At 38.5% G+C, this 53395-nt stretch overlaps 4 protein-coding genes across 17 annotated transcripts; 1 reads left to right on the top strand and 3 right to left on the bottom strand.

Moving 5' to 3' along the window:
- The first annotated feature begins 7122 nt into the window (after positions 1 to 7122).
- LOC103702593 (Ankyrin repeat family protein) lies at positions 7123 to 9338 on the top strand. Its single transcript, XM_039129597.3, has 3 exons — positions 7123 to 7681; positions 7770 to 8287; positions 8397 to 9338. The coding sequence occupies exons 1-3, from the start codon at positions 7231 to 7233 to the stop codon at positions 9336 to 9338; spliced, it is 1911 nt and encodes a 636-aa protein (XP_038985525.3). The 5' UTR covers positions 7123 to 7230.
- A 3097-nt stretch (positions 9339 to 12435) lies between these two features.
- LOC103702536 (putative aquaporin TIP2-2) lies at positions 12436 to 13936 on the bottom strand. The gene is made up of 3 exons (XM_008785006.5): positions 13622 to 13936; positions 13260 to 13507; positions 12436 to 13035 (listed from the first exon to the last, which is right to left on the bottom strand). Exons 1-3 carry the CDS (start codon positions 13746 to 13748, stop codon positions 12664 to 12666), a joined length of 747 nt encoding a protein of 248 aa, XP_008783228.1. The 5' UTR covers positions 13749 to 13936; the 3' UTR covers positions 12436 to 12663.
- Positions 13937 to 15920: 1984 nt separating this feature from the next.
- On the bottom strand, positions 15921 to 29218 carry LOC103702537 (protein phosphatase 2C and cyclic nucleotide-binding/kinase domain-containing protein). Of its 2 annotated transcripts, none has more exons than XR_603329.6 (16): positions 27194 to 29218; positions 25444 to 25575; positions 25089 to 25313; positions 24834 to 24959; positions 24640 to 24702; positions 22593 to 22675; positions 21163 to 21394; positions 20528 to 20841; positions 20300 to 20384; positions 20126 to 20192; positions 19658 to 19935; positions 19499 to 19564; positions 19276 to 19397; positions 17545 to 17701; positions 16818 to 17434; positions 15921 to 16386 (listed from the first exon to the last, which is right to left on the bottom strand). XR_603329.6 is itself a non-coding variant. In XM_008785010.6 (16 exons), exons 2-16 carry the CDS (start codon positions 28214 to 28216, stop codon positions 17189 to 17191), a joined length of 3219 nt encoding a protein of 1072 aa, XP_008783232.4. In that variant the 5' UTR covers positions 28217 to 28474; positions 29067 to 29215; the 3' UTR covers positions 16729 to 17188. The 2 variants fall into 2 exon arrangements, 1 of the variants encoding a protein (XP_008783232.4); XM_008785010.6 differs by lacking the exon at positions 15921 to 16386 and having other exon boundaries at positions 16729 to 17434; positions 27194 to 28474; positions 29067 to 29215.
- Positions 29219 to 30153: 935 nt separating this feature from the next.
- On the bottom strand, positions 30154 to 48956 carry LOC103699499 (uncharacterized). 13 transcript variants are annotated; one of them, XM_088722293.2, is made up of 15 exons: positions 48820 to 48955; positions 48526 to 48607; positions 46038 to 46170; positions 44495 to 44649; positions 42165 to 42202; positions 41953 to 42032; positions 38479 to 38546; positions 35132 to 35423; positions 34199 to 34311; positions 34057 to 34122; positions 32692 to 32782; positions 32501 to 32568; positions 31661 to 31698; positions 31361 to 31572; positions 30154 to 30872 (listed from the first exon to the last, which is right to left on the bottom strand). In XM_088722293.2, the coding sequence occupies exons 1-14, from the start codon at positions 48843 to 48845 to the stop codon at positions 31389 to 31391; spliced, it is 1434 nt and encodes a 477-aa protein (XP_088578419.2). In that variant the 5' UTR covers positions 48846 to 48955; the 3' UTR covers positions 30154 to 30872; positions 31361 to 31388. The 13 variants fall into 13 exon arrangements, with proteins under 13 accessions (XP_088578419.2, XP_088578418.2, XP_088578422.2 ...); XM_088722292.2 differs by having other exon boundaries at positions 30154 to 30995; XM_088722290.2 differs by having other exon boundaries at positions 30576 to 30995; positions 42159 to 42202; positions 48820 to 48951.
- Between the last annotated feature and the right edge of the window lie 4439 nt (positions 48957 to 53395).

Raw genomic sequence — 53395 nt, forward strand, 5'->3', positions numbered from 1 at the left:
CTAAACCTGCATTGATTAGCATAATGTCCAGGTTTTCCACAAACAAAACAAGTTCCTTTTCTTTTAAAACCTGGACCTTGGAACTTAGGTTTCTTATCATTTTTGAGATAAGGCTTCTTGGACTTTGAACGAGACCCACCTGGTTTGCTGACTATAACATTGGCTTTTGAAGTCATTTCCTTGGCCAATTGTTCTCGGTCTCTGACTCGATTTTGTTCTTCTATTCTAATATGAACAATAACATCTTCAAGACTCATATGTTTCCTTTTGTGCTTCATGCTATTTTTATAATGTTTCCAAGACTCAGGTAATTTTTCAATCAAACAGCCGGCTAGGAAAACTTCTTGAAGCATTATATCTTCATTTTTAAGATCAGTGACTAATCTATGAAAATAATGTATTTGGGATGACACATCCCTATCCTCGGACATTTGAAAGTGCAGAAAATTTCCTATAGCATATTTCTGTACTCCAGCATCTTCTAACACATATTTTTTATTCAGATTTTCCCAAATTTCTGCAGCTTCTTTGTATGAACAGTAGACATCAAAAAGTTCATTGGACAGTGTACTCAGAATTGTGTGTCTACAGATTTTATTTCCATGTTCCCACTCTTTGAATTTAGTGTCAAAATCTTCAGACCCTTCTATCGGTTTTGACTGATTTAAATACTGAGCAAAATTAAGCATATCCAATGCAGAATAAACACGTTCTTGCCATCTCTTAAAATACATACCATTGAAACTCTCAATTTTAGAAGTATCAGGAATTGATCTAGCAGTAATCATAGCAGAATCCATGCCGAACTATTCTTAAGATTGTAAGATTGTAAGAAAAATAATAGATGAAAGAAGGAAGAACTTATCAGTTGAGGCGTGATTTCACTGTCCTTAAGAATAGATCGCGCCCCTCGGAGATTGAATCTCGGTGTAGCAGGTAATGGCGGCCTATCCTCCAGGATACAACAACTGGATCACTCCAAGCGTACACTCGCAGATGAAGTGACGGTCGAACAGCCCAGAACCGCGCTCTTGGAATGACAACAGAGAAGAAAACAGGGAGACTCTTCTCGGGAACAAGAAACAGAGAGGCTTTCGGAAACAGAGAGAGGATAGGTTAGATTAGATTACTCTATCGGATCTGATAGGGTTTAAAAAGAAATGAAGAGGCGTATTTAAAAGACACGTCGTTTTATGAAAGAGGTGTTTTTAAAGACGCGACGTTTTATCAAGAGATAACCAAAGAGCTGTTTTAAAGACGCGACCGGTTAAACGTTTCCGGATCGGATTCGCCAATTTTGGCTTGGACCTCCATTGGGCTCATGCGCGCGTGGGCTACTTTCTTTCTTTGCTTCACCAAGTTAAAATGTTGAATACTATATAAAGATCTTTTGAGTTTTGTTCCTTTCCAATGTGGGACTAAAGAAAGTACACTAGACAAAAAGACAAAAGAGAGAGAAGGGCAGACTCGGAATTTTGAAATATTCCAACATCTATTTGCACAATATTTTATCAAATTGATGAAGTTTATCTTTACATTGTGAATTTAGACCTCATCTCCATCTTCAAAGGAGTTGATGATGCGGATACTGCAACAGTTCTTTACATTTAGCCAACAAGTAGATTCTGCATCCCTAAAACAAGGCATAACTCCAATTTTTGATCTTCCATTATTGCCATATTGCATAAGACTGCAGATTTGATGAATAGTTCCTCGTTATGATAATTCAAATGATCATCTTTCATTTGAAAAGAATGAGGATTAGAGGTTACTTACGGTTTACAAGAGCTCTATTAATGCCAAACCTCGGTGGATGACTCTATGATGATATTGTAGCTGAAAACATGATTAGTCAAAAATCATTACACGATCATCTTCTTTCTCAAACAAACAAAACACAATCATCTCGCCAACCCTCCTTATAAATTCATGTGAAATTAAGTACCAAACCATTCCTTTCAAAAAGGTAAGTACGGAATCATCTTATTTTATATTTCATTACAGTTATCTATTTAATTATTGGATTATATGTCAAGGTTATACTAACTTAATGTTCGCCAAAATTTTGTTTTGAATGCATTAAAAAAAAAAAACGTACAATCAAACCTATTTCTCAATTCAATAAAAGCTTAACAAAGTGAATATGGTATCCAAATAACGATAGATATGTTAAAAACAGATCTACTTACGGCATATTTCTAATTCTATATAGAATGTAACGACGCAAAAATCCATATGTAAATATAATATCTACTTACATATGCTCGAATGACACCTAATTTTCTCTTTGCAAGATCCAAAAGTAGAGGACGCATTGCGCCCTTTAGGCAACTAGAATCAAATGTAAAGCGGTGCTTTCTTTGTAGAGTTTGAGGCAGCAAGAATCTTTAGAGCTTGTTGGAGCTGCTGAGCATAACTAATCGAATGAGAATTTTCTTCTCAAATAGAGCCGGCAAATTAGTTTGAAAAAGACCTCTGGGTAATACGATTGTCCTAATATATATTCCAAGTCTTCAACTGAATTAGCGATCATGGCTGGTGACAACAACTAAAGTTATCCTCAGGCAAGAAGTCAGTTGCACTACTTTATTACACCAAACTCCCTCCCTTCTCAAACAAAAGTTTCACCAAGACCTCTTCCCCGTTAGCAGCCCAATTTGCTGGTTTATTGCCCTCTAAAAAGTTCACCAGAAGATCTCACAGTCTTATACATGGACCCTATGATGTAATCTTAAATTGAGCAAGCTGACATTCATCTCCAACGCCATCTACATACTTCAGTTTTATTAATTTAATAGATCATCCATGGTATTCGGACCTTGCTACGATAACATGCTGTGTTCCCTTTTTATAGTTACGTTCCTTCGTATTCTTCCCTGTGATACAAGGTGATGGTACTTGTCCTTTGTTTATGCCGCCACCTGCAACCTTTATACTTCACGATTAGAATTGCAAAATACTCCTTTATTTTATCTATATATTCTCTATCATCACCATTTTAAATGGCTGCTGGGTGGAACGCAAATCCTCAAAAAGCCTACTTGCGTGACGTCCAAATATTGAAGGACGTGATAAAGATTTAAATCTTTATCGGCCATGCAAATCTAGGCTGCCTTTGCCAGAAAAATTTTTTTTAAAAAAAAAAATCTCTGGCCTGCATCCAGGCCATTTGCGAGGAGTTGCTTTACTTTTTTTTTTTTTTTGAAAAGTAGAGTTTGCTTTATGATGCATAAAAAATATCATCAAACTTCTATCATCCAAGATATCTCTAGAGTCTAGAGGCTAGGTCTGTAATTGGTCGGATCGGATTGGAGCATTCGGATTTTGATTTTAAACACAGACTAATGCACTAGTTGATCAAGTCATGTCAGGTCCATTAGACCTAACGGGTTATTCAATCATGCCAAGGTAATATATGGATTGGACTGAATCCAAAATATTCAGGTCGAAGTCAAGGCCTAGTTGGTTCCGCAGTTTAGGTTAAGTATTTAGCATTCTTTTATAGCTAAAAAATATAATAATTTATAATCAAATATAAAATTATTGAAACTTTTAAATAAAATTTAAAAATAATTTAAATATGTTTTTTTATTAAAAACTTTTAGTTTCATCCAAGTAATTGATTATTGTAACATACAAATTTCTAACTATATTTTTTGAAATATATATTAATATACTTGAAAATAGTATGAATAAAAATTTATTAAAAACAACGAATATGCAATATATTAAGTAAAAAAAGATTGGAGGAGATGGGGTCGTTGAAATGAACAGAAAGGAATTAGTTTAAATGAGCGGGGTTTATTGGATGTATTGGGAAAAATATTGCGAAGGGAAAATGCTTCTATATAATCAGATTTTTGGATAAGCGAATTTTCGAATACGAAGCCGAGTCCCCAGCAAGACTGCCCCAAAAATATTTAATGATGCTTGGAAGCTGGACGCGAAGTACGTACTGATGAGTGTAATCTCCAAGCAAACGTAGTGGAAATGATCCGGGAAGTTGGCCTGCGAGAATATTTCAGAGAATGAAAGGAAGAGTTGGGAGGAGTCAATGATGAAAGGACAGACAGTCAGACATGAAGCCATAAGAGTTCCTTCCCTCCTATTGAAAAAGTACAGCACATTCTATAGAAGTTTCTTCCTTTTACGTGGTCAGGTGGTCAGCCATTTAAATTGATGGAAACTTGACTACGCAAAGCTCTTCTGAATGCCGTATTACGTATTGCTTATCAATAAAACCATAGTGGTCTAGACCTCCCTTTACATAAAAAAAAAAAATCAGATTTTTCGATAAGACTGGAACATGTCCAAGTCAGATCGAACACAAATCCAAACTGGTTTTTAAATTGGTTTCGGTTGTTGATTTTAACCAGATCTATGGGTCTCCAAATATATGAGTCGGACAAGGTCTAATCCTGGAGTAACTCGATCCAATTGCAGCCTTTGTTAAGGATCCATTTACTGGTAGAGTGATAGGTTTTACCTCGGCAGTATTACTGGTGGAATCAGGTCGTTTCTATTATTCCAAATCAATAACCTTTTAGCCTAGCTCGTGTACTCAAACTCCCCAAGGTAAAGCAGTAACTTGGACTAGGAATTTTATATACTTTTCCACAATTACTTATAAATCTCTCACGTGAATCCTAGGTGCCCAAGACTTATCTATTAAATCATCATTTGTTAATTGACCTGTATAAATTGGTGGTGACTGGTGAGTCAACAGCGAAAGTTCCAAGCTTAAAAAAGGCCAATTCAGGAAAGTTCCTGTGCCCTGCCACGTAAAGTTTACTCTGTGCCATGCTTCATTACTTGTAGAAGAAGAAATCCGCTTGTGTCAGGAAATTCTTGATGCCAAAAGGTCAACACATAATTTTAGCTGGATTTGGAAGATTGATGTTCATTTAGGAATTGCATTGTTTTTTTTTTGTAGAAGATTGCAGAGAATAGGCTCTCTTGCCATGGCTTCTTACTCCGGTGTGGGTTACATATTTCGAATCATTACGACATTTGTCTAAGTATTAAAGAACCTGCCTCTCATATTATTCTGATTTGTAGAATGGTGACTGTTGGGGGAAAAATAGAACACTTGGAGCACATAGTTAAATCACCGAAGCCTGGTGACGAATGTGACAATGGCGAACATGCTCTCAGCAGTCATGACCTCAGAGCGCCCGACCTCAGCGCACTCGATCTCGGCACCGACGACCCCAGAGCTCACGACCTCGATCTCGGCATGACCTCGGCAGACATGGTCTCTACTGAGTTAAGTCTGATCAACCTCAAGGCCAAGAAAGACCCAGTCAAAGGGAGAAACCGACCCCCACTCCACCAAAAATCAAGTCCTCCATATCCGGGATCAAATCCTGCAATTTCCTCCTCAATGGCTGTCAACGTTTGAATTCACACAATCTCAACGGATCGCCAGCTAGCCCGAAATCTCAGGCCGTTTAAGGTAACTCATTTATTCGCACAATCACACCCGATTGTAGGGAACCACCACACCCCCTCCAATAAAAAGAGAAGGGAAGCTCTAAGGAGGGATCTTCTTCTCCCCTGGCGAAAAAAGCATCTCTACACTATTGTTCTCTATTTAAAGTTCCTCTCCGACTTAAGCATCGGAGGGCCTGCGCCGGAACTTCCGGCCACAGGCTTTTTGCAAGTCCGCCGAAGACAGCCGTCCGTCGCCGCACCACAGCCGGAGCCCCTCTTTCTCGGTCCGCGGTCAACTCCGAGTCCAATTTCCAGCAACAGTGACAGATTTGGCGACATGCTTCTCTTATTGATGCAGCTAATATACTATTATTTTTTAAGACGAGTTTGTTCAGAGAATTAAAGAAAAATCTTTTAGTAGAATCCGAAGATATGAGGTGATTTTGATGTCTTATATTGCTGATTGAATTTGGTTGGCAAGGAATGATCGTATATTCTAGAAAGTTCTTTGTAGTCTCAAATTAATTTTGATGAAAGCTGCTTCGCTAACTCAGGAATTTGTTTGTACAACCACCTTAAAGGGTTTTTTTGATAGAAGGTGAAATCTATGATTCCTACTCTGCAAATTTTGCTTCTTCTTGACTGATTTATTTCTCTTGGGAGCCACTATTCTCTTGCTTCCTCAAGGTTAGCTCCAATAGGAGTGTTTAGAATAAAGATGAGTATGGAAAGACCAATTTTATTATTAGATGTCTAAGTGGCACATTAGTGGCATTTGATGGAGTTAAACTTTTTGAAACAACAATTTCTTTGGTCGAGTTATCGGCTGCATGGAAAGGATTAATGTATGCAGCAAAGCACGTAAAGGCTTTCCACATTATTATTGAGAAAAAATTGTTGACAGTAATTAGGTGGTTATCAACTGCACCATTTTAAGGCTTTTCATCTATTAATACATGATCGTCGGAGAATGGCTTCTCCTCTACTTCCTTGCAAGAATTTCTAATAGTGCTGCAATACATAGAGTTAATCATACTGAAACTACTTTGTGGATTGTATTATCAAATATTTCTTTTGTTTTTTTTATATTTTACTTTCTGATTCACACCGATGTATTTTCTCTAGATTGGTATAAATAAAATCCGGCTTTACACAAAAGAAAGAAAAACCCTTCATGTTTTTGGTAACTTTCGATAAAACCTTAATGAAGTGGTAAAACCAAACTAGAAAAGTTTCCGTTACGAAACCACATTATGTTCGTTATACTCCGTTATTTCACACAGCAAAATAGCCAACTTTATGCGCCAAACTCTAATTAAAAGGCGCAGAAATTGTCAAGGTCCAGTTATTGTCTCTACTTTGCTGCACTTCGCGGTTGGTCCAATATTTCTAGTTTCTGGACTAGAAGGTGGCCCCATGATGGATATATACCACTAAAATGAAGCACATGAATAACCAAGAAACCATTTAGTTCACACGGAGGCTATTGATATTTTAATAATAAAAAAAGGGGCCCATGGATGAACTTGGAATCTGGACGGGGAAGCTTCAACGAGGCTGCAATTGCATGGACTTGCCGCAAAGGAAGCTTCATGCATGGAGGTTAACTTATGGCCAAAAGTCGGAGCGCACGTCAACCCGCGGCCCCTTCTCTCCACCCACCCCCACCCCATTTCCCCCTTCTTTGCTTCGAAGAAGGTAGTCTATATACATAAGTATAACATCCTTGGCCTCAAACCAACCCCATTTCACCGGTAGCAGTGTCACCTACCCTCAGAAACCTACCCCTCTTAACCTATGGATCCCAAGCTTTACAAAGCATCACTAACCGGAGACGTCCCGGCCCTCCTCGAGCTCGCTCGAGAGGACGAACACGTTCTCGAGCAAAGGATCATTCCATCCCTCAACACCCCTTTGCAAGTTGCCTCAAGGTTGGGCCACATAGGGTTGGTCTCGGAGCTCATAAGGCTACGGCCCGAGCTGGTCACGTCGGAAAATGCCGAGTCAGAGACGCCGTTGCATGATGCCAGCCGCGAGGGCCACCTCGAGGTGTGCAAGGCTTTGTTGGACGCCGACCCAATGGTTGCTTATAGGCTTGACTGCGACCACCGGAGCGCGCTCTTTGTTGCCTGCAGCCGAGGCCACTTGCCCGTGGCCACGTTTCTCTTGGACATGCCATGGCTGCTGGCCTCCGACGAGGATGGCTCGTCCACTTCTTTACACGTTGCAGCAACGGACGGCCACATAGGTAAATATTAATTAATGTCATATATATATATTGTTTTTAATTAATCATGGATTGATTGCAACTTGATTACACTGGAATTGTGTGACAGAGATTGTTCGAGAAATTTTAAGAGTTAGGCCGGATTTTGTTTGGAAGAGAGATGGGCGAGGGTGCTATCCAATTCACCTGGCCTCAAGCAAGGGTCGCTTGGAGGTCATCCGAGAATTCCTACGGGTCGATCCAAGCCTCTGCAGTGCAGCCGACAAGCACGGCATGACTCCTCTCCACATAGCCTCTAGCAAAGGCTATCTGGAGGCCACCCGGGAGTTCTTAAGGATCGACTCGGACCTCTGCAATGCCGTGGATGAGGACGGCAGGACTCCCCTCCACCTAGCTACCATCAAAGGCTCCGTCGCGATCCTCCACGAGATCCTCTCCACCTGCCGTGAATCCGCTCGGTTGCTGACCAAACAAGGCGAGTCGGTCCTCCACCTTGGGGTGAAGAACAACCGGTATGATGCTCTGCGGTGCCTGATGGAGAACTTCGACATCGCCGAGCTCATCAACCTCCCCGACCGCAACGGCAACACCGTCCTTCACCTCGCCACCTTGGCCAAATTGACCATGGTAAGGACATCTCGACTCATCTGTTCCTATAACAAATTAATGGAGACCTTCGCTAGCTTTGGTGCTATGATGAGGGCGTTTAAAAGCTATCTCCCTTGGCCGAGTCCAGATGGTGAAGTACCTGGCCGCCAGGTCTGAGGTAAACGCCAACGCCGTCAACCGCAGCGGCCTCACCGCCCTCGACATCATCACCACCAACAGTACCAACAGCTCCGGAGCGCTGCAGCTCGTCGCCATACTACAAAGCGTGGGGGCCAAGCGGGCTGTGGAGCTCCCACCGGGCTCATCGCCGGAGACGCAAAAGAAAGTTGTAAGCAGACATCCGGCTAGGTCGCCGTGGAACTTGGCACGGAAGAAGAAGCACCCCGACTCTCCAGCCCGTCGGCGCCAGCGCAGGAAGGAAAGGCGGCTGGATCTCCACAACGAGGGCCTGCGCAACGCCCGCAACACAATAACCATCGTTGCGGTCCTCATCGCCACTGTTGCCTTCTCGGCCGGCATATCCCCGCCGGGTGGGGTCTACGGCCCGGACGGACCATGGGTCGGGAAGGCCACGGCCGCGAGGTCGCCGGCATTTAAAGTGTTCAAGGTCAGCAACGACGTCGCGCTCTTCGTGTCGCTGGGGATCGTGACCGTGCTCGTGAGCATCATCCCCTTCCGGCGGAGGTCGATGATGAGGCTGCTGGTGGTGACCCACAAGGCCATGTGGGTGGCGGTGACGTTCATGGCTGCAGCGTATGTGGCGGCGACGTGGGTGGTGGTGCCAAAGGGAAGGGGGATGACATGGCTGCTGGTGACGGTGGTTACTGTGGGTGGAGGCGGGGTGGGGTCGATGTTGGTGGGCTTAGGGGTGATGCTGGCGATGCATTGGCTGAGGAAGTGGGAGTGGAAGAGGAAGATCGAGGAGAAAGGGAGAAGCAGCAGAGTAACTCCAGAGAGTAGCACCAGCCGGGTGGAGGAGCTACGCGGGATCAAGACTGAGGGGAGCTCGGGGTCTAGTTACAACTCTGATTTAGAGAGCTCGGAGAGGTCCGGCTACCACACGTACTAGATAGCGGAGGTGGAGGATGGACGGATCGGAAGTATTGGATGAGGCCGTGCTGTTGGACGCGTAGGGATGGAGAAATATATTATTAGGAGGAGACTTCTGCGTTCAAAGTCTAGACGATATGCCAAGCTGCCTTCGTCCTTGACTGGGCGTTTTATTCCTCATCCTTTCCATCCGTGTATATACATATAAAAAAATTAATTTCCCACCCTCCCAAAGATCCGAGTAAAACAAAAAGTCTCCATTGACCCGTCCTAAATTTTTAGTACAATAACTTTACTAAGTTTAATTTCCAATCCTTAAGCCTCTTTTGTTTTATCAATAATAGACCGCTCATTAGTTCCCTTAAAAAAAAATGATATAATTATAAATAAGATATATAATCGGTTAAGATAGACTACAATTTATGTTTTACCACATCCAGTAGATTCGGAGATTTAGAAATGCCGCCTCTAGTAAATATTTCATAGTAGCCGCATTAGACTATTTGTCTCTCTTACCATTCTGGAGCTATAAATATAATTTATATATTGTTAGCTCCATATAAAAATATTCCTCTTAGAATAGATGTTGATTCAAATAACAAAAACTGTATTATAGCCATATTTAATTCTGCACATTCAATGAATTCCACGGATAGAGAAATACATAAAGTTGAATATAGTAAAATAATAAATTAAAAAAATTTGTTGAAATTATTTATTTGAAATATTTTAAAAGCTAATTATATATATTTTTTCTCTATTGGGACAATAAAGCTCTTATGCTGATCGCTAAACTTGTTCAAGAGATAAAATAGAACCAATATCCATATTTTTTATCAGAGGTTGAATTGATCGAAAGAAGAAGAATTAGGCCAAAAAGGTACATTTTCAGAAATTGAAATTTTTATGGAAGAGAAGTAAATGAAATGTTTTCATAAAAAAATTCATAAAATTGAGAATAAATTTTTATTCTGCACACATCGGATTATGAATTAGTAACTGCATCTAATCTCTGAAAAAGTTCCAAGCATGTTGAACTTTCAAAAATGCCATATCTCATAAATTTGTCGTGCATTCTATAATACATGACGACGCTGTTATCCTAAAGTCTACTGCATACGGAATTGGATAAAAAATGGGAACTTAATTTTCACTTTGTGACGGATCTAAATTACATCCAATTTAGATATGGTTAAACTTAAGCATAAGGCAGATTTTGATAGGCCAATGGAGAATATGGATGGGATTTTCTCTTTAATCTAAAACAATGTTCCTATTAAACGAATGAAGGTCATACTTATCACAATAAATAGAGTTTGCTATATGCCTTAATTTTAAGAATCATCAACATCAAGGGTTAGCAAAGTTCACATTCAACTTCTTGCTTGTCCTGGTAATGTCTGTCTTCATAAATTACAAGCTTTCGTCATTTCTTTTTGGCCAATTTTTTTATGGACATTTGTTGGCTGTCGGAGCCAATACACACCAAATGGCAGAAACTTAAGAAGAGAAACAACATTTAACACCACCTTCCTGGTTGTACATAATTCATTTTTATACCGATTGAAGCTCTAAGCTTGGATCATACAACTTCATTGATGTTCTAATCCTCCAAGTTCTTCGTTTCCACATTCAACCAACCTAAATGAATCATTACCCCCCTGCACCTCAGGGTATCAATGGACTGGGTTGGGCCTCATACAGGGTTAATACATCTCAAGCTCGAGCATGCACCAACTTTAGGGCTGGAAGTGGGCTAGGCCGGGCCAGGGCATCCCTCTACTCGAACCTGGCTCGATTTTTTTTTGAACTTTAAGCTGGCTTAAGCTCAAAAAATTTTAAATAATCTAGGCCCAAGCCCGACCCAAGCTCAGGCTCGGGCCCGGCCCGAACTCGATTGAGCTAGCCTGAATTATTCATTTGGGCCAAAAATAGATCCGACCACAACCCATTGAATTTTAATATTTTATAATATTGCTTCACAAGTAAACAAGCTAGTTGAAAATTGGACTCTCTCTTATAACACAAGTAAATGATATATGATACATCATTCTCAGCTAAACAACAATATAAAAAAATTCGGGCCTGAATTCGGGTTCCATTTTGGTCCTTGTTGGACCCAGGATCGAGTCGGGCCAATGAAATACTCGAGGCTAGCCCAAAAATAAATGAGCTTTACATGTAAACCTAAACTCGGTCTGGACTTTTTCGGGCCTAACCAGAAGGCCGACCTGAAGTCAGCTTGGCCTGAGCCCATTTCCAGCCCTAACCAATTCATACGTGCTCTGAGGTTATCTACCGTGGGCTTGACCCGCACTAGGTTTTCCTCTAGGTCAGAACTGCCCAAGCCAACCCTCCTGTTGATAACCTTACTCGGAGCTGCATGCATGAAGTTGATGACACATGCATTTACATGATTAAATAATGCCGCATTAACATCTTGCAAGTCTTCACCATAGCAGCTAGTTTTCTTATCTTATTGCAGTATCTGTTGCTGCAAAATTCTAAGGTGAGACCGAGACACTACTCAACTTGCTTTGAGGTCGGTAAGAACCAAGTTGAGTGAGGTAGGAGGAGACCGAGGTGGGGAAGAACTGGTCGCCTTGAAGGCTAACATGCAAGAAGTCTACTTGTCAAAAAGTTTTTGGTGGAGGACCCTCTGATGCTTAAGTCAGAATACTCAAGCAATAGTGCGAAAGGGAGAAAATCTATAGAGTAGAATCTCCAAAATAAACTTACTTGAGAATCCCTGAGCCACACTTTTATATAGGGTAGAAAACATATCCGTTATCTGATTTGGCGTAACATACCTTGGTTACAGTTGACACCACGTTTACAACATGATAACCGTTCTATGCAAGCAACATGCAGTGGTAATTATGCTGATCATGCATTAAGTGCAATGTCTCAATAATTGCTGGTTTTTATTAGCACGAGTAGAGTGTCATCTAGTTTTTACTAAAGTTATTCACCTCGGATATTTCAAAGTCAAGAAGGTGGGTTGAAACCGAGGTCAAAATATCAATATTTATAAATATTAAACAAGGTTGCATTGACATCTTGCAAGTCTTGGCCATAGCAGCGTATTTTGCTATCACAATAGCCACACGGAGCAATCGAGAAAAGGAGGATCGAGTTATAAAAAAAAAAAAGATGAGGTTGAACAGTTCAACAGAAAAGCTGACACCAATAAATAAAGCAGCGGCTCCACATCCATCACGCTACAAACCGTGAAACAACATCAAAAGTCTCCCAGCTTTACAGCTAATCACAAAACAAAACGAACCAAAGTGACTCGACGACCCAACGGATGTACTCCCAAAGGCCTCATCATGGAGGTGGCCTCAGTACTCGCTGCTGGCGACTGGCGCATGGTCCGAGCACATGAACGCATAGGTGTAGAGCAGGCCGGCCAGCCCACCGCCAACAAGGGGGCCGACCCAGTAGATCCAGTTGTCGGTGAAGTCGCCGCTAGCAACCGCGGGCCCAAAGGACCGGGCTGGGTTCATGGATCCACCCGAGAATGGGCCTGCTGCGAGGATGTTAGCACCCACGATGAAACCAATGGCGATGGGAGCAATGGTGCCAAGCGAGCCCTTCTTCGGGTCAGCGGCGGTCGCGTAGACGGTGTACACGAGCGCGAAGGTGGTGACTATCTCCATCACCACTCCCTCAACGGCTCCCACTCCTGCTGCCAGGCCATGGGTAGGAGTAGCCTAGCAACATCAAATAGCCGAAGAAGTTAGCTCCAATAGATTTAGATTATTTGGGCCATAAATGGGCTTCACGTAGGCCTACCATGATAACTTGGCCTGCTTGTTCCAACTTCATAGTAATAATAATTAATGAAGCTTAAACCCTTTTAATTTTCTTAGATGAAAAGATGGTAGATCTATCAGAAATTCATTGAGATCGTGAAGGTAACAAAGCTTAAACTAACCATTCCGGTGACCAGTTTAATGAGAAAAGCTCCCACGATAGCACCAAGCAATTGTGCGATCCAATACAAGATGCCGGTGAGAATAGTGATTTGTCCCCCGAGAGCCAATCCAAAGGTGACCGCCGGGTTGACATGTCCACCGGAGATGTTAGCGGCGATCGACACGGCCACGAAGAGTGCAAAACCGTGGCAGATAGCCACCGCGACGAGTCCGGTGGGATCAAGAGCTGAACCTGATGTCAACTTGTCTGCAGCAAAACCAATAAATTGTGAGCTTATTGGTGACTCAAAAGTAGTAGACTGCAGTAGATGAATCAGAGAGAGAGAGAGAGAGAGAGAGAAAGAGAGAGAGGATAGTTAGCTGTAAGCTATGGCTGATCCAACCCCGGCAAAGACGAAGAGAAGGGTCGATATGAACTCGGCGAGGTAGGCCTTCAGGGAATTAACGCTGAAGGAGTCATCCCAGCGGCCAAAGGCAATCCCAGCCATTAGACCTCGGAGCCAATTGCTTCAATGAGACTTGAGGGAGGGAGGAGAGGTTATTGGTGAATACCAAGAACTTCCGGCAAGTTGAGTGGATATATTTATACACGTCCGGTGGGCTCAGGAATTTGAACCGGGGTGCATGTAATGGAGCAGAGTGGATGGGGAATGAAGTGTAGAAATTATCCAATATCAGCATCCTAGCTGTAATTAACATGCATTTGATGGAAGCGTCGGGAAGCTCATCAATGATTCGTGGGTCCCACAAGACCGACCAACCATGTTGTTTCTGGCATGGTGGGCCCAGGGAACTACCATGTCCTCATTACAGTCCAGGGTATAGGTTATGATAGTTGTGTGACATCTTGGAAGCTATAATTCAAAGGTGGAGAGATCATTGAACCGGGAACCGGAGCTTCGGTTTTCTTCTTGAAACCAACCCGTTGGGTCAAGCAGTCAGCCCGGTCGACGATTTCTCTCTTCACATTTTCTTGGGAAATAATTGGTCAGCAAATTGTCACTCCATTTCCAGTGCTCTACTCATTAACTGAAGGAACTAATCAAAGGAAGAGTTTGGTGTCGACGATTTTTCAAGATAAGGTGTTTTAGAAGCCACACAGTCAAACCACCCATTTGTGACTTGGTTCGATTCATATGGCTGGTTGGAATCTGAAGCGAATGGAGAGAGGATGATGGGAAGTTGACATGGCCGACAGAGAAAGGCATGAAGAGGATTAGAGGGAATCGTCCATTACTGATTGGAGAGGTTGGTGAGGTTTGCTTCTCATGCTGGAATTAAAAAAAAATAAACAAATAAAAGCTTGTTAATTTCTCATGGTTTTTTAAGTCAATCTTGTTTATTGGTGAGAAAAACGAAGGATATCCTTTTTGTATTATTCCTCAGGCATCCAAAGATGCCTGGCATCTTGTTCTATGGAAACTGAAGGCAGAAGGAACTGGAAGTGGTCCAGATGCGGATAAACCTGACGTGCGATTTTTTTTTTGTAGTGGTATTCTGCACCCGCAAGCTTCCATTAGAGAAAGTCCAGATTCTTCAGCACAGAAAAATATTGGAAAACAAGCACCTTCTATCATCCGTGATCACCCACGCAAAGGTGGAAGTGTAATGACCTTATAATTTGTTCCCGAGGAGCTTTTCCATTTGGATTTGTAGGAATCTGTTGGTGCCTGTAGTGCGATCCCGGGAAACAACCAAAGGCAAGCCCACATTCTTATGAAGTGGACAAAGTTTGAATTGGAAGAACAACGTTGAAATTAATCATATTTCAGGGACAATAAATCACCTGCAAGTAAAGCTGCGAGGATGCAAGCGACGTGGCTATGTGGCCGAGTTTGATTGGTTACAAAAGAATCTGAATAAGATTCCTAAAAGACCCATCAGCTGTTCCTTTTATACCAATGTACTTGCCTAAGTAGTATTAGAATGGTAAGCACACCAACCATGAGTCTGGGCACTCGCAGAGTCTGCAGGGAAGCCTTGAGAAGTCTTACAAATGCCACATTAGAAGGAAAACATAAGTATTTAGAGTAGTATTTATTGCAGCATGTAATCGAAATTTTTTCGATTATTTGACACCATACCTACCAAGAGCCGGCATTTGATTGCCTCTCATGAAACCATCAACCATCTCGTTTCCACAAAGACGAACAAGTTCATACTCATTTATTAGTCCAGTTTTTGAGGGAATCCTAAAGAAGAACATCTCTGTAAGTCTACCATGAGCAACTTTTCACAATTCTTGTTTGTTGAAACCACCAGCAAAATTGCTTGACACTTTCTGATCATGACTTACCCAGCAAAGAGCCAGGTACCAACTGCTAGGCTACACTAGCTGGTCACAACAAAAGCGGACTAATTTCGACTAATTTCATCTTGCTCGAACACAGACTAAAGGTATCACCTACTGCACTCTCATGCCCCTAATTAACCTACAATGCTGGTAAGCTTTCTTAGGAGCATAGAATGGAATCCATCAGCCCCGTAAATGTACTCTCATGAGGACCAATTAGGGTGAAATTTGTAAGGATCGTCTGCAATTCCTCCATCCAGCTCATGAGAAGATCCAAATTGTTCCCAACATGGCATGCTTTAGTGCCGCAAATTAGCTCTTGCTTTATACAAAAAGCTGCAATCATTTCAAAAGATGACTCGCAACGTAACAAAATTTTTGAAGAATTATGGAACTTCATTAACTTTTCGATACTTTTGACTTTTCCAAGTGATGGTGCTTTTTGTGTGAATTTAGCCAAACATGCCCCAACCACGAGAACCAACATACGCCTAGTTAATATGAACCACCGGGTCGGCGTCCGGTCCGTCTCTGCCTCCTTCCCGGACCGGCTCTGATATCCAAGAAGCTCCCCACCCTGCCGCTGACTACTACAAGATTCTGCCCAAAAAATCCCACCAGCATCCCGATACCATCACCTGCGCCGCCTGCTACCACGCCGAGGGCCTCCTCTACGAAGGCTCGTGGGACTGGACGGTCAAAAGCCTGGCAGTTGACCGAGAAAGCATGAGTTGACTCATTTGTCTCGCACGAGCGGCAAATTTGCTTTTGCTATAAGCAAGCATATGTGACACAAACACCTCATTCAGCAAATCTTACACGAGAACCCTGATCTACAAAATGAGCATCAAAATTCAATATCTCTTCTTCATGTTTTTGATTTTTTCATCATAACAATCCAATACTGATGAATGAATCAGTAGCACCCACAAACTGCAATGAGTCTTCACTCTTAAATAATGGTGCAAAGAATATACACGATGAATTGGATTCTCGACGGTACATGCAATATTACAAACTATACGCAGTTCCACTCATATGCTCGAATATATATATATATATATATATATATATATATATATATATATATATATATATATATATATATATATATATTAAAATTAACGTATCAAAAATATAACAATAAATGAGGCTTGTAAGCTCCAGGTACGCCATTTTGTAACAAGCATCTAGAGATATTTGTTGCAATTGAGAAACAATACATTCGAGTAAAGATTTGCATATGAAAGAATTCACTACTCACCTTTGAACTCGGCTATGTGACAGGACATGCAGTGTGCTCAATCCAAACTCCAGCAAGCACCATCTTTGTCAAAACCATGCTAAAGAGCTATTCCGGAGAACCAATCATATGACATCATCCACGATGAAGTGGTGCTTTCCAATAATTAAGTTGCATAAGATACGCTGGCGAGGAACTCCTCTCCATTTTCTACCTCTATCAGTTATACATTTGTAGATGATAAAGAGGCATAAGCTAAATTCATCAGGGAGACACCAAGAGGTTTCAGGCCGACCACCAAATAATGATCACTGCAGAGTGAAACTTGCTTGTGAGAACAAAAGTTTCACCTGATATTCTCCTCCATCCTGCAAAGATATCTTCTGAAGATATCACCAATCCTCCACCCATTCTGGGGTGTCGACATCAGCTAGATCTTGAGATGAGGAGGAGGCAGGCATGGTGATGTCTTCTGCATGATTTTCCAAGTACACATCAATACGAGAAGTAATTCCCTGTGGTATCGGAAATGTGCCATCAGCAATTCGCTTCCAGTCAAGATCACCAAACCATGAATGATTTTTGATGGAATCAGGCCCTTGGCTTCCAAGTCGTGCATTTTCATCAACTTCAAGTAACTGGTGAAATTAAGTGGAGAAACTAGTAAGCTTGTACAGTTATAAACCATGCACTAAATAAATTCAGTACAGAAAACTCGCACTACACATGCTGCAAGATGGGAGAAAACCTTGGTGATGAGGTCAACCGCTTCTAGGCTGAAGGTCTGGGGAAGAGTCAGCTGTCCTTTGGCAATCTTTGCAAATGTCTCTAGTTCTGTATCTCTCCATGACCCAAATGGCATTTCAGCTTGGAGCATAAAATAGATCAAGACTCCCAAAGCCCACCTGATTATGTGAGAAGAGAGCATGCATCGGATGAAACAATTCTCAGTTCATCATTTTTTCCCACTCTTTGATGTATCTACTGTTTTCAAATGCATTCAATTTTTTGATTTAAAATATCATATCATCACATCATTGTATCTCTCATTTCATACAAAGCATGGTGTATAATGTCATAGCATAAACATACTGCTTTTGGGAATATATACAATTGTTTTAGTAAGATTTTACCGTGGAATTGATGTTAACTATGGCCTGGCACTCATCTTAATCAGAACCCCAGAATGTATTTGTAGTCATAGAGGTCGGGATTAGGAAATTAAGAATGTTTAAAAGTAAATATTAGAGTACTTTGTTTGCAAACTGATCTTCCTTTTTATTATGATCACTATTTCTAAAAAGCATAAGAGGTTTACTTGAGTAGGAAATTCACCTGAGGAACCAAGAAACATCCCAAGCACTAAATGTGATGATGCACTTCTTGGTGAGTGTAAAAGATACCTCTCACTAAATTGTTTGGCTGACCTGATTGGCTAAATGAATATCCAAATCTTGTTCTTCAGACAAGAATCACAATCCTCTAGTTCTCGAAAGCTACCTCATGTTTCCAAATACCTCCATTATCACCAGCAGATATCACATGTGAAATTAACCCACCAAAATCATTGAGGATGGTCAACTAATTCTTCCACAGACCCAAGCAAAATTAATACAACCTGAATACCCCTAAAGTCCCCACCGAAAAAGCTTAATGTATTCTAGAACAAAAACTCCCATCTTCAAAAGAACCCAAGTATTGTTTAAGAAAATATCCTTGTGTGATCTTCCCATAAGATGCCAGTAAGATAACCCCTTTGCTTGCAAGTATAAACTTTAAAAGAACAGTGTCATATGGCAGTTTCTTCTTCGTGCTTTGGAGGGAAGTACCAGCACCTCTTAGCCTAATCCTAGCTTTCCCATAGACTTGAATCTTAGAAACCTGGCTCGAGAGACCTTTTCTCAACTTTCAGGACCCCCCCCCACCCCTCCCACAAAAAAAAAAAAAAGAAGCTTCCATGTCCTTGAATATTGAAACAGTTTTTTTTTTTTTGATGAAATATTGAAATAATAGTTTATTGAAGTTTGTCTTATTCTAATGCTAAACTGATGTATTGCAAATTAGCAGTCTAGCTTTGCCCCTGTTAATAGTCCAGTTTCATCAAAATAGAACTCAAAAAAAAAGTAAAGTAAAAAATAAGATCTCATTCCTTTGCAATGAAATGGCATCTATCAGGAACTTTGGATAGTGGCTCTTAAAACTTAGAATGCATATGCCCCATGACATAGTGACAAAGTTTACATCAGTTGTAGTAGATAACAGGTCAGATTTTAAAAAAATGAAACAAAGAGGATAGATGATAGCAGGATTCAGGCATAAATTTGTGAGCTAGATGTTTTATTTTATACATTCATAACCAACTCTGAATTATCCACTTTTGTGATTCCATATCTTTCAGATTAGCACAGTACAGAGCTCTTAAATGGTTTAAACGTATCAAACTAGGCAGAGAATACAGCTTGTTCAGAAGCAACCGTACCAGTCAACAGCAAATCCATGTCCTTTCCCTAGGACTATTTCTGGGGCTAAAGATTCCGCTATTCCACATACAGTGAAAGTTCTTTCACCAAGTAACTTCTTTGCAAATCTGAAGTCTACCAGCTACAGCAAATAAGCATGTGTCGGTGAGAGACATGATGTAGTAGTTCTCTAAAGAGAAACTAAAGAAAGTGGCTTAGCTAAAAGTACATTAAGAGGTTCACCTGCAGATGCCCTGATCGATCAAACATCAGAACCTCTGGTGAAACACCTCTATAAAGGATAGAATTCTGATATATAAACTAGGTGTCAGTAAAACAGAAAGTGAATAATTTTTTTTTAGAAAAAATTATACAATTCATCAGAGGAAAAAGGTGCCTGACCTTGTGAAGTTCTTCTAAAGCAACAACAATAGAAGCAGCACAGAATCGCGCAGAGAGTTCATCTAGGGGTGTGTGGATTATTGAAGCTAATGAACAGGCAAGGCAACAGTTAAGCAAAATCCCAACATATGATTGATCAGCACAAGTGCATATAACTTGTGGCACACAAGCTGATGGGCTCAAACTCTTCATTAGATCTTTCTCCTTCGAGACCTGTGCCTCTTTTCCAAGATCTTTGATTCTCTTTTTAGAAAACCTTTTTAAGCTTCGCATATTTTCTGAAAGAAATAATTACAGTGAATGAAAATTTTCAATTACTTCATGTACAATGAATATTTATATGAATTTCAATAGCATAACAAACGAACAGTATATCTAAAATTAGTATATTCTTCATGGAAGTAAAGGGAATGCTTATATTCAACTATTTAAATGGTATAGTAAGTACAAAAAAAATCATATACCTACCAGAACTTTTTACAAAGACAAGACCAATTTCACTACAATCAGTCGCATAAATGCCCATTCTCCATTCCTGTGCATCATTTCAATACCAAATTTCAGTTTCCATTCCTAAACCTTAATTTACATAAATATGTAGATGTAGTCCTGAGAAATACAATGGAGGCACTAACCCCATACCAAATCAGAGAACTGAACCTTCATGGGCATTGCAGCACCAGTATTTACAGTGCTTTCCTTAGAAGAACCTAGAGAATCTTTCAACCTGCAAGCATTAATGCAATTCAGTACATTGCACTAAAAGAAACATCATAAATGCACATGCATACATACATTGGTTAGGTATATGCACGCATGCATGTATTGAATGTCAACTATAAGATATTTCAATGCCAGATCATGACATACTTGCAATTGTCCTGCGAAAAATTTAACAAAGGCCTGATGGCTGAATCAAAATACTCCTTTGTAATAACTGCACACACCACATCACCAACAGAAACTGCCCTTAACAAGCTAATATGCTCACCAAGAAGTGTCCATTCGCCGAAATAACTTCCCTCTGTCATATCCACCACATGCTCGTCCTGCTCTTGACTGTGAATTCCTTGTGCAAGATGAGCAGACAAAAAACTGCAGATATTTGGACTTACTACTTCTGGTTTATAAGTTAGCCTCACCCGACCCTTTTGAATAATATACAATGCAGAGAGACAGTTATTCTGCAAAACAGATGAACATGACTAAGAAAAGTGGTCAAGAATGACGAACATTACATGCTCCCTAGCTAGTCACCATAACTCCACCGCCCTTAAAATAGGCAGTAACATGCACTGAAAAACGGACTTAACATAGGCACATAGAACATGGAAAGCTACAGGGTATGAATCATGACATACATGACTACATATATAGGATGTATGTATAAACTTTGACATCTGACAAATGACAAGGAAAACAAAAAGAATGCTTTCAAAGCCTTAGAGAGAAGAATAATTTTTCAAGAAGAAAATGATTCTAGGCAAAGGGTGCACAGCTGGCACCTTATCAATTATTATTTGTCCATCTGAGAAAGTGATTTCCATGAGATGATCAGCAATGTGACTCAGCTGTAGAATTGTCAGTCTTGAGAAAAGCTCTACTGATCTGAGCAACTTCAGCAATGATAAATTGGAAAACTCTGACATTAGTATCCCTCGAAAATCTTCACGCTTTAAGGCCCAGAGGGTTCCATCAGTCACTGCATGAACAGATGCCTGAAGTGGTTTATTATACCTGTTTACAGAAAGGAACCAAAGAACCATTAGGCACACAATATAATGTGCAACAGTTTTCTCAGATCCTAACAGAAAGATGCATGGTTTAAACTGGATGATTCCTTGAAATAAAGTCCACAACATCCCAGAAATGTCATGCGCTAAGGTGAAAACAGGGATTGCCTTGAGCATACACAAATCCGTCTGGTAATTGACCGATCTTTTTGGCAATATGAATTGAGCTATGCAAAAGCTAATATAACTGACTTGGTCTTTTGTCATCTACTATCTAGTGTATCAAAGCTATCTCTAGGTTACTGAAAACACAACCATTCCAAACTCATTTTCTATCCATGTCCCAGCCCCTTTGTTCTTTTTTACTTAAGATGTGAAGGGACCTTTCATTTAAAGTTCCATTTTTCTTTCTGTTTAAAAATAATTTTTATCAATCAAGAAATTTCCTTCAAATACTGAAACATGCCTATTCTAAGAGTCCAACCAAAATACCATGTCTTTGTTTTGCAGTTCCATTTTGGTTGTTTGGGCCTTCACTATTTACTCATTTATTTAAAGAGCTGTTTGTTTAAAGCATATACAGAAGCACATCAAGATCTGTTTTGTCTTTATTTCCATATTACCTATATTTTATCTATTAGGATATTATAGGGCCTTTTTGTTACAATTCTTGGCACGCCACACATGAAAATGTGAATGTATATATTCAACTTCCATCTAGGACTGGGTATTGTTATTATATATCTTTAAGTTTTTTTTTTTTGGTTAAAAGAACCATAAATAGCTTTTTCTAATATGTGGGGGTTTGTTTGAGTTATATTTTTAAAGTGCAGTAGCTTACTTTCAAGCTCCTACCTATATTTCTTAACATGTGAATATTGTAGCTTATATAAAAACACATGCAAGGTTGTCAAAATGCTCATTGGTGTACTAATTCATTGAAATCGAATAAGTATACAAAAATTCTTACTTAGAAATTTTTGTGTAAACGGTTGAAATGGATCTGGCAAAAGTTTTTCCACGTACTTATCTAGTTTTTCAAATTTTTCCTCTAGCATTTCTTTTGTTGTCCCTGACATTTACAATAAATTAAGATGCATTGCTGGTGCATGAAAGAAAAGGTGTTAGTAGGGCCCATGTAACATGGAAATGTATGGTTAATGTGTACTAACCAAACTTCATGAAGAAGAAATATATCTCACATTAATGATAGTTCCCCAAAGGATGACAGTTTCTCAGCTGTATAGCGATGCAGAACCTTGGTCACTTCCTTCCCATCCTCTTCCTGTAATACAACTTGTTACAGCTCAGCCTTGCAAAATTTTCTGAACAGATGTGAAAATCTCAAAGTGAAATTAACGAGTTTCAGCATTCCAATGTCAGCCAGTGTGATATTTCAGCCAATAAAGGACAAGACCAACCATGCCCCCATCATAATAAATAGGGGGGTTGACACATCTACAATTTAACATGCATCAGTGGCCATCCCTTCCAGTACAAGATTGAATAGGATCCAGATATTTTCTGATACAAACCTATATTGGACAATACGGAATAATGTTATCATTTATAGACTTTGTAATCACATTTCAATCGTTTTGGCCTTTTTGGGTTCTAGAATAAACTTCGTGCCCGTAGAATTATCAAATATTCAAGCAATCATAGATTCATGTATATTATGTTTTACACTTGAGTAAAGATTATAAATTTTAGCTTTAGATAGAAAAGTTAAGCAAGCACCTGACGTATGCAAGTAGGAATTTCTGAACTTGAAATTTCATCTTATTAGCATATCATTGTCATAACTTATTTATAACAATATACCCTATGTCTTTAACTTTTTAAGATTATAAAGCACAATTTTTTTTAATTAAAATTTTAATAACTTGATAAACATGATATCAACCCTATATTTAAGTAATTCAATTTTTGTTCAGATAAGCTAGCAGGTTTTTTGAATATTTACTGTTGGGATGTAAATTTACATGGCATCAAGTATATATAGATGAGATTTTAAATAGTTGTATGGCTTGACTTAATTTTGCAACTCTCGATCCACTAAAAGGGCAAACTAAAAGGGAGAAGTTAAACCTTCAACCCCCCAACCCAAACAGACAAAGAAGAAGAAGAAGCTACAAAGTAAAAATGGGAAGTTAAACTTTCATCCCCCTCATCCACGCACATGGACAGATAAGGAGGAAGAAAAGAAGAAGAAGAAGCCCTTCCCTTCCCAGGATCAGAAACTTCTCATAACTGAAACATCTCTATCAAGAGCATAAATATTACATCTAGATATAGATCATGACATCGACAGTGAATAAACCGAGTTAACAAAAACCAGACAGTTGTTCTAGATAAAATTTGAAGTTTAGAGACCAACAAAGACAGTTTTTGAGCATTCCCCCTATATCTATCATGCAGCTTTTGCACATCCTTTTGGGCAAAAAAACTACCCAACACTTCTTTTTCCATTAATTCTACATAAGACCTTCATGTTTTTAAAGATATTGCCAGCCATCGTTGTTCCACAACTGGCTGCTAAGTTTAGCATAGGGATTATCCTCTTTGGATGAGCAAGCAAGATATCATCCCTCACTTCATTCAGCAAGTAAGCTAAGTACCTCGAGATGATTCACTTGGGAATTGGTATTATCTGTTTCACCCTCCTACTGTACAATGAGCATGCTGATGTGACTGCTGGTAATGTAATGGCCTTAATATGTTTTGATTCCCTATGTGACTGGATAGCAGTTGTTTCATGAATCACGCACTAGTTACCCCTCATTCTCTATTGACTGAATTCATTCTCTAATTTGATATTATACAAAAAGAAGTGGAGAGAGGGCTTGTCAAGGACACAAACCACATAGCATGTCAAATTTACTCTTGAGCAGTCATATGAAGGTCAGAAGGTGAGCTGTAATCATGTATATTTAGCTGTTGGCGTCCATTTGTCGATATGATGCATTCTTTACAGCTCATACACTGCAGGTTTCAAATAGCTTATCCTTGATTTTCCTTTTGCCAAAGCTTCCACCCTAATTTTCAGGTATTTCCCATTCTACAACCATTTTTATACAAAGGAAAACATTTTTTTTGTTTATCAGGCTATACTTGTCAATTTCTGTTGCAGAAAAATTGGTAAACCATAGCATTAAATGAAGCTTGAGTGCATCGTTATGCCTGTAAGTTAGAGGGGAAAAAATCCATAATTTGAGAAAACTAATATGCATAAACTAAAATGAGCACCTGAGTTGCTAGGACTTCAAACTCGCCACTTCCAACAACGTAAAAGCAGTCAGCCTCTCCACCCTGTATTTTGGCATTTGTAACCTCAGTTTAATTATGATTTATCAACTTTACAAAAAAAAAAAAAGGTCTACTTTATCATGACTTCAATCACAAAATTTTACGCCATGGCATAAAAATAAACAAGAAACAACCTGCTGGACAACTACATCCCCACGCTTCACTTCAATTCTGTGCATGCAATCAAGCAAAACATGGCATTGAGAATCCGTGAGCCTTCTAAAAAGAAAATGACCATGCAATGCCCGCTCAATATGTGCCTGAATATCATCAAACATTATTATGACCACTTAGTGACAGACAAACACTTCCAGATAGGAGAAACTTCCCTCGAAATGAACTAATACAAATCTTTTGCAGATATGAAGACATATAAATTACGTATTTACTTCTTCTTCCCATGTCTTCCTATGGGATGGAGCGGGTGGAATCCAAGCATGACCATTCTCGAGGGAACTCTCAATGGCTTTCAATCGTGCAAGTGATAAATCATGCCTTGCATGATGATTCCTGGAGTTCCAGCTTACGGTGGATGGAGATTCGGATCCTGTCACCTCCACAATTTGTTGCAATGGTCTTACAGGCACATCTGGAATATTTTGAATAGATTCCATCTGGAAAGGAAACAAGAAATTACTAGAGGGTGAAGAAAGTTGTCTGTCGACAAGAAAGGGTATGAGTCAATAATAATAATAATAATAATGATGATGATGATGATGATGATGATGCAAGACAAGCTCGTACATCAGTTAGCCCATTAATATGCACAACTATGATTGTAATGTCATCTGTACGAGTTTCGTACTGTAGCCAAAGGCGATAGGATTCAGCAACAATTGCAGCGCATGCATCACGAGGATCCTTGAACTTAGCAACCTGAAAGCACAGCGACTAAATTAGAACAGGAGAGCAGGGAAGAGAGAGAGAGAGGCAAGTGAAATAGTTCACCTTGGAGAAAAATCAAATGCAAGGGATAGTATTCAACAAATAGGGAAAATATCTAGTCTCACTAATTATTAATCAGGTCCCATAATTATTTTTCATGCTGGAAATTCAGGTGATCACAATTATATTCTAGAACAGATTCTTTGCTAAAGCATATATCATACATATTTCATGTCATATCATTGAGTGGCTTACAAATTTTTTGGAAAAAAAATAACTTCCATGCAAGCAACCAAGAGAAGGCCCAAATTGTAAACCAAAAGTGTTGGTCCATAGATTGGTTTTCGCAATGTTTCCATCACCTCAGAAATAAACAAGAAGTTTTATATAACATTTGAAAATTAAACGTATGGCTAAGTAGATAAATCAAATTTTGGAATTATGATATTACCTGTTTTGGTAGTTCAGATTTTAGGATCGAAAGTTTAGAGTAGAGCTATGGTGGATTCATCCAGAAGCATATGATTTATTTGAAAAAAGGTTAAAAGAGGTCCAAAACATGTATATGTCCACTGAGAGCCACATTTGGAGTTGACTTTACGAACCTCTCTACACTATTTTATAAAGCATATGTATGAATCTTCACCAATCCCCACCAAACCATTCCTATTAAATTTAAAGGTGGCATCCATTGACACTGCAAGATTTCTTAAATCCTTTTTGTTCTCACAAAACAAAACCATGTCATCAAAGGTCTTCCCTCTCTTTTCTTACCCTTTCCTCAGATCCTCATTGTAGATGCCCATGCTATCTTTTTTGTTTTTTCGGTTCGCAGCCATTTTCTCCTTGTTCGGGATATGTATTTTGTTTCCTCTGACATATGTCCTCAGCCTATCCATCATCACTTTACCAATCTTAACATTCGCATATCTATGATTCTCAATCGCATGCATAAACCTCCTTCTAAAGCATATAACGTTGCATGCGTCAGTGTTGTCTTACACTTTTCTTTATTGAAACTTATAGGCATGACATCATGCACTAGAAGAACTTCCAGTTTTCCAACCAAGGCTTCGCTTATGTCTGCTATGCTTTTCATTCCATCCTCACTGTAGCTTCGCTTATGTCTGCTATGCTTTTCATTCCATCCTCACTGTACTTCTCTGGGACAAGCAGTACATATAACTCATACTTCATTCTACAAACATTTGTTTGTACTTTTCCTTATGAAACCAATTATCGCCACTATTCTAACCTGATGTTCCAAAGTTAAATGATACTACACAAATTTATTGTCAGTTGTCATAAAGCAGTTGGGCTTTTTTTTTGTTTGACTGAAAGAGGTGCAATATTCCAGGTGCTAATAGATGACCAACTTAGAGTTTGCATACCTTCTATCCTGTGGAAACAAAATTATGTGGATAAGCTTCTCATCTAAAACAAGCTAATTTTGGTTATATATTTTTAATAACTATACCAAGTTATGTTAGTGTTAGAATCCATTGACGGAAGTATATATTGATCATGGTAATAACATGGACCCATAAACTGTAACATTAGGTGAATTAAAAAAATTAGGAGTAAACAGGGCATACAAGGAACTGCTTACCATGTCAACCACAGTTTGGCTGGAGAGAAACTCAAAAACCCCATCACTTGCAATCACAAAGAATGGATGATTAGAACTGAGCTCCATAACAAATATTTCAGGAACTCCAACAACGCCAATAGATTCAGCAATAGAATCTCCAATACTCCGTGTGAATGCCGTCCCTGGATACATCCCACTCTGCACCCAGAGTCTTGGAGGATCACCATCATCACCTTCTTCAGTACCCCAGCACTGCACATCTGGGTTCTTTAGCCCCTCTATCTGATCCAAAGTCAGCACCCTCGCTCCACAATGTTTGACCCTTTCAAGTTCATCAGTTCGAAAAGGAGTCTGATCAATAGAGAGGTCCACGGCCGCAATATCCTTCCCTCTCTTCTCTGCGATCACAGCCCTAGAATCACCTGCATTTGCAACATAGATTGTTCTACCCCTTACCAATATGGTTATCGCAGTGGTCCCGCTCATTGTATCATCCAAGCTATCAGAGTGCAGCTGTGAATTTGTTGTTAAGAAAGCAGCATTGCAAGCCTCAACAGCATCAAGATGAAACCGACTGTTCCCGAGCAAGTTCTCACATAATTTTCGCTTCACAAATTGTGAGCACTGAGCTCCATACTCCCCATGCCCATCAAACACACCAAAGAAGTGATCATTAGGATTAGTCCCAAATGGGGTGTAAATGCAGAAACTATCTTGGTTCTGCTTATCCAGTGCCTCTGGATAATATCCTCGTTGAGATAGGAAGGAGTATCGCAAATCATAGTTCCCTGATGGAACCCTGACTGTCCTTGACCCTTCCGGAGGAAGGAACTGCGATGAAACCCTCGAGAGACGATTGATACCCACATCTGAATCCCTTGTTATACCCAATTGTTGCACTTGATCATCTTCTTCCAGTCCATCTGACAAAACAGGAGAAAGACCAGAATCTGCGACTCCCCTTCTGCTTCCGTTCCCCCTGTATTCTGTTGGGGAGTCAGGTACTTGCCCAATGCAGCCCTTTGAATACAAACACCCCATCAGTCGACAAACCCAATGGACAAGCAAAGAAAGGCCCGAGTTGCAAGAACACTCATAAATCGTCTCCACTTCAACAATCTGGCTTCACAAACTCAATTCTGACTACGGTTTACAGAAAGAAGCAAATCCTGGCTGCCATAATCAAAAGGAAATTTCCCCCGCACCACTGATTTCTTAGAGGTACAGAACTGTTGACCCTGTGCCTCTTCCAGGATTTCGAGGTATCGATGTTTCCAAATTTACAAACTCAAACAGCATCTGCCAACAGCAAGATTTACATACAGATTTCTAAGATCCCAACGAAGCAAACCAGTTCATCAAAGTTAGTATCCAAATTATTTTTTTGTTATGCTAAATACAACTCCTACAAACTTGAGAAATTTTTTCTATTGATACCAACTACGAAATCGGCAAAAATTTTCAAAGGAATCCAATTCACATCTTCTGTAAAGCGCTAAGAAAACCAATTCACAACAAGAAGCACAGCGCACTGACACAATTGAGACTGAACCCAGATCCAAAAATCTCCCAACATTTCATCAAAATTCAGTAAAAACTCAGTAAGACGGGACATATTTCACCTATTCAACTCCAAGAAATCCCCAGCATCATCTTGATCAACTCGACAAGAAAACTGGCCCCAAAAAGATCAGCTTTCCCCCACGAGCTTCTTAAAATTCTAGGTATAGCTTAAATCCCAAGCATACAAAATTCATCAGCTTCCCCAAAACCACCACCACCACTTTCCGCAAATTCTACCAAAAGAATTCGCCAACACACCTTTTTAAAGCTCTCACGTCTTATCCACCAGTACAAGGAAAGAACAAATATACTGAGAAAAATCACTTACAGTGGATAAGGATGGAATTTTCTTTTTGGATCACGGACTTCCAATAAAAGTAGCCTAGATCAAAGAATTCGCCAACGATCTCAAGGAGGAGCAGTGGGAATCCACAAAAGGCAACAATAGATTTCCCGTACCGACTTAACAATAACCGCACCTCCCCCCAGCCCTCAACGTCCCCATATCAGTTAATCGCGGGTCACTGCCAGCCATCAGATCGGTGGTCCCGCCTCAATCAACGGTATGATGCACACTTCCGAGCTCCTCACGATGTTTACGTTCTCAGCCTCAAAACTTCTCTCTCTCCCCGTCCCGCCCAGCCTCATCCAATTCCGGGTGAGACTTTTTGTTGGCCTTGGTCCGATCATGGGACGCTTTTATGTCCTTTACCACATGAAAAGAACCGGTGGAGAGTAGAAGCTCCCACGTGTGGTCTGCTGATAGATGCATGCCCTTCCTTTTCTTTTCTTAGAAGAGGCACTCCTCCCTTGTCTTTTTTGTCTCTAGACAGCTGTATGCAAGTATGGAGTGGCAGATTCCGAGAGAATATATATTTATAAGATGAATATGACTAGGAATTTAGACAATAAATAGTATACTTCCATGAGAATGAGAGCAGTCGAGCCCGACTAACCATAGTTGCCATGTTGTTGCACGTCGCGCGAACCTTGTGCTATCACCCAAAATAAAATAGTGATTCATCGTTCCAGTGGCGACGATGCTATGAATGCGCTAGGATGTGATCTTTTATTGTGTTGATTGCCATGCGTCTCGGTAGCCATCTTATTAAATACAAAAAAAAAGAGTGGCCTGATACAGGCAAATGGATGAGATTGATTATGTCACACCAAAAAAAAAAAAAAGGGTGACGAATCTAGCCCCTGCATGGAAAATAGTATCCGTGCATTCGAATAAGTCAGCTGGTGTCACCTCAAAGAGGAAAAATGTATTGAGACCTTTTGGAAATGCAAATGAAGCACCCTAAGCAAGGATACTTTCCATGGCTCTCTCAAATTGTTAGGTCGTGTTAGGCCACTAGGTAGTTTCACGTGCAGAGTAAAACAAAATAAAGTCCAATTCCTTACTAATGCCATTCTGCAAGCGGAAACATTTTTTTCCTCTATGATGCTCAAAAGAAATTCGAGTACATTTTATGCGTTTTGGTAAAGACAAAAAGATGGCAGCAGATCAGTCTAAATTTGCTTAAAGCTTGCTTGGGATCTCGCAGGTATCCATCCCCTCTCAGGGGTCTTTGACGAGGGTGGTCCTATACCTACAACAATCCCACTTTAAACAACCGAAAGCATCCTGAGCTGACGAGGCCTGATAGATTAGTCAGAGTAACATCAGATCGCATCATTTTATTTGCATCACTCCGTGCAGACCCGAGTTCGTGCGCCGACCGAAAGCATGCTGCTTCTGCGCCTCCTTTTTCCGCGTTCGGTGGGACATGCATCTTGGGAATACACACACACACACACACACACACACACACACACACACACACATCTTATATGGCGTCCCACTCATGCATTGTTAAAAATAGTGAACCATCCACGTCACAACACACACACACACACACACACAAAAAAGACTGAAATATGCTTCATAAAATCCTTTGTCAGAGGCTTTGATTCCACCTCTTGCGTCTCCCAGCCACCAAAAAGAAGATTCCATCAACAGTTCACTGGCCTTGCTAATAATGAGAACATCTATGATTCAACCACCCAGCCTTGGTACATATAGGGGCAGTAACATCTAACATTTGATTCAACCTCCAGTTGATCCCAAAAATTCAAGAGCACCTTTCTCCTGCCAAAATCCCATAGGTGATGCTGGAGTTTTGTGGGCTGCCAGCCCAACAGGCTGGTCTCAAAAGACAAGACAGTAACTTCTGAAAACCTAATGATCTGGCTTCCACGAGTGCCCTGAAATCTGAATCTGATGCATCCTTATACATAACAACATTTTTATAATGCAATGCAATCTATACATGCAAACAGCTCAAAACTACTTAGATGGCTAAAATAGAAAATATAACCAGTCCTGCCTCTTACCACCTTATCATATTTAAATTATTGTGTGATGACAGTACAGGTATATAGACTCGTATTACGTAAATGAGAAAAATAAAAGTGAAATATTCATCATCCACAATGCCATGTCAGTAGAAAACTTACTGATAAATTACACAATCTTTTTTCTTCCAGACAAAGTAACCAGAAAGTATAATAAAACAGCTGGAATTTTGCATGGAACAAACATCTGATGCACAGATAGCATAAACCATCTAAGCATACCTGAATATATGAACCGAGAAGGTGGAACTCATTCAGTCTGCATGTTCTCGGGTAAAGGAATCGATGCACAGCAATGATAATATCCACTTTCATCAAATTTGAACCTCTGAGAAAGATGCACTTCTCGGATGAGATACTCACCCCAATCTTTTGAGCCATGAACCTTGAAGATGTGCCGTGCATCAAAGGAATCATGTCTTCTAGTCCTCTTCCTGAATTAAAGCATCTCCAGTTTTAGAAACATTAGTTTAATGCCTCTGGCAATACAATTATAATAAGATAATGTTGCAAAAAAAGCACCTCTTCCTGTGCCTCACATTCATCACGGTGGCGTGCAGCTGCAATTCAGTAAGGTGTGAAGCAGTTTCATTAGTAGCAAAAGATGCAGAGTTTTGCAAAAACTTATTCTTGGTGGTCTTCTAATACATATCACAAAAGGAGACCTACACAATGCTCACTCTCTTATGCTATATGGGAGCATTAAATTTTTCAAGGTATAAAATGCAATTTATTGGTTATAAATGCACTGATGAAAAAATGGCTATAAACAAGCCCATCTGCAGATGATAACTGCACAAGCTTAGCTTGCCAATACTATAATGAACTGGTCCAAACAGATAACGAATTGCAGCAACTAGAAGTCATTTGCTAGTGTTGCATAAATAGTCATGCATCAAAGAAAATCAAATATATTGCATCTGTAGCGTTGAGCTTTCACAAAGATCAATGATATGATTTTTCTGTGAAAGCTTGAGCTTGATGCATTTCTTAAGACAGACAAATACAGAAAAAAAAATCTCATAAAGCTCCTAGCTCCTGATCTAGCATGAGCAGGAACACATATACATACATACATACAAACATTACATGCATGATTACATAAATGCATGTAAATTATGTGTTTATAACAACACCTTACTCAGAATTTGATGTCACAATAAATTGAATTACTGTGAGTTCCAAAAGTGTGCCATCAAAAGAGTTTAAGATGGCATCCAAGTCAAGTGTAGCAAGAACAGATTCAAGTAAACCAAGAAATATTTACCCAAGCAATGGCACCACAAGGAATCATAATCATAGGTCAAGACAGAACAATGTTGACACTAAAATAGATGAAAAAAAGACATGTTTAAACTTCACCTTCAATGTTTGATGAGCATCCTTTTCAAGAACAAGTCCTGCTTCAACATAAGCATCGATCATGACTTCTGTTGAAATTAAGTGTCAAGGAATACCTTCTTAGCATGAGAAGGTCATTGACTACTATTCACACTCAGGTAACTGGATAATTAAGATGTTTAAAAAATTAAATGTAAATGTTTTTTGGATACGGCAAGCACGTAGCAAGCGTCCCTCTCCACCAATTTCCATAACAGGAGCATAAACAACACGGGCCTTAGCTGGCGAACCTCTCATGCATGTCTGCGATCAAACTATTTTGCTTTAAATTTGTTTTATAAGTCAAACAAGTACGCTAATAATGAACCTTAGAGTGATGGGTTTTGGAGAGTTTATGGTCTAATATAGGAAATGTGCCATGTGCCTCTTCAAACTGGAGAGAGGCTGACAAAGCACTTTATGCTTGAAATTGCATCTAGACAATCTTGCTGACAAATAAAGATTTCATCAAGCATTCACCAATACTGAACGTATAATAATGCAACGATCTCTGTGCTGCAGGACACATCTATCTATATACAGCAATGATACTGATCAATAGCAAAATATATCAATATAATTAAAATTCTTCAAATTTAAAATCAAATGTCTTGGTAATTTTTACCTAATATTAGTGAGGTTGATTTATTTCAGAAGTTGTTCAGCATGTTTTATTCTTAAGAACCACATTGAAACATGGATTATCCTAGACGGAATCATCCTCACATGATCATGCACCTTATTTTTATCTCATTGATTAATGTCCTCAAGATCAAACTGTTGCCCATACAAGTGCACATTGCTATGGCCACTGCAACTATATAGTAATAGCCAGTTGAACTGAGAACTTTTACTATTTAAAATCAGTCAGCCCATGAAAATTCACCATATCCCATAAAAATTCACCATATCTTTTGAGAACTGAGCTGCAATCAAGATCTCCCTTAATTTTCTCTGATTCAATTGCTCTTAAAGCCAAGAAGCCAAAATCCTCAATAAAGGACTTCAAAACATGATAAGTATTTCTGTAACAATTTATTTACGGTTGGCATTTGTCTTGCAGGAAAGCAAAAGAAAATGATTGTAGGAATGGGGCAGTATATGAAAAATGACATAACCTCAACTGCCTCAGGTGTATAATCATCATTAAATGAAAACAAGTTCTGGGTTTGCAATTCACAAACGATTTTCATAGCTAACACTTCCCACTTTGATTCTCACATTTTTCATATCATCCTTTCATATATTTTTAGCCTCTTAAAAATCATATTCAAAAAGAAACTTCACAATCTAGAACGGTCCCAATTGATTTACAGGTAGCAGCGATAATCAGCATAGGTGGAAGGGCCACTGATTTGGATGTCTGCAACAATATAACTTCGGCATGCAAATCAAATCACAAGATATTCATTAGCAGCGTTAAAAAGCACTAAATCAAGGAATAAGTTTCTGGGGCTTAAACCAGCAGTTTATCATCTTTGAAATAATTAGAGTGTAGCAAGTGCCGGAAATAGGGAAAAATAGGGAGAAAAGCTTACCAACCCTTTGAGTCCTATAACGACAGGTCGATTGTCCAGGGCATCTTTTACTTTTGAAGATATTCCCTGCAACGGAAAAGATAGTGTATTACTCAGGTAGGCCACACACCAAGAAACCTGCCTCTTCAGAAACGGTCATCACCTGCAGAACCTCAGTAGCTGCAGCAACACGGTCCTTGTTCCACAGCTTCAGCATAAGAACAGTTAAGTGAAATGTTCTTGGTTTGATAAATATGGATCTGTCAATGCCCAAATCTGTAATGGCACAATTAAAGCAATCAAATGTCTCAAACATTAAAGAAAAATGGAAATGGAAAGTACAGCATGGGCATATCATAAACAGATCTAAATACCATAGAAAATGAGTCTGATGACAAGTACAAGAACTGAATATGTACAAAAAAAGGCATTTTCTACTACATTTATATAAGCTGCAGAGAGTTCTGCTTCTATGCTTTAGTCAAACTGCAGAGAAACCCTGTTAAGAAAATACACAAGTCCGACAGGGAAGTTGTGATGTTAAATTTGATCTACTGAGAAGAATTTCTGATAAATCTTCAAGGATATAACACGTCCAAACAAATGCCCTTTCATTCAGAGTTCAAACAACATATACTGACAAAAACATGCTCATAAAAGCAGATAAGAAGTTAAACTCAACAGCCTGACAGATTCATTCAGAGCAAAGAAATCCCAATCTAGAGCAGAACAAAAAGCAATGGCGGCACTCAGGGACAGATCAATTCATATATGTTGATGAAACAAATGCCCGTGGATCATATCTCTGCGTAGGCCAACTTAAAATCAACAAAGTCAAGTCTCTGTTTAAGCAGATCAGATATGTTTAAACAACAGTTACTCCACATCCAGTATCTTTTCAAGTGAACTGGGTTGGAAGATTATCAAGCGCTGAATTGATCCCTTCCATGTTAGGCATCAAAGCATACAAGATTCCCATAATCTGTAAAGCTCTTTTCTTTAAAATGACATGCAAAGCCTTCCCCTGAAGTGAAGTTTAATAGTAAACAACTTGATAGTGGCTGCAATTACTCAAGCGTTAAAATTGCCACAATACCTGACAAAATGGAAGTTTGAACATTTGACTTGGAGTCTACAGTATCTGTCTTCACTCTTTTATGTTCCTTTTCATCTTGGACTTCAAGATTAACGGCAACACTTGGACTTTCTGACTGTTTCTCCTCATCCTCATCTTTGTCTGCAGCACTTTCTAGATTATCATCTTGGCTAGAAGGAGCATCCCCCAAGATCGAATTCTGAAAATGGTTTAACTTCTCTACCAGTTCTGGATGAATAGCCAGTGGAAGTGATATAAAGTGAGAGTAATCAAGCCGTGGGCTTTTCACTGCCTGGAAATCATGGCAAAAAAAAGATAGCAGGTATTGGTAGAAGCATGAGAAAATTAATAAATGATGTGAAAAAGAATATCATTATGCATTCCAATTAAACAAATTCACACCCACAATCACAGAGATAGCATCAACGTGTATAAATAAATGAAATAGCATATAACAAACCACCCAAATTACCTAAATAAATTACCTAAATATGCTTCCTTTATTCCCATGTACTTGCAAGTGACAAGTGCACTCTTGCAATTTAATAGGGCAATATTGTCTCATGATAAATCCATGATATTAACTTTTTCAGGTGCACATAATGCCTCATTAGGCAGCAAGAATGTCATTGCCTTTTGAAGGTAATGGAAATAAAAGTAAGCACATTTAAGTAATGCGACTGGCGTAAACAAAATACAAATATCTCCCATTCATCCTATTTGTATAGTAGCTCTGTCTTATATGTATATCTTGTGTTCCATGCCAGGCCAGTTTTGCAAGCTGCTAGATATCAGCCAGCTAGTTGGCATGAAACAGTGCCAAATGATAACTCAAGTGCCACTTGATGCTGAACCATAAGGGCTTTTAGGTACCTATTTTTGTTTCAGCACAGGGATGACAACAAAGCAGGAGTTTTGGAACACCAATCTATGGTATATGCCATGCTAGGCATTGTTCGGCACTCCTCGTGCCATAAACACTTAAAATCCTTAATCTATATAGACATTCATATTATTTTCTATCTGTAAATATGTATGCAAGGTACGTTGTATTGGTATCGGTAGGCGTACTGGTTGCCTACCGGGCCGGTATAGTTTCGGTTCAAACCGGTATCGAACCGGCCAACACGTAGCGCGAGCGGAAATACGCACGCGGACGCGCGTCCGCGGAGAATCGCGCCAGGAACCGCGTGCGGGCGCCGTTCCTAGCTCGCGCCCGCGCAGGCGCACTGCCCCAAGGGCGAGTACCGGTGCGAACCGGTCTGATTCGCACCGATACCGGGCTTGTACCGGTCGGGTCGGAATCATTTTTCATGCTTGAACTAGACCGGTCAGGAACCGGACCAGTCCAGGCTGAACAGGCCGGTACATGCCGGTTTAGCATACCATATATGTATGTTCATGAGAAAATAAAAATATAAGCATGCACATAGATATGTGGGTTCAGATGTGCTCCATTGTTTTCAAGATCCAACAGACAATAACATAGATTTCTTCATAATGCCATAGAAAGCATTTGTTAGAGGTTGTTTCAACATATGTCCTAATTGCAATCGGAGTTCGGAATACTTAGGCTGCATTTGGTTCAAAAGTGAAAAATTCAGATTAGCTGGGTTAAATGGAGTGAGTTCGAAGGGAAAAGGGAGGGTTAAATTATTCCACCTTTTCACAGGAGCAAATTATTCCTGGGTTAAGTGGGGTATATGGGTTAGGAAGACAAAAGGTGAAGCATGTATTATATACCAACTTTTCAAAAACACCTATTCTGCCCTTCTAAAAAGGTGATCTAACATAGGTGCTCAAATGAGTGGTTGACTGCAGCCTTAGAGTGATAATTAATATTTGGAGAGATACATACTTCTATTATGGAATATGCTTTATATAGCTCTGGTTATTTATTCATGGCATATTTTTAGTTTCTTCTAACTTTACTAAGGGCTAGCAAAATTCTAGGTTATAGCAATCCAATACATGTCAATTAAGGCAATGTCCATAGGCTGCTCGATAAGCTAAATGGAACCTTAAATCTGAGCACTCAACAGGAGTGCAAGAGAGGTGCTTGATCATCCCAATGTCATAATCTCCTTTGGCTATTCTTAGAGCAAACTTATATTAAAATGATTTGGTTGCATGTGCATACTGGTAACCCCTGAGTCATTTTCTTGAAGTTCTAATAAGCAAAACTAGGCTGGTAAAACAGCATTAATACTTTTAAGCAAAAGTTTGGACTAGAAAGCACTGCCTCAAATGAAGGTATTCTGGTGATGCTACAAGTTCATAGAGGCTACATATGATGGAACACAATGTGCAAGGGGGGCTGGTTGAAGGTGCTACATGCAAGAAAGCTAGTGTTTTTGTGGTTTTTTATGGTGGGGCTGCCGTATCGGGTTGAGGCACCTGACTTGCAGTCATTTTCATTATTATGAAAATAAAAGTAGGTAGATAGCATGAAATGCATTAAATTCACCAAGGAGATTAGCTCAATATACATTTAATACAAAAACCATTTTAGCAAGTACACTAGCCAAGTATATATAAGGAATATTCCTATGTCGTTATGACATTAGTTGCACATTACGACCACAGTACACCACGCTCCAAGCAAGGTTTCAAATATCACTATTGGGTCCTGGCCCTGTATCCGCAAGCCTTGAACCAAAAGGCTTGTTTTTAGGCTTTTAGGCGAGTGGCTGAATCCTTAAAAGTTTTACAACAAAAATACTAAAATACATGACCAGAACAATGCTGTAAACATTCAAAATAGTGGCCCAAATGCCATAATTATTACTATCACACATGGCCCAACTTTATGTATCCAGCCATTGGTGGTTAAAATACCGAAGACAAAATTGTTTTTCAATAAAATACAAAAAACATAATTGAAACAGAAATGATGGAAGCTATGTCTTAAGCGCTGAAAACAACTCTAAAACATCCCAAAGAACATTATTTTGGGCCGTGTATAGATTCAAATTCATCTTCGATGTAATTTTTTTCCATCAATTTCAATAAAAATTGCCTTGATTTTTGATGCTTCTAGTGGCAACTACTTCTCTGAAAGATCCTTGCACTAGTCTTAATCTTTCATAAAATCTGACTCCACAACAATCAAAGCAATTATATAAACATTGTTTACTTTAACAAATAATAGGTTCAATATGATAGTATGGAACACAATTAAAGAAAGCTTAAAAAATAAAAAATAAAAATCATAGATATAATTGGAAAACTATGACAACTGACAAAAGAGACTATATGACAGAATTTAAAATCTGACCTAGATTGTATTTTTAATGCAATCAAGCAAAGCTTTTGTTTATGTAATTCACATTTAATAGGAAACCTACCTCTTCAACTATAGTTGCAATTTTTTCTGATGCTTTAGTCACGCTTTCGACCGAATTGCCTTCAATAACTACAGAAAGTGTCTTATTAGTATCATTTTACCTTGTGAAGCAAAAGCTAATATAAAAAAGTAATAAGTAATCTTATATCATTAAAAATACCAAATCATTCTATTTGATATGCAAAATCAACACCAAACTCTTTATTCATTTGATAAACTGCGTATCAAGAACCTTCACAACTCATATGATAGACATGGACAAAATCAAATAAAGAAAAAACTGGATAGTGCATGAACTGAAGAAGAAAATATTGCCAATAAAACATAACTCAGATGCTCAAAAAATATGAATTCTCTAAATATTTTAATATTTTATCTCAATATTTAAAATCTGATGATATATGACACAAAGTTACACAAGGACAATTAATCTTGATTTGTTCTGTCCAATAATTTCACAAAGTTGGTTATACGTCACATTAGATTTCTCTATATGCAAGATGATGCAAAGCAAAATTTTAGTAGCCAAGGCTAACAAACACCAAGATGGATAATGAAATTATTATCCTGTTAAGATGATAGCCACTTGGGACAAGTAGCTGCCTAGGCTTAGGCGGTCCCTATGTTGTCGCACCAAGGAACCAGCCACCTAAATTGACCCTCTGTGAGGATCAGATGGCTAGCAGGTGCAAAAGTGTAACAACTAAAGACCTCATCCAAAAAGGCTAGCCAAAAGTTATTATTTTGGGATCCTTAGCCTTATATCAGAACCTGCAATCTTCCCATGGCACAGCCAGTGTAGAACTAAACACGTACCTACAACACACTCTTCCAATTTAACGCTAGTGTCCTTGCCCAGCTAAATCATAAAGACCAATCATAATCACTATGATCGGCTTATGGACAGCCCAACAAGGCCCATGCTATAGTGTCCCCCTGTCCATATGGATTATGCGCCAAGTCCCCTATGATACCATGTGCTATGGCCCAGGACCTTACCCATAAAGGTTAGCCAGAAGTTATTATTTACAATCCTTGGCCCTGTTTAAATATCCAACAACAACCAATGTGGGTCTAGACACGCCCCCACATGGGTCCTGATATATAGTGGCCCGCTTAGATGTCGGTAGCTCTAATGAGTAGGTTTGAACTCTTGGTTAAGTATCTTGGAAGAGAAAAATGCAAAATATTGTTGCTCGTGTAAGTGCAAAGACTACATACCAAACCAAAAAATCACATGCAACTACTAAGTCATGATCGAAAGCTTTATTAACTAGATAAGAATCTGGATCAAACCGCTAGCAACATTGTTTTATGATAATTAGGTACAGGAATTTCAAGAGTAACAAAGCATATTAAACTTGAATCCATTTCAAGAAAAGTACAGAAATCTTGGCCTCATATATCAAGTATGTCAATCAACTATCGATATGTTCACTGAAAGTACATGAGGGATCCGGTTACTTAAGAAAACAGCTACAATACTATGCATTCATGCAATCAATGCTTGAGTTGTATGACCTAAATATGACAAAATGGGCTAGGTGGCCCATTTTAACCTTTGATCCAACTGGGTAATCCCAAACTAAAATTTGATGGATGAAATGCCAAATCTAATACATCTAGAGACCAGGATGTCATGGTATTCTATCAAGAAGAACTGTACAAACCTGTAAGATGACCCGGTTTATAAGCTTTTCTCAAATGGAATTGGTACTAGCTGAGCTTGTTTCCCTGTAATAGCATCTAACATTGGGTATACCTCATAGTTTCAAAGTTTCACTAGTTTAGTGGCTTCTTTCAACAAATTTTTTGCCCATCTCTATATATAATGAGAACTTCTAGAGTTGGCTGCACAAAGCTGGACTCCACAGGTGAAGCCAATGTGGGGTCCGCATCTTAAATAAATAAAAGAAAAAGACTGGACTCCGTAGATGAAGCCGTTATGGACCCGCACCTTAAATACACTAGAGAAAGGGGGGAAACATCCGCACATTCCACATATTGCTCCTTCGCCATGAATCTTCGTTTTCTTTCTATCCTAGAAATTGACTTTTCTAAACTTCTCAGCAGACTTAAAATTTGCATCTTTCTAAAATATAAAAAATCCCTATATATAATGGAACTCCATGACATGCTGAAACTGGACTCCATCAATGCCATGCCTCACTAAAAGATGCTAGAGGGGGCTAAATTATCCATGCATCTCATGTATTGCATTTTTCTTTTTCAGTTTCTACTATGAATCCTAATTTTCTTTCTATCTTAAAAATCATTAGTTTTTTTAAACATCTCAATGGATTTAATTTTATTTTTTAATAAATTGAACTTTCTAAAACAAAATAATAAACAGATCATAATCGTTCATATTTTAAGATTTTCAATATACATATACATGTATGTATATGTACATCTATGTATATATACACATATATATAAAATATGTGTGTATACGTATATACAGATATACACATATAAAGACATACATAATATTATATAAATATGCACTCTCGCGTGCATGGCATGTACTAGATGCTGGTGCTACATAATGAGAAGAAACCTATGAAGCATGGACACGGATATGAGATGTGGATACAACATGATACAGATAATGCCAAAACATTAAATCTTGCAAAAGTAGGATACAATACAGCTATAAATCAAGGAATATATATACAGCAGATGTACATGATACATACATACAAAAAATATATATATGTATGTAAAAAAGAATCTATAAACCATAGTGGGCTACCAAAATAATATAGTTCACATTTTATATGATAGCATGAATTTTACAAAGTCATTATTTAGCTATCATTCAAATCCATAGATCGTATCCATATTTTATATTTTAAATTAATAGCATAAACTACAAAATTGACCCTCTTTATCGTTTTTGGAGGTTCCCAAAAAGTATCTAAAGTGTACCCAAGAAATAACCTGAGTGTTTATTTTAATTCTGAAAATAGGATACTTAATACAAGTGTCAGATACATATCTAACAAAAATCAGTATCAAATATGTATTTGATACGGACATGATGTGTGATTTGAAGTATCCATGCTTCGTAGGATATAACGCACATCGCAAGTTTAATTAATGTTTGAGGCTACATATATTTGGTATACTCCCCCTAATAATCATAAGTTGCTTAAGTAATCAAAAATTGAGCCCCTTCACATCGTCATAGATCAATTTATTAGGTATGACCCTTTTACTTAAAGAGTGTAGGATTATTAATGATGAAGATAATGAGAATAAAATGTTGGTCTAAAATCTGAAAATGACATAAATATTGTTCAATTGTAAGTTTTCTAAAAATAATTCAAAAAAATATAATTGATGTATTAAGTTGAAAGGAAGTTCAGAGGACTCCATGTGATTTAAATCTCCAAAAATCATGAAGCGTATAACAAAACCCTTATGCAATTATTTGCATTGTAGTCGAGATAGTAAAGGTTTACATCCTTACCAATACAATTGTCCTCCTTTGATGATGGGAATATAATTTTCACTGCCAACTCTCCCTCAATTTGTGTTTGCACAGAGCCCCTGAAAGCAGAATACTTTGAGAGTTCATGTTCTATAACAATCATATATTTTCAAATGTACAGATTTGGAGCGAAAGCATTCTCAAAAACAATATTTTTCTTGAAAAAAGAAAATAACATTGTCGAGCTATACCCTTTTCCTTTTATGAAATGAATCAAAGAAGAATCTACCTGCGGATAAAAATCCAAAGATAAGCAATGAGTCAATTATATCATGGAAAATATCAAAGTAAATCCTATATAAGCTAGTAAGTCACATATCATAGCAAAAGCAATAGCAAAATGCCGGTGCTTAATTTGGGATACAACTGCCACATAGGCAAACATGAAACTTCATAACACGATACGATAATCGGACAGATCAAAGCAATCTGAATGAAGCAAATCAAATGAACCCAATTGTAGTCAGAATTCTTGAAGTGACAATTGGTAAAGTAAAAGAGAGAGAGAGAGAGAGAGAGAGAGAGAGAAATCCTTTTTACTGAACATTTTAACAGAAACAAGTAGAACTTATTTGTTAAAATGTTCAAGAAAAAAGTCTGTGAAGTTATATTGTTAACTTCAACATATAAAAGTAACCCTATTTACATGGGTTCCCACTAATTGAATATAGTACAATCCAACAGGTCCTGGAAGTTTTCCTACGACTAGTCTAAGCCTATAGATAAGCCTTCTATATGGTTATTAATCATTAATTAATATTATTGGCATATTTTAAAGATTAAAGAATATCGAAGATTACAGATTTTGGAGTAGCGAATTTAGGAAATGCAAGACAGTTGGACTGAGATAGGTTAAACACAGTATAGGAACAAAAACGATGTGACGAGGAAGACCATAAATAAGATACTAAAGGTTTAGGGATAACAAAAGATGAAGGGGTGACAGTAGAACACTCGTATGCAAGAACTGAATAAATTCCGAAGCATGACCTGCAAAGCGAACCCAAATATATGAGAAATACTTGTCCTTTATGCTTAATCATAATAGTAGTGTTTACCAGTTTTACAATAAGCTATACAAGTGATACTACCAATATATGACTTATTTCAAAATCAAATTGGTGACAGTGTTAATACAAGAATCAGATTCTAACATTGGCATATAAGGGACTATTTGTTATGTTGTGTTAGTTTCTAATACAAGAAAACTGGTGAATGCAAAGGTTGATAAGTTTGGAGAATAAGCATCTGATAGTCAGCATATGTATAACCTATATTAGTATTATATTGACATTGGAGATTAAGTTAAGACCAGCAAGTACTAAGGGACTATTAGTTTTATACCAAGTAATCATGCAAATATTAGTATTATATAAGTAAAATCAAAATCAAATTGATTACAATGTTTGGTATTATATTCTAACATCGGCATTTAAGGGAGTATTAGTCATGGCACGATGTTAATTTCTAATACAAGAACTCTGGTGGATGTTTAAGCTTGATAAATTTGGAGAATAAGTGTCCAAAGATATATTGAAGAAATGTCACATGGAATCAAATTTTAATGGGATAAAACAGATGAACCCTACTCAAACAGATAGATATGAATATACTCCATTGATTAATTTCTTCACCTAGAATCTATTATATGAAAAATGCAGAGATAGATGAAGACATGATATGAAGATAAAAAAGGCCAACAAATTTGCAATGTGATTTAGCATTGTGATCACAGAATGCAAATGAAAGTTAAGGGGAACCTAATAATATTTCAGTTATGTTGTATAATCAAAAATTATTAGGCAATAATTGAGATTGATGCATATATGACTACAGATAAAAAAGAATACTATTTTTGGCATCACTATGGAGTGTATAATTAGACAATGCATTGCAGACAGCCAAAGATGTTCAACAAAAGGCAAGGAAGGGCATTGTGGGCAAATAATTCAAATTGTATGGGAAGTTCAAACAAGAATTGGCCAAGAGCCTAGAGAATCTGTATCATAGTTGTAATAATGGCTTCCCAAAAAGGTTGCATAGATAGAGAATTAGATCATCACCGGAACCAAGAGTGAGGGATTTCACAGAAATCACCACAAAATAGATGCAGCAAAGGCATGTCACTAAAAAGGACTAAAACACCAATAGATGCTATGCAGGATCTGTAACGCACTATGCTTTACAGGTAAATTTGGCTTTTTCATTCGAGATCACAAAGCTCATAAAAAAGTAGCATCAAATGCTCTTGGAACTTAGCCTAGTTTGAAGTTCATAATCCATTACTAGCTCTTTTTTACGATTACTGGAATCAGGCCTCATTGCTAATCCATATAGACAGTTATGTTCCGCCGATTGGATGCATAAGTAAATCATCATTCAAAGATAATTTGATCCTGGATAAATAAAACCTTGCAGACATATCCCAGGCAAAATATGCCGGTATAATTATGCACAAGATACCAAAAACGAAACTTAAGCTTTCCTGCAAAGCTTGTGAATGATATTTGCACAAACAAACCTCAACAGAGATAGAATATTTCTCAACTCCACAAGCGAACTCTGCATACTTGTTGGAGCTTGATTCCTGTAAAGTTTCCTCCATAACTTCTTTCTGGCATCTCACCTCATTAGACTTGGAGTCAGTTTCACAGCCACAACTCCCTGGTGCATTCTCTACCTTACATGAAAGTAAAATAGATTATTTTCCTCCTATAAATTCAGATTGACTTATTTACCACACAAGCACTTTGAGTTAGAGATGTTTGCATGCCAGAAATTGGTTCAACCTCACTAACATTTTGAATATCAGCCATACAGGAGGACACATTATTATACATTTCATGGACTTCGCATCGAACATCAGACCTTTCACTACAATCAACCGCATCATATAGATTCTTCCTGAGTTTACTTTTCGACTACTCATACTTACAGTTTCTACATTAAAACTGAAATGACAAAAAACAAAAACAAATATCCAAAATTGCAATTGGATACAGGGAGTGTCCTGTATATTATATTAAATGAAATTTGTCATAAAAATGACAGAGTAAATGTACACGAAAATAAGCAAATGCACTAGTAGCCTTTTACAGTTAAGTAAACTGGACGCCTTGTTTATCTGATCATGTATTATGTGGAACAGATATACGCAAACCCAAAACCCATAAAATTTAGCTTTTTGAACTCAATATGCTGGTTAATGAAAAAAGATTTGCAATCCTAAAACATTTTTTGTGAACTTAATGAATGGACTTTTTTTTTGAAAAATTGATGACGGAGAACAATAATTAGCAGAGGCCTCCAGAAGAACCCTTTACACACAAGGACCTAACATTTTGAAGCATCATACAGATCACTTCAGCTGAACCAGTAAGATGTCTAAGCCTCTAATGTCATTTCAGCAGTGGGTATGAGCATATGTGCTATTTCTGAGTTCTATATGTTATTACCAGAGCACTTGTTGAACAAAACTTCACGAGCTAAAAACAACAGTAAGCCACAAGGTAAAAGAGATAGTTTATGATATTACATCTCTGACCAGAAAGGAATGTATAGGATTCTTACAGAGCATGATTTATCAAGGAAATGAATTACAGGTATGAAATGGTTCTTTAAATATTTAAAAAATGAATTACGTAGTAAATGCATCCTGTCTTAAAATGGTCCAGAAATAAAAACCTGACACAACCACATCCTTTTAAACAAAGAAATTCCAAAAATACAATAGAATTTGTCAGCTCAACTGGCTAGGTAGTTTTGGTAATAGCAACTTTTTTCTGCAGAAACAGTGAAGTTGTTGAACAAGTAGAAATATATACCTATATCACAAATATTATAACAATAATTGCAACCATTCTCAGTTATCTAGTTGATTTGGCCTTGCTAGGTCAAGGTAGGAAGCTCAATATCCAGGCCATAAACAACAGCAAAAGTAACAACTGGTCAATATATAATAAGTGAAGAACAAGGTAGTTTATTAGGAAAGGACTACAGACTGTCCATGTAAATATAGACCCTAAATAAGGATAATGAAAATGAATTCAAAATGTAAAAGAAACCTGACTGCGTGGAGACTGGCCTCCATACAGGCATAGTTGCTTTCTGCTTCTTGTGTTGTCCCATCATATTTGACCTATCCTTGGCCCCACCCACTTTCATAACACAATTTAAACTGTGATCATGGTGAAAACCCTGAAATAGTTAACTTAGGAACTGTCATCAAAAAACATTTTAGATGAAACCTCAATTGCACTAGAATATAGCAACTAGAGTTCTAGACTAAGTCAATAATCAAAAAGTTTGAAAAGAAAAGGCTCTGGAATTTTGTCATTTCTCCTGAACAATTTCAGTCCATCTGCTGGCTGAACCAACCCAAAAGGCTACAATGGATATCTTCGATCGGGTGAAATTAGTCTAGTCTTAGATTGTTTCATGTAAGACTCATGGTTTCTCATCCATGAATCAAATATGTATTATATCAAATAGAATTAACATACACAATCAAGAGAACTTATGTTCATGCTGAAAAATTCCAAAAACATTTTCTAAAGCCACTTTAATAAAGTCACGGTAAGGCCAACAATGTTGTATGCACCGAACTATAGGGGTTAAGAAGGTATCGATAAACAAAAATGACATGGCAGAACAAAAATATTGAGATAGATGTGTTTGGGGATATTTAGTTTACAGAGTAAAGACTATAGTAAAAATTTACAAGGTTCACTGTATAGTGTAATCACTAATATCAACCTGAAACCAGAATAATTTACTTTATAGAGATCATCTACAGAGACTGTGAGGCTGATGGACAAGGGTTTTGGATATAATATTATAGATAACATGGATATAACAAACAGACAATAGTCCATAAATTTGAATGTGGTGTCAGTCTCTGAGACAGGAATTAAGCAATTTCAAGCATCAGTATGGCAAAAGTATAGTTCCATTTGTCAAGCATCTGATTCCTATAGCCCAATTATGACCTTAGCAATCTGAATTCCTTGGAGGGGTAGACTGAGACTAGACCTAACCTTTGATATTTTTCTACACAAAGTGGCTTCCCTAGGATTTGAACTTGTGCCACTGTGCTTGTCAATCTGAGCCTTTGCCATTGAGAGTCTGATTACTAGAAAAAGATTTAGGATTTTCTCACCATTTGAAATTTGGCAATAGCTTATCACATCAAGATAAAGTTAGGCATGTCATAACGATTTATGTTGCGTGTAAAATGAATAGCACAAGTTAAACCGTCAAATTAGTTCACAGAAGCACCTATGAGAACTCATGTTTCTCCTTGTCGATCATCATTTTAGTCATGCATACCTTGCAAAGGTCTTGAAATTATTATAAAGACTATATTCTAGCAAGGAGCTCCGTCAAAAACTGCTTATTAAACATACACATTTAATAAAGATTTGCAAGAGTCATGTTCCTCATGAATAAATATGCAAATGACTTTGACAAATCAAACCACAGAACCTTCGCAGCATGAAGTCTATACAAAGAAGCAAGCATAGGAGACTCAGCCTCGTCTTATAGTTGTGATAACACAAGAACTTAAGAGTATCTAGCCTTATAAATAAAGATAAATATATCTAGTGCTAGTAGATTTAACTTTTTTTTTTTGGTATCAGAATTGATCATCAACCCATCAATTTATATGTATCTCTACATCAAGCACAACAGGAGCCAAACGTAATTATCTTACCGGTAAATTGATACCCTTAGGTTTGTACCAATCAAAAGATCATGAAGTCCTGATATTAAGACAATTACATAAAGATTTTATATAGATACTTATAGTAATAATGAACGGTAGAATCTTCACCGCATATCCACCCCTATTAGGTACAGAATCAAAATTTCTCCACAGGAGTTTCCTTCAGTGAACTACTCTCCAACAATGAGTAACAAACAACTATATAATAGATAGTCCACTGGTGAATAGCAAACTCAAATGTTTATGGAAAAGAATCCAATTTTAGGGTAACAGTTATAATTCAAAGTTTCTTTTTCTTCTTGAACAGTTCATTCTATGGATTCTTTTTCTTTCTTTATAGATAATTCAAGAAAGAGAACACAGTTAAAGAAACCATTACATTAAAGAAACCCGTTTATGGTAACAGGTAGAACTCATAGTTTCTTTTTATTATTGAACACCTCATTCTAGTTTTTTTTTTGTTTGTTTCTTTCTTTATACATAATTCAAGAAACCGAAAACAGTCATTCTGACCTTTACAGCAAAGAAACCAATTCTAAGGGAACAATTATAAGTCATAGTTTTTTTTTTCTTCTCGAACAGCTAGTTCTAGGGTCTCGTTTTCTTCCTTTATTTACAGATAATTCGAGAATTGAAAAAACATGTTTACAAGTAAATTTACGGAAATTTCCACTTAAGCAGCAAATTTGTCCGCCGTGATTTAACAAACTAAAAGAATAATCAATAAAATGAGCAAATATAACCAACTTTGATAAAAGAACTAAACCGAGACAGAAAAAGAAAAGAATCGAACCAAAGAAAAAGAAGAAGAAATCAGAGCTCGAAACCTGAAAGGTAGGGACTTGAAGACGGCACAAAGGATTAGAAAGAACAGTTGGGGCGCATACAAGCTTCAACAGACAATCGACTCTGTGGAAATTTTAGAAAGAATGTAGTAGTAATGAAAAATCAAGAAAACCAACCGAGGAAACCTTCCGCAACGGTGTGATTCGAAGCAAAAGGCCAAATAACGAGAAAGATAAATTTTAGAGAGAGTTTTGGGGGGGGGGGGGTGGTGGGGGGGGGAGAGAGGAGGAGATAGAAAGGTCGAAGAACTAGGGTTTCGTCTTGAGAGGCATTACCTTGAGAAGGAGCTGCGAGCAATCATCTGTATCCGGAGGCGACAGCCCGCTAAACGAACGGCTGCCCCTGCTCTTCTTTCTCGCCGTGACACCGAGTGGTGGGCACGTGCGACCCCAAGAAAGAGCAGCGCGCGGCCGGGATGACGTGCGCATAGTAGGACTGTTTAAATAGGTGTCCAATATCCGGCCAAATGGGTCGGGTCGGGTCTCAAGACCCGACCCAATTCGGTTTGCCGTTCGGATTCTAATTTTAAACTTAGATCCGACCCAATTGAAAATCGGATCGGGTCGAATCGGGCCTACAACTATAATTTTGAACTCAACGGATCATTTATGTCGAGTCAGATCGGGTTGGATCTGAGTCGGAACTGAATTTGAACCGAATCTGGGTGGGATCCAAAGCTTTTTTTTCTACAGAATTTTCAATACAATCTCTTAAAGATATTCAAACAGGATCTAAAAAAAAATTATCTTTTTTAAAACTCTACTAGAATTGGGTCTTGGATCCTGTACTCTCCCACTCCCTTGCTCACTCCTTTGGTCCTAGGTCATCATACTTGATAACGTGGGAAGTTTCCAAGGCAACCATGCGTTTACTAGGAAATTCCAAAGTGAGTGTGTTCGACCGATTCCTGTCTACCTAAAAATATGCTAGACAGATCGTTGTTAGAACCGACGAACAAAAGTTAAATTAATTTTACTCTTACCTGTTCTACTCGAAGAATAGTGGTTGTAAGAGGTCGATCCACAGGGAGGCGATTGGAGTTGCTTAAAAATAAAAACGTTCACTGGGATTCAAAAGCGATTTTTGAATAACAAAAGTAAAACATTACGTCGGGGATGTTGATAGATTCTCTAGTCTACCGGAGAATGATTTTTAATTAAAATTAACTAGAAGACATGTACTTAGATTCAAAAAAAACATTTATATATTTAATGGAAAAGAAAAGTTTTTGCATAAATTAAAATGGATGAAACTAAAAGGATTGAAGCGAACACAAATTGCATAGAGGAAGATTTAATGTATTGCATAAAAAGAAAAATTCCAAAAGTTGAAGAACAGAGCTTAAAAACAACAGAAATTAAACACAACAGAAATTAAAGCTTTAGCATAAATAAAACTCTCTATTAAACTAAAACCAAAAACCCCAAAACAACATGTCTCGAGATAAAACTCTTACTAAAAAAAAAGTATATTGCTCTCAATTAAACTTAAAATAAGAACAACATGATACTCAGAACAGAATTGATGAAAAGTAAAATTGAGAGAATAAAAATGACAATTGAAATTGAGAAGAATGATTTCATTCATTCAAATTAAATCTGTACAATACTAAAGGAGATATATATAAGGTTGTAGCCAACCAAAGAATAACAGAAAGAATAACAAATGTTGCCAGCGCTACTGCCAGCCATGTACAGAGGAGATTCTAACTAACTATGGACACGTAAGGGTCTTGAGATATATCCAAACTGTTGGCCTTTTGTACAGCTACGCATGAGGAGGAATTCTTATTTGAATTTGGGGAAATTATCTCCTGGATCCTTCAATTCTTGAGACTCCCCCTCAAGATGGGCATATATATTCAAGAGGCCCATCTTGGATAATAGAAAATGAAATGCGGCTGCAGGCAGGGCTTTGGTCAAACTATCTGCAAGTTGAAACTTGGAAGCAATGTGAACTGGTATAATAACACCAGCAAGGACCTTTTCTCTAACAAAGTGGCAATCTAGCTCTATATGCTTTGTCCTCTCATGGAAGATGGGATTTTTTGTAAGATGGAGAGCTGACTGACTATCACAGTAGAGTAAAGCAGGCCGTGAATGTGCTGTATTGAAATCTTTTAACAAGGAAAGAATCCAAACTATTTCACAGCTTGTATGAGCTAAGGCTCGATATTCTGATTCTGCTGATGATCGTGAGACAGTGGCCTGTTTCTTTGACTTCCAGCTGATAAGAGAATCACCAATGAAGACACAAAATCCAGTGATTGATCTCCTGGTCTCTGGACATGCAGCCCAATCAGAGTCACTGAATGCCTTAAGGTGCAATGAAGATTGTGAAGAGAAGAAAATTCCTTGTCCAATCGTGCCTTTTATGTATCTCAAGATCCTATGAGCTGTTTGTAAATGGATTTGTGCTGGCTTATCCATGAATTGGCTGAGAATGTTGACAGCATATGTGATGTCGGGCCGTGTGATTGTCAAGTAAATCAGTCTACCCACCAGTCTTCTATACCCTGTGATGTCAACCAGTAACTCTGTGGAAGAATGAGACAGCTTGTGGTTAACTTCTATAGGAGTGTTAACTGGTTTGCAACCAAGAAGGCCGGCATCTTCAAGAATCTCAAGGCTGTATTTCCTTTGGCAGAGATGGATTCCTGCTGTAGATCGAGCAACCTCTAGACCCAAGAAGTATTTCAAGGATCCAAGATCCCTTATTTTAAACTGAGAATGCAAGTGCAGTTTGACAGATTCAATAGTAGCCAAATTTGAACTTCCTATGAGGATATCATCTACATAAACCAGAAGGGCGATGTACCCTTGCTCATCTGATCTGGTGAACAATGAATAGTCAGATTTTGATTGTTGAAAACCAATGGCAAGAAGGGCAGAAGAAAACTTTGAGTGCCACTGCCGAGAGGCTTGTTTTAAGCCATATAAAGATTTTTGCAACTTACAAACCATTCGTCTACTGCCATGTGAGGACTCCTCCTTAAGTTGGAAGCCTGGAGGTAAGTCCATGTAGATTTCTTCTTCAAGATCTCCATGGAGAAAAGCATTATTAACATCCAGTTGACATAAATGCCAATTGTGGATGGCTGCCAAGGCTAAAAACAATCGAACAGTGGTAATTTTAGCAACAGGGCTAAAGGTCTCTTGGTAATCGAAGCCCTCTACTTGTGTGTATCCCTTAGCCACCAATCTGGCCTTGTGCTTGTCTACTGTCCCATCAGATTTTAATTTGACTCTGTAGACATATTTGCATCCAACTGTCGATTTTTCAGGAGGTAATGGGGTAATGATCCATGTACCATTTGCCTCTAAAGCCTCTAACTCAGAACTCATGGCCTTTCTCCAATGCTCAGACAACACTGCCTCATCATAACTCTTAGGTTCACGTGTAAGAGAAAGGGAAAGAGAATATGCTTTGTGGGAGGAAGAGAGTTGGGCATAGGAGAGGTAGCTTTGAATGGGATAGGCACTAGTTGGGCAAGTGGAATGTGGAGCGAAGGAAGATTGAGGGTCGGTAAGGGTTAACTGACAGTGATAATCATTTAGATAAGTGGGTGGTTGTCTGATTCGATCAGACCTTCTAAGATGAACAATGGGAGACTGATTATCAGCATTAGAAGGTGGTATGGAAGATTGAGACTCAGGAGGTGTAGAAGAAGTTGAAGGCTGATCTATGAGTGAGGGAAGTGAAGTAGAAGGGCTGTCATGTGTTGAATTAGACAGCGAAAAATCTGGAGAGGCACTGTCGTCAAAATTTGGTGAAGAGGAAGGGTCAGTAGTAGAAGAAGAGGGATAAGAAAGTGATGACAGGTCAGGTAGAGCTGGAGGGAGAACCAAATCAGAAGGAGTGGTATGTGGAGAAGTAATGCTAGAAGATTGGAAAGGAAAGATGTGTTCATGAAAAACAACATCTCTAGAAATGAAGGTTGATTGAGTATCTAAATCAAAGACTTTGTAGCCTTTTACTCCTGTAGGATATCCGAGAAAGATACATTTCTTGGCTCTTGGATCAAACTTGGATCTGTTGTGTTGAATGGTGGAGGCAAAACACAAACAACCAAACACTTTAAGGTGACTGTATGAGGGTGTAGTGGAGAAAAGGGCTTCAAAGGGTGATTTATTATTGAGGATGGGTGTAGGTATGCGATTGATTAAATGTGTAGCAGTGAGAACAGCATCTCCCCAAAATTTGGTGGGGAGAGATGCTTGAAAAAGGATGGCTCGAGCAACAGAAAGGAGATGTTGATGTTTTCTTTCAACAACTCCATTCTGTTGTGGAGTATATACACAGGACCTTTGGTGCAAAATGCCATGCAGGTTATAAAAATCAGTCATCTGAAACTCAAGGCCATTGTCTGATCGAATTTGTTTGATTTTTGCGTTGAATTGTGTTTCTATCATGTGAACAAAGGACTGTAAAAGAGCCCTTACTTCAGTTTTGAATTTCATTAGAAAAACCCAAGTGACCCGGCTATAGTCATCGACTATTGTTAGAAAATAGTGATGACTTTGAAGGGATCCTTGGGAATAAGGACCCCATATGTCGCAATGTACAAGCTCAAAAGCAGTAGAAGAAACAGAATTACTCAAGGAAAAAGATTTTCTCTTTTGTTTGGCCAAATGGCAGATAGTACATTGCATATGCTCATCAAACTTTACATTAGGGGCAATGGATTGGATTACATTCATCCTCTGGTGGGACACATGCCCTAATCTAAAGTGCCAAAGGTCAAAAGGTTGCTGTGTGTTGGCATTGAGGGCCTTAGGAAAAGAAATAGGATGGATGGTAGCAGGACTAGAGGAAGAAGGCTCGCTGACACTGCCGCAGAAGAAACTTTGA

This window comes from Phoenix dactylifera, chromosome 5, assembly GCF_051530095.1.
Source record: "Phoenix dactylifera cultivar Ajwa chromosome 5, Ajwa_hap1_PhDact_Kaust_v1.1, whole genome shotgun sequence".
In the NCBI taxonomy this organism is placed as follows: domain Eukaryota; kingdom Viridiplantae; phylum Streptophyta; class Magnoliopsida; order Arecales; family Arecaceae; genus Phoenix; species Phoenix dactylifera.

Bases quoted from the DNA above. Each gene is read 5' to 3' on its own strand.
- LOC103702593 (XM_039129597.3), top strand. From the start codon at position 7,231: ATGGATCCCAAGCTTTACAAAGCATCACTAACCGGAGACGTCCCGGCC. The intron at 7,682-7,769 runs GTAAATATTAAT...ATTGTGTGACAG, and splicing joins AGCAACGGACGGCCACATAG to AGATTGTTCGAGAAATTTTA. The intron at 8,288-8,396 runs GTAAGGACATCT...GGCCGAGTCCAG, and splicing joins CCTTGGCCAAATTGACCATG to ATGGTGAAGTACCTGGCCGC.
- LOC103702536 (XM_008785006.5), bottom strand. From the start codon at position 13,748: ATGGCTGGGATTGCCTTTGGCCGCTGGGATGACTCCTTCAGCGTTAAT. The intron at 13,508-13,621 runs GCTAACTATCCT...GTTTTGCTGCAG, and splicing joins TGGATCAGCCATAGCTTACA to ACAAGTTGACATCAGGTTCA. The intron at 13,036-13,259 runs GTTAGTTTAAGC...TGATGTTGCTAG, and splicing joins TTAAACTGGTCACCGGAATG to GCTACTCCTACCCATGGCCT.
- LOC103702537 (XM_008785010.6), bottom strand. From the start codon at position 28,216: ATGGGGTGTTTGTATTCAAAGGGCTGCATTGGGCAAGTACCTGACTCC. The intron at 25,576-27,193 runs GTAAGCAGTTCC...CTGTGCTTTCAG, and splicing joins GCCAAACTGTGGTTGACATG to GTTGCTAAGTTCAAGGATCC. The intron at 17,702-19,275 runs GTACGGTTGCTT...TCACATAATCAG, and splicing joins CATGGATTTGCTGTTGACTG to GTGGGCTTTGGGAGTCTTGA.
- LOC103699499 (XM_088722290.2), bottom strand. From the start codon at position 48,845: ATGATTGCTCGCAGCTCCTTCTCAAG. The intron at 34,123-34,198 runs GTGATGACCGTT...TTTCCGTTGCAG, and splicing joins CAGCTACTGAGGTTCTGCAG to GGAATATCTTCAAAAGTAAA. The intron at 31,699-32,500 runs GTGAAGTTTAAA...ACTGAATTGCAG, and splicing joins ATGCTCATCAAACATTGAAG to CTGCACGCCACCGTGATGAA.